This window comes from Artibeus jamaicensis, unplaced genomic scaffold (assembly GCF_021234435.1).
Source record: "Artibeus jamaicensis isolate MK-2021 breed Jamaican fruit bat unplaced genomic scaffold, CSHL_Jam_final contig_332, whole genome shotgun sequence".
Classification (NCBI taxonomy): domain Eukaryota; kingdom Metazoa; phylum Chordata; class Mammalia; order Chiroptera; family Phyllostomidae; genus Artibeus; species Artibeus jamaicensis.
This window is the reverse complement of record NW_026521788.1, coordinates 21,076,894-21,137,841: the sequence shown is the minus strand read 5'-3', so window position 1 is coordinate 21,137,841 and position 60,948 is coordinate 21,076,894. Positions and strand designations below refer to the sequence as shown.

Below are 60,948 nucleotides of genomic sequence, written 5' to 3'. Positions count from 1 at the left end.
TGGCTAATTTTATTTAGCATAATGTTCTCTAGTTCCATCTATGCTGTTGCAAAAGTAGGAGCTCCTTCTTTCCCTCTGCTGGGTAGTATTCCTTTGTCAGTGTACCAGTTTTTTGATCCACTCACTGTTGGGCACTTAGGCTGTTTCCAGCACTTGGCTATTGTAAATTGCACTGCTATGAACATAGGGGTGCCTAAATTCTTTTGAATTGGTGCTTCAGGATTCTTAGGGTATATTCCCAGCAGTGGAATCACAGGATCAAAAGGCAATTCCACTTTAATATTTTCAGGAAATTCCAGTTTTCCACAGTAGTTGCACCAGCCTGCATTCCCACCAGCAGTGCACTAGGGTTCCCTTTTCTCCACATCCTCACCATGTTTGATTTATTAATGATCACCATTCTGACCAGTGTGATATATCATTGTTTTAATTTGCATGACACCTAGCAATGCTGAGCATCTTCTCATATGTCTGTGTGTCATCTGTCCTTGGAGAAATGTCTGTTCAAGTCCTTTGCCTGTTTTCAAACTGGACTGTCTTCCTGGTGTTGAGTTGTATGAGTTATATATTTTGGAGATCAAACCCTTGTCCAACATATCATTGGTGAATATGCTTTCCCATATGGTCAGTTCCCTTTTAATAGTTTCTTTAGCTGTGCAGTTTTTTTAATTTGATGTAGTCCCACTTATTTTTCCATTTCCCTTGCCCTAGGAGATATATATCAGCAAAAATATTTCTACATGGGATGTGTGAATTTTTACTGCCTATGTTTTCCTAAGTTCTTAGTCACCTAAGTTCTCCTCTAGGACTCTTACGGTATCATGACTTATAATTAAGTCTTTTATCCATTTTGAGTTTATTCCGGTATATGGTATAAGTTGGTGGTCTAGTTTAATCTTTTTGCATGGACCAGTCCAGTTCTCCCAACACCACTTATAGAAGAGACTATTTTTACTCCATTGTATGTTCATACCCCACTTTGTCAAATATTGACTATAGAGACATGTGTTTATCTCTCAAATTCTTTATTATACATCATGGTCTCACAATTTGAGGCTCGATGAATACAATTGGTTTTCAAATTTCCTTTGAAAATTTTCTAGATTACTACATGCAGGTGACCATGAAAATATTTGGCATTTTTAAGTTTTGAAATTCTGAACAGGCACTTACATGAAAGGAAAACATTACCATTCATGGGTAACTACATGTAAAACAGATGCTCCAGCACATGGTACATGGAACCTTTTGTCAGTAAAGAACTTGGTTACTGACCACTTTATCAAAGTGCCGTAGTAGTAAGGTAAGTTTAAAGAAATGTAATTTGGGTTACTTAGCTTACTCATAAAGTAAGGTTAACTGACCAGACTTGCACGGAAGTGTATAAAAAGTATTGGTACAAAAACCAATTGACCATAAGTGAAAGTAGTTTCACACAACAGGCTTCAGGTTTTAGTTCCTACACCCCACACTTAGTGTATTTGAGATTGGACCTTCCGCTCATGACTGTGGCCTTCTTTTCTCAGACTTTGAACAAATGACTTGAATGTAGTATTAAAATTTAAGCAGAATGGTATTAAATTTAGTATTAGATTTAATACTAATTTAAAATTAGTATTAAATTTAAATTTGAGTTTGAACAAGCCAAAGTTCCAATTTGACAAACACGATATTGTCCAGATCTGGATAACTACATGCTTATTAACAGGTCCACCTCAACTACCCCCATCATCCTTAAATTCTCCCCTGAAAAGGGAAGAGAGTCTTTGTGAAAAAATTATATTTGCTTGTATGTAGTAAAAAGATTCCTTAAATTAAAAATAATTTCAAAGTATTAATGGGAAAATTAATGTAGTTTTGACAAATCAGAAATGCCAACATAGAATCAACTCCACACTGCAGAAAATACAATGGACCTGCTGGATAGTAGTGGCCAAATAGTTACTTAACATGGCCAATAAAAAATTTTTTAAAAGGCCGCAATGACATGCCACATAACCCCTTGGGGAAAAAAATTAATCTTCTTACCACAGAAGGCTACAAAGAGAATAAATTCAGGAGGCTATGGAATGGTAGACCAGAAGAACCTACAGTGAAACATTCCATATGCATTTCTCAAATACATTTGTAAAAACATAAAATGTAAAATACAAAAATACTGAGATGCCATATTTTAAATCTCTGTGGGATATAAGGGCCACTCAGGTTTTCTAATTTTATTTGAACACAAAATAATTTTGCATATAGAGAGTAAGAGATAATCACTAGCATGAGAAATACATTTATAATCAACATTATGCAGAAAAAGAGCAAAATTAGATACCAGCCTACTCATATGAAAATGTTTATACTGATGCATGAGTGCTTATCAAATCAAAGTGTGCAGTAAAAAAAAAAAGAAACCAGCTGCTTAAGAAAGTTCCAGTGTTTCAAAGAAAGCACTTTTTTAAATGTATGTACATGAAGAATATTCAGTTATATCATAAAATAAACGCAGCACTGTAAGATAAAGGAAGACTATTATACATGGACTTCTGGTGTTTTCCCCCCTACATGCGGCAACCATCTTTAACCTGCCAAACTTAATCTCAATGGTTGTAAGAGTTTTTTGTTTTTCTTTCTGTCTCCTATTCAGTTCACATTTCAGGCTGTTCAGCAGATGCCTGTGATTCTGGTGATTCAAATCGCTGGTGAAAGTTTGTTCTCTGTTTCCTCAGTTTTTCAGGAGCTTTTCTCCATAAAATGATCTCCTAGTTAAAAACAAAGCAGCAAGTTATCAAAAATTAATGTTCTTATATTATTTACACCTTAAATTTTCACACTGAAAATACTGCCACTGCAATTTTAACCAAAATGAAATTCTTCCCTACTAAAGCCCCGACTGACCCGCTTTCTTCAGTCTAATCCTGGAATGCCCTTTCTGCCCAGTCTGCTGCCCTGCACACAACCACCACCAACCCAATCGGGCACAAACATTCTAGCTGTTATTGATTTAAACACTAAATGTGTCCTTTGGTTTGCTGTTCCACTACTCCTATCCAAGTTCAAGTCCTTGTCATTTCAACTTTAGATATTTATATAGCTTCCTGGTAGATGGCTGCCTTGCTTGCCTGAGGCCCCTTCTAATCCATCCTTCCTATCACTACCAGATTAATCTAAAACACTGAACACTGCTTGACTGCTCTTCAACAGTTCTCAATGCCTTCAATGCCTACAGGATAACCTCCAAGCAGGCATTCAGGAAGCTCCAAAACCATTATCCAATGTACCAATATCACTGCCTTCCCTCCCTAGAACCTCCACCTCTCCACCAGCCAAACTGAGTTACTCTGCCTCCAATGCACTCCAAATAAGCTTGCCCTACATCTTCCCCTATATATGCACTCTTCCACACTCTGTTCCTCAGCCTATCTAAATTTGATCCTAACTAATCTATCCTGAGATCCCTTCTGAATTCCTAAAATTATTTGCTTCATAAAGTCATGACAGGCTTTTTTTATAACTGACATATCAGAATTTAAACATCCAAATGAATGTCCATGGGAAGCAATATACTTATCCAATAAGGCCAAAATACGTAATTGATTTGAACACTTGAGTGACATTCAAATATCTATAAATCTGGTTCAGAATATGAAAAAAAAAACAAAAAAAAACCCAACCCACCATTCTAGTCACAATCTTCACTCAAAATTCACCAAAGGCTTTGTTTTCAAAATGAGAACAAATTTTAGAATAAACATTTTATATAAGAAAGTATGAAATCTGGGTCATCTCATGGAGATTTATCATAGAATCAATAAGGAAAAAAGGGAAACCCCCAAATCCATCAAGTTAATTCAGTCATTAAAAACGTGTTAATAGTCAGTGGATTGAGCATGGGCATGTGAACCAAAGGATCGCGGTTCGATTCCCAGTTGGGGTACATGCCTGGGTTGCAGGACAGTTTCCAGCAGGGGACACATGAGAGGCAACCATACATTGATGTTTCTCTCCCTCTCTCCTTCCCTTCCCCTCTAAAGATAAATAAAATCTTTGAAAAAAAAGTGTTAATAGAAATTTATGTTTGTTGATAATATTCAAGACACTATTGAGTGAAAAAGAACATGCATTATGTGACCTAGAAACACAGTGTCTGAAAAATCAGTCACAAGGGTACGATTATTTCTTAATAATATATTTTATTGATTATGCCATTATAGTTGTCCCATTTGCCCCCTTCATTCCCCTCCACCCTACACACCCCCTCCCACCCACATTCCCCTTTAGTTCATGTGCATGGGTCATAAATTCTTTTGCTTCTACATTTCTCACACTGCTCTTGCCCTCCCGATCTATTCTCGCCCCACTGTCTATGCTATTTATTCTCTGTACCTTTTCCACCCCCCCAACTCCCCTGTTGCCAACCCTCCATGTGATCTCCATTTCTGTGGTTCTGCTCCTGATCTAGCTGTCCGCTTAGTTTGCTTTTGTTTTAGGTGTGGTTGTTAATAACTGTGAGTTTGCTGTCCTTTCACTGTTCATCTTTTTTATCTTCTTTTTCTTAGATAAGTCCCTTTAACATTTCATATAATAAGGGCTTGGTGATGATGAACTCCTTTAACTTGACCTTATCTGAGAAGCACTTTATCTGTCCTTCCATTCTAAATGAAAGCTTTGCTGGATAGAGCAATCTTGGATGTAGGTCTTTGGATTTCATGTCTTGGAATATTTCTTTCCAGCCCCTTCTTGCCTGTAAGGTCTCTTTTGAGAAATCAGCTGACAGTCTGATGGGAACTCCTTTGTAAGTGACTGTCCCCTTATCTCTTGCTGCTTCTAGAATTCTTCCCTTCATTTTAATCTTGGCTAGTGTAATGATGATGTGCCTTGGTGTATTCCTTCTTGGGTCCACCTTCTTTGGGACTCTGAGCTTCCTGGACTTTCTGGAAGTCTATCTCCTTTGCCAGATTGGGGAAGTTCTCTTTTATTATTTGTTCAAATAACTTTTCCACTTGTTGCTGTTTCTCTTCCCCTTCTAGTACCCCTATAATTTGGATGTTGGAATGTTTAAAGATGTCCTGGGGGTTTCTAAGCCTCTCCTCATTTTTTTGGAATTGTTTCTTCATTCTTTTCTGTTTTGTTTTTTTCTTCCTTCTGGTTCATTCCACTGATTTGAGTCCCAGTTTTCTTTAGATCACTATTGGTCCCCTGTGCATTTTCCTTCATTTCACATAGTGTAGCCTTCATTTTTTTCATCTGATTTGCAAACAAAATCAACCAGTTCTGTGAGCATCCTGATCACCAGTGTTTTGAACTGTGCATCTGATAGGCTGGCTGTCCTCGTGGTTGCTTAAAAGTATTGGCTCTGGGGGCTTTGATTTGTTCTTCCATTTTAGCCATGATTTTTTGGTCAGGTCACACCTGTTATGTATGAGCGGTGGAGCCTTAAGTATTCACCAGGGCGGGACAACCCAGGCTGCTGGTTTGTGACACTGTATGTGGGGGCGGGGTCAGAGAGGGACAATAGCAGTCCCCTCTGCTGCTTCCCGCCGCTGGGACCTGCTCGGTCTGTCTCAGTCTCACTGCTCACTCCTTCGCAGGTTATCTGCGCACAAATGTGTGACCGAGGTCGACCCTCAGTGGGTCCACCCACTGCTACTCCACACCTGGGATCCGCCCACTGCTGCCTGCGCACCTGGGTCCCGTGCCCGGGTCGGTCCAGTGGATCTTTCCTGCCCAACCCCATTCTGCTGCTGGCTCTGCCCTTCTTACCAGTTTGGCTGAGTGGTTCGTTGCTGTTAGACTTCCGTATAGTTCAATTTTCTGTGGTTTGGCTGCGTTTTTGTTGCTAAAACTTTGTTGTTTTTAAACTTGGTTGTGTGAGAAGGCACAGGGTTTCCACCTATGCCTCCATCTTGGCGGAAGTCCTTCCAAAGGTGGGATTTTTGATGACCTTTACTTCAATCTGTTCATTGCCTCATTTATTTTTCTTTCTTTTTTTTTTTAAACAGCAGGTATTATTTTTATTAAAAAAAACATTCAAGAAAAAAATGAAAACCATGCTAAATTGTAACCCATTCTAGAGTCTTGCAGAATGACTGGGAAGACGTCTATCACCACACAACTTCATTCACACCTACTCCCTTATCATAATATCTCAGTGTTTTTGCTTATTAGTAACCCCCTTGTTCAGTACAATAGAGCTTAGAAAAATGAGTTTGTTCAGGTATTTTCAGATTTTTCATTGAACAAAAGACCAGCCTGGGTGGCACCATACCTGCTGCTTGAAGTACCTTCTGTCTTCCTCATCAACAAGGACTAGATTCAAAAAGTATCTTACTGAAAATTTTTTGTTCACATCTCTCATTGTTGGAGTTGGGTCATATCCCGCTAAAAATAGTCTTATTGGAATTGATTCACCTGAAAGAAAAGCAATTTCCACTGAATTCTAAAAAAGATTATTAAATGTAGATAGTCACTAATCATTATAGAGAAGTTACTAGTGCTTCAGTTCCTCCTGAGAGGGCAGCATAACTAAATCCTTAAACCAGGGTTTCTCAGCCTTGGCACTATTAACATTTTGAGTCTGTTAATTCTTTGTGTGGGTAAGGCCCTACATACTGTAAGAGGTTTAGCATCATCTCTGGCCTCTACCCACTATATGCCAGTAGCATTCCTCAAGTGTGACAATCAAAATGTCTCCAGACATTGCCAAATGTCAGGGGGGGAGAGTAAGTGGGGGGCCCAAAGCTGCCCCTAGATGAGAACCACTGTTCTAGAGTCTATTGTTAATGGCTGTGTGATCTTGGCCACATCACTTGACGATTTTTCAAGTTCCTCACCTGTGAAATGGAGAATGCTAGTGACACCTTTCTTGTAGAGAATTTGTAAGAACTACATGGGTTAACACTAGATGTAAAAAGCTTAGAACACTGCCAGTAGATAAGTGCTGCTTTGTAGTAGTTTTATTATTTTCTACTTTTATGAAGTTGACCATAATTTCTAATCATGTGTGTAAATTCTTGAATACTTATTACTAATTCATCCAAAACAGCAAACATGTTCAGATTGATGACATGCTTTTATTACCAAAAAAATTGTTATTCAGATTTTCATACCTTCTGTTTTCCTAAGGGTAATTATTTGCATATTCCATTTGGAATCTTTTTATATAATACTTTTCTTGTGCATATCTATTTCCTGAGACATACAACTGACCACTTTACATAAAAAGTTGCAGCTACTGAATTTTACAAAGTAATACTATTTAACTTAAGAGTACACACATGGATCTTGGAGTCAGAAAAGCCTGGGCTCAAACTCCATCTCAGCAATTATTAGCTATTGAAGGAAACCAGAATATGTCATCACAAAATATGCCTCGGACATAAAAATTATTTTGAGCCAAAGGCAGTCAAAAAGCATCAAAGGCGAAAAGGCTGGCCCTTTTGTCTTAAGACAAGACATAAATTCTCCTTTTACTGGAGACAGACTAGCCCAGGGATGGCACCAGAGGAATCTGCAACTGAACCTCACTGTGTTAGTTCCCTCCCATTTGTTTACTTCCCAGTGTGCCACCCTTAGAAGGCTAAAACTCACGTTTTTTTGTCTGGTCATTTCTCTCCAAATTTACTGTTCTTTCGAAGATGCTATATAAGCTGAAATTCTAAGCCATGGTTTTGACTTACATTTTTTGTTGAGGTTTACTCCTGTACAATGTGTACTGCATGCATTGAAGAAACTCTACTCTCTTATTAATCTTTTTCTTAACAGTACCAGGTGAAAACCTAAGATGGGTAAAAGTAAAATTCCGCCTCCCCTACACTATCTCCTTTAACAGGTTTTTTAACTGGTTTGCATCTTGGTTTCATTTGTAAAATAAGGGATACCACCACCTAACTTAAAGGGTGGTAGGGAACTTTAGAGCACCTGAGAGTAACTGGCACTCAAAATGACAGCTACTTTTTGAAGTAATTACTAACAATAACAAAGACAAGGACATAGGTTCAAATAATAAATATTGGCTTCACTACTTTACACATTGAAGATTATCTAGTAATGGAACTGGTTATTTTCTCGGGGGCTATAAGGACTCTAGAATCTCACAAGCATTAATACTAACCTATACTGCATCTTATGTTCAGCAAGAATAAAAAAGATTTATAGAGATGAACTACTATAACAGAAGACAATCAAAATATTATAAATTCAAAATGAGAGAAAAGACATACATATCCTCTAAATTCTAAATTTAAACTGAGTAAAAAAATTAAACCTTATTTCAGACTAAAAAATACTATTACGGTCTTCTCAGTATATATACAAAGATGACGTTTAAAACCATCTACCATAGGAATCATTGAAGGATTCACAAAAATTCTCACTGTTAATAAATACTTTCAGACAAGCACTGCTGTTTGCACTATCTATAATACAAAAGAAACAAATGAAAAGTTATGTTACCTTTGACCGGTGCACCATCCATTATTTCATATTTAGCAATTGTTTCTGTTTCTGTTGTGGTACTGGGTCCTAGTGCAATAATGTAAATGATATTAATTTAAATATTTCCAGAATATAATGCCCAGTCTTAACACTTTTTCCCTGTTTTTCTACATTATTTTAGTACTAATTTATCTTTCCATTTTGTGAAAATGCTGATCATTCTTTTCTATTTCATGATCTAGACATCACACTCATTGATGTTTCACTCCCTTCCTCCCAAAGATTATCTATGAGATAATCTTCTTCACAGAGTTCCTTCTATAGTTTCCAAATTGAAAACTAGCAATACACATCAGGGCCAACAACTGACTTCTTAGTTTTTTCTGCAACACCCAAACTGTCTTCTCCTGGAGTTAAAGTTAACTTTAACATAAACTATATACTTGATTGATCCTACTGAGGACCTGGCCCTCAACCCAGGCATGTGTTCTGACTGGGAATCAAACCGATGACCCTTTGGTTCACAGGCAGGCACTCAGTCCACTGAGCCACACCAGCCAGGGCCAAAATGACATCATTAACTCAAACATTTTTTTAATAACAAAAGACTGGAAACCACCTGTATGTACACCAATGTAAGAGTGGTTAAATTCTACTACATACACCAAATGTAGTACCATAAAAAAAAATGAAGTGTCCATTCTTACATGCTGATATGAAAAGATCTGTAAGATATAAGTGAAAAAGCAAGTTTGTACTGTAACCATTTAACTAGAGATACTTGGACCTATGTGCATAAATCTCTAGGAGGGTTTTTTTTTCCATTTTATTTGTTAGAGAGGACGGGAAGGAGAGAAGGGGAGAAACATCAATGTGTGGTTGCCTCTTGTGAGTCCCCTGTCGGGAACTGGCCTGCAACCCAGGCATGTGCCCTGACTGGGAATCGAACTGCGATCGTGTGGTTCGCTTTAGGAGGTTTTTTATTTAACAAAGTTTCCTTTTTCAAAATGTACAGTTTGTGGGACCTTTTGTTCACACATCTTCACCAGCAGCTGGGACATCCCCACCTTTGGTGTTTCTAGTATAAATTCCTTGAGCTCTGTGCTTTGAAACTAGTTGAATAAGTCCTTTAGTAAGGAGCTCTTGAATGGCTGCCCTGGCCAAGGATCCACGGATTTTCATGTCTCAGAGACAACAGCCAGGGTTATAAGGAGCTGGAATTTCACTGATAGTTAGGAACTTTCTTACAGAGTTTGTCATGCTGCTTTGTCAAAGACTAGATTATTGAGCTTCTCCCAAACTTTGCCTTTGGACCATTTCTTCTGTTTGGCTGTGCCCTCAGATTTATTCACTGGGTCTCTGTCTTTCTTGGCTGACTTTCTGACATCTTTCTTCTTGTCATCCATAGGGAAACTCAAAGAGCACTTGCTACCACTGCTGCCTCAATAAGATATTAGATAAAAAGGAAGTCTAGAAGGATTTTAAAACTTATAAACATATTACCTGTGAGCTGGAATACAGAAGTAGGACACTTTTTACTGTATAGTCTCTCATACTTTATTTCTGAATCATGCTAATTTACTACCTATACCTATAGTTCTCTCCCCTTATCTGTGGTTTCAATTACCTGCTGTCAACCATGATCCAAAAATATTAACTGGAAAATTCCAGAAATAAACAATTCATAAGTTTTAAATTGCTTGCTGTTCCGAGTATCATGCCAACCTGCTCCATTCTGCCTAGGGCATGAATCATCCTTTTGTCCAGTGTATCCATGCTGTATAAGCTGCCTATTCCTCACATAGTAGCCACCTCAGTTATCATATCAACTGTCACGGTGCCACAGGGCTTGTGTTCAAGTAACCCTACATCATTCACCTCACTTCATCTCATCACATAGGCATTGTATTATCTCATATGATCAAAAGAAGGGTGAGTACAGTACAATAAGATATTTCTAAAGAGACCCTGTCTGGTGTGTCTCAGTAGATTGAGTGCCAACTTGCAAACCAAAGGATCACCAGTTCAATTCCCAGTCAGGGTATATGCCTGGGTTGCAGGCCAGATCCCCAGTAGGGGTGAACAAGAGGCAACCACACACTGATGTTTCTCTCCCTCTCTTTCTCCTTTCCCCTCTCTCTAAAAATAAATAATATCTTTTTTTAAGATATTTTGAAAGAGAATGAGACCACATTCACATAGCTTTTATTATAATATGCTCTTTAACTGTTTTATTTTACTATTATTACTGTTTATCTCTTACTGTGCCTAACTTATAAATTAAACTTTACCATAGGTTTGTATATATAGAAAGAAACAAAGTATATACAGAGTCCAATATTATGCATAGTTTCGGGTATCCACTCTGGGTCTTAAAATGTATCCTCCACAGATACACAGGAACTATTGCATTCAAAAGTCAATTTTTTAAAACACATAAACAAATAAATTACTGCCAGCAATATTAAGTACCAAAGTTAGTACCTGGTGTGAATATTTATTTTATGTTTAAATGAAATTTTAAAATCTCAACTTAAACAGGAATTTTCATTCAAATACTGTTTCAACTTACCAATCCCTGTGATCTCTTTTTTGATCAGTTGTAACTCCATATGTTGGATTTTTATTCTTACTAATAAGAAGTAAATCTTTCCAACAATCACATCCTTTAAATGATACCTTTGGGGAAAGAATATATCTCATTTACTAAATCGTTAAAAAAAAAAAGAGTGATAAAGGCCCTAAAGGCTTTATTGAACATCTTTACATTAATAACTATTTAAGAATAGTCAAAATAATTATCTGTATTGTTTATGTTCCTCTTTTTCAAAACATGTTAATCAATTTACAGTATGTACCACTTAATGATGGGGATACGTTCTAAGAAAGGCATCATTAGGAAATCTTGTTGTCGTGTGAACATCATAGAATGCACTTACACAAACCTAGCCTACTATTCACTGAGGCTTATGTTATACCACTTTTGTCTATGTGGTGTGTTGTTGAATGAAATGCCATTACACAGTGAACAACTGTACTATAAAAATAAGGAATCAAATTATCAGTATACCTAAGAATGAAAACAGCCTGATTGTTAGTCCTTACTCAGAGGTTAACTTAGTTTCCAAAGAACTTAAGCATGGAAAGTTAAGATTTTTATACTTGAAATATTCATTTGGTGTATGGAATTGTTGCTGAACAATAAAAACTCTACACAAGAGTTTAGTGTCAGTACAACTCCAGTGCTAGAATAGTGTAGCTAACAAATCACTTGGACTCAAAGAGAGATTTCCTAGTTGAGTTTGTTGCTGTAATATCTAATAATCAAAGGCAGTAACTTGAAATGGTAATAAAATTGGGAATTCCCACAATACCCAGAAGGTTTTTTAAGCCTTCTTCCCAGGTTTGGATCTCAAAATAATATTGCAGGAATTGACTGATACAGATGTCAGTCTGAAGGGAGGTTCCCAGTTTCAGGTTTTTAACTCCTAAACTATGTGAAAATTTTATCAACAATATATAGGGTTGGTGAAAAAGTTCATTCCATTTTTTCTGTTCGATGGCTCTAGTAGTGCTTAGTTGTCTTTAACTTAATTCAAAACAATTTTGTTAGATTGTATTGTGACTGCTGTCATATCAGCATGCATTTTAAAAAACACTTATCAAAACTGATGAATTTTTGTGCAACCATTTTAACATTGAAGATAGAACATAAGCAACATTTTTGGCATATTGTGCTTTATTACTTCAAGAAAGGTGAAAATGCAACTGAAACACACACACAAAAAAGATTCATGCAGTGTATGCAGAAGGTGCTGTGACTGATCAATCATGTCAAAAGTGGTTTGCAAGTTTCTTTGTACTATTGACATTTTGGCCAAATAATTCTTTGCTATGGGGCTGTCTTATTAATTGGAAGATGTTTAGCAGCACCTTGGCCTCTAGCCACCAGAAGCCAATAGCAGGAGATAGCTGACATGTTCAGAATATCCGAATCAATGAAATTATAGTGAAAATGAAAAATGTGTCTTTTAGTTTATCGAAAAAACTAAATGGACATTTCACATTTTCGGTGATACAAACTGGGGAGGGACAACTAATAAAAGTCATATAACAGAAGAGTGCACAGAACGGGGCTAACAGCATGTATACATCCATTTCTTCAACAAATAAACTTTAATAAAAAAATAATAGGAAAAACCTATAAATGAGATTTAAAAGTCAAACAACCAAGTGCAATGTGTTTGGATGCACTGAATCTGAACAAATTTTGTCTGAATACTGATTCGAACAAACTATGTTTGTTCTATCTCTATGTATATATCTCTCTCTCTCTATATATATATATAGAGAGGTGAAAATATGTGATATTTTTAATTCCTTTCACTCTCCCACATAATCAAAATTTTTAATAATGAAAATGTATTAATTGATTGTCAGGGAAAAAAGGTGTTTTTATTTAGTTTTAAAAAGATGACCAAAGTGATGTCAGGCCAATCAAGTAAATTTTTATGGACATAAGGGATTAACTACCTTCTGAGATGGTAAGATGCTCTACAAAAAACGACCAGGCAGAGACTTCTCTGGGATAGAATATGAAAGGCACTTGCACTGTGTCAGAAGCCAGAACAAACTTCTAAAGTTTCTTCCAGCTCAGCGATTCTGTTGGTCTGTTAAATCAGGTTAATGTCAATTCTACCCTCGTTTTGACCAATTTACAAAAACCTAAAAAGCTTTCTTCTTCATTTTCCCCAAATATTTAAGTTATGTGTTTGTGAAAGGTACTTACTTTGATTTATTGTATTCAAATTCTATGTGTAGACAATCTTCAATGCCCACTTCCATCTTAATAGAGTTGTTAACATCAGGGTAGGTAGCAAGTTGGTGAACAATAAGATCATACTCTTTTACCAAGTCTGTCAGTCTTCTTACTATTGTCACTTTAAGAAAATACCTACAAAGTTAATGGAATCTCAGATAAAGTTCAGTGTTTAAAAAAACCAAACATTAACTGTTTAACTCAGCTTTCCCGTGCTAGAACTCTTTTGTAATTAACTTACTTCATGAAGGAATTCTAATTTTAAATAAATGCCCCTACTAGGAGAAAAAAAAATGTAAAAAACCACAGTTCAATTTCAATACTAGTGTAGACACTTTTCAGATGAATTTGGAGTGCTATCATCAGGCCTACTGGAGCAAATGCCTCTAAACCATTCTGACCACATAGGAAATGATAAATGAGAGCTTTTGGGAAACTAATGGATTCAGAGAGTAATTCCATTTACACAACAAATAAAATATTAGGGACAATTCATACAAAGGAAGTATATAAGACTAAAACTTCTCATAACAAGGTTTCCTAAATCTATAATGATAGAAGGTTCTTATTACCTCAGATCACCATTAGCCACACAAACCAAAATATTTGACAGAATTTTTAAAACTCTTTAAGTCTTCCAGTCCAGAATTATAATAGAAGTTCTGATAACTATCATTTTTCTAGATTTGACCCTGTACAGTTTCTATTACACCTTATTCATACCTCAAGCGGACATTGGCACCAATGTAAGATTCATATGGCTTTTCAACTTGCATAAATTCAAAATCATAACTTCTGCTCTGGGTCAGTTCTCCAGGTAAGGCTAGTTCTTTCACTAGGTTTACAAATTCGTGAGTATTACTCTTGTCATTGAAAAGTTCTAGAGATTTTAAAAAGGAAAAAAGACCAATTATATTTAATATCATTTCATTTAAACCCAAATTTCTACCTCCAAAGCAAACAAAAATGAATTAACTTCCTTAATGTAGTTAGGGTTTGCCCAATACAAAGCTGTTTTTAAAAGACACATTTCCAGCAATTATTTGAACCCTCTCCCCTCAAGGCAAAAAGTGTTTTATTCTTTTGCTTTAGTTAGGCAAATATATCACCTTGATAAAACTATATATAACACAAAAGAACTAAAATCAACTATCAGTTAATTACTAAAATTTGGCCCTCAAGCAAAATCTTATCTAGAGCAGACATGTAAATAAACATGTACCCATTCCAAGTTTGATGCTTTAAGAATGCACAATAAAAGTTAGAAGACTAGATTTTAAAATTTACTAGCTATGTATACAGTATTATAAAGACTAATTTTTTTTATTTTTTCAATCTGCAGTACCAAAAGACTTATACAGTTAAACTCCTGTGAAATCAAAAATGTCTCTGAATATATGTATGGAAATGTACAGAGATTGATCTAAGTCAAGAAGAAATTATGCCTTTCCTTTTCACATGGAAGTTTCTGTTGACAGGTGAGTGGCTACAAGCACATACTAGGTTAGGAAGACAAATGGCATAGGTAATTAGAAAGTGACAGATGAAGGTGACACATACTTGTGAGTAAAGATGGTGAAAAAAATGTAGGCAGATGGAAATTTCAGTGAGTCAACTAATTTACCTGAATTATTTTTCAAGGCCAGTTAACTCCTTTCCTTTTTAGTTATTAACTTTAATAATAAAAAGCAGGATGAGTCAGACATTTAATACAATTAAAACACAATTTAATGTTTGTAAAATAAATCCTCTTTTATTATGCAAAATCAAGCCCTTCCACAAAGCTAAGCTCTAATTCAATTATTTAAGTGCTAAATCCAACCCTCTAATTATCAAAGAAAAAAAAGTAATACTATTTTACAACTCACCAATTTGACCTACAAATTCAATTCTAATTCCTTGGTGCTCTAGCCTCTTTCCAGGTTGCTTAAAGGCTAGGTTTACCTGCCAAAACATGAAATTGTAAGAGATGTTAATCCTTTGAGTGGGCCTACCAACTGATTCCTTCCAGATGAATGCAATGTGTAAATACTTCAGGTATTTATTTTTGAAGTTGGAGACACCACCACATACCTAGATCACAATGACCTTTATAGCCCAGAGAATGTATAACTTACTCATATACAATTACTAATGAACCTAGTACTTACATGTATACTTAAAGCTTTGCTAGGAAGGAACCCTTCTTATAGCTGGAGAGCTATAAAGACTCAATCAAAAAAAAAAGGGAAAACTTTCAACTATTCAAATGTGTTTTCTGGTCAAATATTTTAACAATCCTACAATAGCATTTTAATGTAAGGTAAATCACTAATTCCAAGAACTGACCTAAATGATCACTTTCAGCTTTTGGTAATCAAGGCTAAATTGTTGATTTCTAACCTTAAGAGCAATTTTTGTCCTGAGTCTGCTACTCATCCTAAAGACAGAATGTTTAAAGATTTAAATTTTAAATGTGATTTATCTTACATACTAATGAAGCAAAATACATAATCTCAAAATCCTGAATTCATATCTGCCAAATGAAAACTGTAAACTTATAAATGTTTAAGTTGACAAAATATCTGTAAAGTACATACATACTAAAAATAAAATTCCAGCCCTGGCTGGTATGACTCAGTGGATTGAATGTAGCCTGCCAACCAAAAGGTCACTGGTTCAACTCCCAGTCGGGGCACATGCTTGAGTTGTGGGCCAGGTTTCCAGTTGGGTGAGTACAAGAGGCAGCTGCTCAATGTTTCTCTCCCTCTATTCTTTCCTCTTCCTTCCCCTCTCTCTAAAAATAAATAAAACCTTTTTAAAAAATTCAAATGTTTAAGGACTAGCTAACAAACAAAAAAGCATATGCTTTATATAAAAAATATTAGTAATTTGACTGTTGAAAGCTTTTCCTTCCAACAGTGCTTCTCAAAGGATAATGGAAATCAAAGACCAATAAAAAAAGGTCCAATTATTTCTGTTACAAACTATATAAATTAAAACAATCACTCTTCTGTATCTTCCATATTTGTAACCAGGATGTGTTAGTTACTTGTCTTTGAAATTAAAATATCTCAGAAAAATAAGTAAATAATTAAATTGTGGTACATCATATAATGAAATATTATTAAAGTTTAAAAATAATATGGACAAAGAATTTTTAATGATGTGGGAAGATGTGCATGATATGTTACATGAAAGAAGCATGGTCAAACTGTATACAACTCATGCCAATTACATATTTTTTCAACTACAGAAAAGAAATACTGTTCACAACAGTTAAGACTATTCTGGAAAGTATGGTTATGAGTAATTCTGTTTTCTTCTTTGTAGTTCTCAAGGGTTTTTTCATTTTTTTAAATATTAGGCAAATAATATTTTCAAAGTTAGAAAAATACTTAAGGAAAAAAGGTAATACTTAAATATGTTTCACACACAGTGAAAAAGTTAAATTTCAGGTTTGAAGCACAAATAAAACAAGCATAACTCCCAGCTGTTTCGTATGCCAAGCAGTAATTATAGCTATTCTTTAATTTGTGCTAATATAGCACATAGAAAAACGTATACTTTAAAAAATGTCTATTTGGCAAGTTTATAATAATGTATTTGAACATGGCTGTATCTGACATTTTTTTAATTTACAGTTAAAAAAAAACCCACTTGGAAACCACAAAAGGTAGAAATGCAAAGTTGTTCTGTTTTCCCACCAAACTGCTTACATGCTGAAATTGTCCTTGATTCCCACTGATGTTAAAATATAACTGCTTTTAAGCCTAATTCAAACTATTCTGGAATCTTAAGAATCCTAGAATAGGAAGGAATAATTAAGTATACTGGCTTAAAAGCTATTCTGCAAAGAGGCATAGAAAAATAAATGAAATTATGATGTGAACTGGTACAGAATTTTAACACCAACTCAGTCACACTTTTGTAACTTTTAATTATGTAATTTCAAGCTGAGAGAAAAGCTGCAAAAACTGCATAAGGAAATCCCACATAACCTTTACTCAGACCCATCAGGTGTTTATATTTTGTCCCATATGCTTTATCATCTTCTCTATATATACACATGTGCATGCATACATACATACATGACTTATTTTCACGACTGAGAATAACTGGAGACATCATGCCCTGCTATCCCTAAACACTTTATGTGTGCCTGCTAAGGAAATGGACTTTCTCTTACATAGTCATACTGCAATTATCAAAATTAGGAGAGTTAACATTCCATAGTCTATGTTCAATTCCATCAACTGTCCCAATAATGTATTTTATATCCCTTTTTCCTCCTATCAAGGTCCAATCCAGGATCATACATTACCTATAGTTATTTTTCTTTCGTCTCCTTTAATCTAGGACATTAGATTATTCCTCAGTCATTGCCTCTCTTGACCTTCATTTTCTAAAAATACAAGTCAGCTACTTTGTAGAATGTCTCTCAATTTAGGTTTTGTTTGATGTTTTATCACAATCAGACTGAGCTTACCCATTTTGGGCAAGAACGCCCCAGAAGAGAAGTCGTGTCCTTCTCAGTATATCCTGTTAGGAAGCACATGATGCCAGTTTGTTCTCATATTGGTGATGTTCACTTTGATAACTTAGTCAAGGTGACCCTTCAGGTTTCTCCAATTTAAAGTTACTATTTTTCCTTTTGCTATTAATAACTAATTACAGTATAAAAACTTGAGGCTATGTATATGTATGTAAAAGGCCATGAAAACAGCTCTAACAAGCCAATCTCAAAGCTTTTAAGGGGGTAAAATTCATCTGTATTGTATTAAGACAAATACATTTCAGTATATTACAGGGGACACCAAGATGTCTGTACATTATTGTTGCTGGAGACTGTAGTTATCCAAGATTAGTTCCCAAGTGCTGCTGGAAGAATATGGTCCATATCATGCTGACATGAGATACTATAATAATTATTCCTTGCTTGAAGATCTAAATTATAACTTCTGTAATTTCAGGCTTTGTTCACTTTTCCCATAAGGAACAGATGCAGAGTTCACTGTAAGTGGCTAGGTCCTGGTACCATCACTTCAAGACAATTTACTCATCACCACTGCCACTTTACCACATCCCGGAATCCTGGGGTTCTAGGATACAGTAAGAGACATCCCACACTGACACAAAATTCAATGAACAGTTTGACTTTATCTGCCCTTCCATTCTAAATGAAAACTTTGCTGAAGAGAGCTGTCTAGGATATAGGTCTTTGGATTTCAGGACTTGGAATACTTCTTTCCAGCCCCTTCTTGCCTGTAAGGTCTCTTTTGAGAAATCAGCTGACAGTCTGATGGGAACTCCTTTGTAGGTGACTGTCCCCTTATCTCTTGCTGCTTCTAGAATTCTCTCCTTCATTTTTATCTTGGGTAATGTAATTATGATGTGCCTTGGTGTGTTCCTCCTTGGGTCCACCTTCTTTGGGACTCTCTGCACTTCCTGGACTTCCTGGAAGTCTGTTTCCATTGGCAGATTGGGGAAGTTCTCCTTTATTATTTGTTCAAATAAGTTTTCCACTTGTTGCTGTTCCTCTTCCCCTTCTGGTACCCCTATAATTCGGATGTTGGAACTTTTAAAGATGTCCTGGAGGTTTCTAAGCCTCTCCTCATTTTTTTGAATTCTTGTTTCTTCATTCTTTTGTTCTGTTGTTTCTTTCTTCCTTCTGGTTCATTCCATTGATTTGACTCCCAGTTTTCTTTACATCACTATTGGTTCCCTGTGCATTTTCCTTCATTTCACTTAGTGTAACCTTCATTGGTTCATCTAATTTGCGACCAAAATCAACCAGTTCTGTGAGCATCCTGATCATCAGTGTTTTGAACTGTGCATCTGATAGGTTGGCTGTCTCTTTGTCACTTAGAAGTATTGGCTCTGGGGCTTTGATCTGTTCTGTTTGAGCCATAATTTTTTGGCAGGTCGAACCTGTTATCTATGAGGGGTGGAGCCTTAGGTGTTCACCAGGGCAGGGCAACCCAGTTACTGGGTTGTGACACTGTATGTGGGGGTGGGGTCAGAGAGGGAGCAATGGCTCTTATTCTGCTCTCTCTTGGATTTCAGTCCCCTCTGCTGCTTCCCACAAGCAAATTGGGCCCTTCTGGTGCTGGTTCCCAGGTGGGTGGGCTTGTGTACATTCTAGGACCCTGTGGGTCTCTCCAACGAATTCTCCTGTGAGGCTGGGAGCCTCTCCCGGCACCTCAACCCCCCAAAGTTTTTCCAACCAGTGCTTTTAGGCTTTATTTCTCATTGCTGGAGCCCTGGGTTGCGCAGTCTGTCTCATGGCCTTTTTGCCTGGTTTATCTGCACTCCAGTGTGTGTCCGCAGTCAGCCAACCGCCTTGCGCACCTCACTGGGTTTGCTCCATTTGTCCCCACACCTGGTTCTGCTAACCACTGCCTCTTCCTCCTGGGACCCCTCTCCGCCAGCCGTGGACCCTGCCCCTCTCAGTGGTCTGGATGAATGGTTCATTGTTGTTGGACTTCGGTACAGTTCAATTTTCTGTCTGTTCTGGATGTGTTTTTGTTTCTAAATCTTTGTTCTTAAATTTGTTTGTGTGAGGAGGTACAGTGTTTCCACCTATGCCTCCATCTTGGACGGAAGTCTGGATCCCTACCTTATACCATATACAAATATTACTCAAAATGGATCAAAAACCTAAATGTACAAGCTACAATTACAAAAGTCTTAGAAGGAAAGATAGGTGTAAATCTTCATTACCTTGGATAGGCAATGTTTTCCTAGATGACACCAAAAGCACAAACAGCAAAGGAAAAAAATAAACTGTATTTCATCAAAATGTAAAACTTTAGTGCTTCGAAAGAAAAAAGAGACAACTCACAGAATGAGAAAATATTTGTAAAACATAACTGATAAAGGATTTGTATCCAAATTATATGAAGAACTTGACAAGTCAACAAAGACACCTTTCCAGCAGTGATGACCTCCCCATGACAGCATGCCTCTCACTGAGGGTCTCCTCCACCCCTCTCCAGAAGAGAAAGAGAGGAAACACACAAGAAGCGCCTGGTGCAGAGCCCCAATTCCTACTTCATGGATGTGAAATGCCCAGGATGTTATAAAATCACCACTGTCTTTGGCCATGCACAGACAGTGGTTTTGTGTGTTGACTGCTCAGCTGTCCTCTGTCAGCCTATAGGAGGAAAAGCAAGGCTTAGAGAAGGAGCACTAAAGGCACCTGAATCAAGCTGAGTGGGGAAACATCCCAATAACACATTTTGAATACATATACACATATATAACAAAACAAAAAGACAAATAATTCAATGAAAAAAAGGTCAAAGAATAAGAATAGACTCTTCTCCAAAGATGATATACAAACAGCAATAAGCAAACAATAACCTGCTCAATATAATTAGTCACCAGGGAAATGCGAATCAAAACCATAGAGACCCCACTGCATACCAACCAACATGGCCATAACAAAAAATAGACAATGATAAGCATTGTCAAGAATGGGAGAAACTGGAACCCTCATACATTGCTGGGAAAAATGTAAAGTGCAACTGTTTTGGAAAAGCTTGGCAGGTCCTCTACAAGTTAGAGTTAACATATGACCCAGCAGTTAGACTCCAAGATATATAATCGAGAGAAATGAAAACACATATTCACACAAAACTTGTTCACAAAAGTACATTATTCCTAAGAGCCAAAAAGTAAAAACCCAAATGTTCTAACTGATCAATGAAACAAGGAATGTGGCATAGCCACATAGCACATGATTATATATTAGAATTTTCATTCAGCTATGAAAATGATGTTTTGATACATGCTACAACATGAATGAACCTTGAAAACATTATGGTAAATGAAATAAGGCAGGCACAAATGGACAATCTTGTATGACCATTTATATGAAATGTTTAGAAGAGGCAAACTTATAAAAAAACAAAGTAGATCAGAGGTATCCTGAGACTGGGAGAAAAGAGAAATGGGTAGTTATTGCTTAATGAGTACAAAGTTTTGTTCAGATTGATAAACCAATGCTGGGAACAGTAGTGATGACTGTACAAAATTGGGAATTTAATTAACACCACCAAATTGTATACTTAAGAAATGGTAAAAATGGAAAATTTTACTTTATGCATATATTTTACCAAAATTTTTTAAAGATATGACTCTTGAAAACATCATAAAAGGAGCTAGATACACATAATGATTTTATTTACATGACATGTCCATCCCAGATAGGGAAATCCATAGTAAAAGAAAACAGATTTGTATCTTAGTGGTTGGTTAATAGGCGTCTCAGTCCATTTGGACTGCTGTAACAAAATACCATAGACCAGGTAGCTTATAAACAACAGAAAACTCGGGTTCACAGTTCTGAAGGCTGGGAAGTACCAGATCAAGGCACCCACAGATTTAGTGTCTGGTGAGAGCTTGCCTTCTGGTTCACAGACGGCTATCTTTTCACTACGTTCTCATGTGGCAGAAGGTGCATGGGGTTTCTTGGGAGTCTTTATAAGGGCACTAATCCCATTCATGAGGACTCTGCCATCACGACCTAATTATCTCCCAAAGTCCCCATTTCCAAATACCATCACATTGGTGATTAGGTTTAAATACATGAATCTTACAAGAACACACATATTCAGCCTATGGCACTAAGGAAGTGATTGCAAATGGTATGGCGTTTCTTTGGAGTGATGAAAATGTTATAGAATTAGATAGTGGTGATGGTTGCACAACTCTGCAAATGTAGTAAAAAATCACCGAATTGTACATTTCAATACAGTGGATTTTGTGACATGAATTACAACTCAATAAGGCTATTTTTTAAAAAGGAAAATTTCTGCCCTGGCTGGTGTGGTTCAGTGGAATTTTTCTTGCTTTGGGTGGGATGTCAGACCTCCCAGGTCTCCAAGATTTTATCTAATGTATGAAGGATTTTCAAGCAGAGAATTGGTTTGGAAACCAATAATGATTCAGTCCAACCTTCTCAATCTACAAATGAGATCCAGAAAGTTAAACGACTACCCAGAGTTATCTACTAAGACAGTAGTTAAGTCAAGGCTAAATCTCCCAACTCTATACCCGGACATTTCAGCAAGCCCAGGCTGGTGTGGTAAGACATGTTCCAAATGACCCATGCTGGGTCAGAGATAACCAATGCTTGTTTTCTTCTTTTTCTGTAAAACTTTCTTTTCAAAGTGCTCATAAATCATACTTATTGACTTGTTCTAGAGGTATGCCAGGAATCAATATTAACAACAGTTACAGGAGTTGCAAAAAAGAAAAAAGAGAAAAGCAGAAAACTAGACATCCCATACCCCCTGATGAAAAACACACCATCATCTGTATTCTTGCCAAAAGAATCAAACTTGAATACGTTCAAGCCTCTGGATCCAGCTACCAATTAACAGGCAATAACTACATCATGAGTATACAACCATAGAGAACTCTACAGTTCAAATGGCGCAGGTTCTTCAACAGATAAATTATAAAGAAAGGCATGAAGAAGGAACCTGAGATTAAAAGAGATGTAAATGCCATATAAATATGTTTCAAAGGAGCAAGACTAAACAATTAAGAAACATTTTTATTATTTTAAAAGTTGGCAAAGTGGTTACTTTTGAGGGGAAGGGGCTGTGCTTGGGATGAAACATATGAGGTAGCTGGCAAAGTTCTTCTTGACTTGGTCATTGTAAGAAAATACTTGTATGCTTTACATAATGTTTGTTTTATGTGGTTTTTATATGCTTTATTTAATAATAAAAAGGTTAAAAATGAAAAAATCTCAGGTGAATAAATAATCAGATTCCAGATATAATATCCTTTGAGCAAAATATTTACCTGTAAGAAGTTTGTCATTTTTTAAATGTATTCAGTTTAGTAGTTATTGATTAGGCTTACATACAACCCCTAACAATTCCAAAAATGTCATTTGAATGCCAGCTGTTTTTTAAAAACTATACTGAGGTAGCTATATTTCCTTCAGTATTCTCTTTTTCCTTCATTTATTCCATAAACATCAGCCTAAGTGGCATAGATGACATAAGATTACTTTAAAACAGATGGAATGTTCCCTACTAGACTTAAAAAACTATAAATAAAGAAGTCAAATAAATATTCAGTGAGACACTATTATATAAATAAACTATACAGAGAATACACAAGCACACACTGACTCCCTGGATCTTCAAAAGCTTTTAACCTAGTAGTAGAGATATTTACTTGTCATGTCTGTAAATGAAATATTTGAGGGATCAGTAGGTTCGAGATTTCCTTAGAAAGACTAGACTGGTACTAGATTGGTATCCCTACCCCTCCAATCCCACCACATGAATGTCTTCTTTTCTATAGACCAAACACTATTTCATTTACTCTTCTTTCATTTGACATGTTCCATCCGTTAGATAATTTTTTCTGCTCTTTTTTAAGCCTCTTCTCTGCCTCTCTCTTTTTAAAGAAAGACTACCAGAAAAGTAAAGCTGAAAACCTAAACATTTATTTCAGATATAATGCTAAATTGGCAATAGAATTTGGCAAAGGGTAGAATAGCCAATGCAGTATGATGGCTAATAAACCTAAATTAAACCTATCCATGATACCAACCAAATGATAATTATAATACCATTTTACCTATCACAATAGCAATGATTAAAAAGTGATCATATTCAATGATCCTTTGGGTGAAAAAAGACATTATAATGGATATGTGATTTGATGCAAATTTTCTAGATTAACATATGTCACACCCTTCAAATGTTCACATCTTCTGGTCCAAAAACTCACTTCTAGGGATTCATTCTATTAACTTATTCTACAGAAATTTAGAGGAAAATTTACATATATAGATGTATTACAATTGTGATAGATTATACAAGTTATCTGAAAAATAAAAACTACTTAAATGTCCAATAATAGGGAAAAGTATGCTTAATATACTATATTCACATAAACATTAATTAATGCAGAAATGTACCCAAATTTTAACAGTGAAGTTTTTTCCATATGATGGGATTATAGCTATTTTCCATACAAACATTTGTCTGTTATTACTTTAACAAGCATGGAAGAAAAACTCTCATATGTTACCTTAAAAAAACTATTTCAAATGCTTTATGGCTTGATTTTGTCTATGGTATGACCACTCCTCAGTATCACAGACTAATGAATACTGATCATATTTCCTAAAGTATAAGAATCTTATATACAACTTGATAAGGAAAAGGAGAGAAAGGGAAACATTCTAGAAGGTATCATAAATGTATCTGACCATGTAGAGACACATTCCAAATATACTTGAGTCCTCTACAGGGTACCAAGAAATGAGAGATGCAATAGCAGTAGTACAGAAAGATAAGCTACAAAGAATGAGAAAGAAACTTTCAGAAAGGTATACTAGAGAATTATCCTTAATCTGTATAACTCAGCTTTATGTTACAGAAGAAATAAACCTTGCATGGATTGCATGCAGCCCCACTGGAGAAACTCTGAAGCAGATAGTCACAAACACACAAAATTTTGCATACAATTTAATTTGGACTCTACCCCTGTAACCCTTTCAGCTTAAGAATCTTTCCTATAGCCCTGACTGGTATGGCTCGGTTGGCTGAGCATCATCCTGCAAAGCAAAAGGTTGCCAGTTCAAATCCCAGTCAGAGCACATGCCTGGGTAGCTGAGATGTTTCTGTCACACCAATGTTTCTTTCCCTCTCTTCCTCCCTTCCCCCTTCTGTAAAAATATAAATTTAAAAAATTTTTAAAGAATATTTCCTGTAAATGTTCTAATGAATCAAGAATTTTAGCTAAAAGAAGAATTCCATCTCCAATAAAATCATTCAAGTTCAAAAACAGCACAGACCACTTTGATGACTAATTCTAGCATCCTACAAAGATTTACCTTTCCTGAAACAGATTCTCCATCATAGAAAAGATAGTGTTTTTCTACTTTGCCATCTTCAGTTTTCATTTCTGCCATTTTCCTGGTTTCCCCATCATTAAGGACAACGTCGATCTCACAAATGGGACCAAAAAAGCCACCAAGAAAACTCTGAAATAAAGAAAAATGCTCATAATGATCATGTTCTGTCAATCACTGTTTGGTAATTCAAGTTTAATGACCTATGACCTACAGTTAAAGAGTCTGCAAATCTGTTAATTCACAGGAAATAAATTTACAATTAATACTGTACACTTAAGAGGATAAATTCATGTTGATTTTTGTAACAAAACCACACAATTTTAAACATGCTATAATTTCAATCATTTCTATAGGTAACTACTATAAATACCATTTTTGTAGTGTATAATGTGCATCTATGTTTTTGTGCACATCACACACCAGATTATTATACCCATGGTATGTATTCATTATACCTGTGTATAATACACATCCTTATTTTCCCTCAAAAATTTGATCAAGAAAGTGTAAATCATACATAGCAAAATACTGTAACCTAAAATAAAAAAATTTTTTTCTTCTTCTTCTTTTTTTTTTTTTTTAAGAAAGGAAGAGAAACATCAGTGTGTGGTTGCCTCTTGCATGCACCCCACTAGGGGACCTGGCACACAGACACAGGCATGTGCTCCAACTGGAAATCGAACCAGCAACCCCTTGCTTCATAAGCCCTTGTTCAATCCACTGAGCTACACCAGCCTGGGCATAAAAAATTAATTCTTAATATCTGGATTTGAAAAGTTACCTTTAGTTATAATTTTGTAAGTTCCTTTCAATATAGCAGAATTCATAAATCCAAACTGCTTGTACAAATCCAAATGAATTATTACAATGTACTATTTCCTATAAAATCTACTGCTATATAGGTCTGAATAGGACATGCAGGCCCTTGGAATAAAATTCACTCTAATGGGAGAGAATAATTAAATTTCTGTGAATTTTTACAAAGAAAATGTATAAGTCTTGTTCTGTAAATCCTAAAAATGACAGAACTGTAAGAGACAAAGGCAAATTGCCTATGAATGCCAAAGCATATTAGTAATACAAAATCTATTAGTAATTCCAATATCAGATACAGTTGTGAATTATTGTCATGAACGAAAGCTAATTTTCTAGTATTTAAAAAAATAAAAGTATAGTCCTGACCAATATGGCTCTGTTGGTTGCGTGTCATCCAGCAAAGAGGTCACTGGTTGAATTCCTGGTCAGGTCACATACCTGGGTAACCAGCTGGTCCCAGGTTGGGGTGCATGCATGAGGCAACTGATCAATGTTTCTCTCCCACACTGATGCTTCTCTCCCTCTCTTTCTCCCTCCCTTCCCCTCTCTCTAATAATAAATAAAATAAAATAAATATTTACAGAGAACAGTCTCCTATCCTATTACCCTACATCCCTTCTTACTCTGCCATAACAACCAGAGTGATCTCTTAAAACATAAATCTGATCATTCTGTTTAAAATCCTTCAATGTGCTGGTGACAGTAGAAATTGAAACACCTGTGTAGAAAACAGTTGGCATTATCTGGTAAAATTAAAGATAAACATATACTATGACCCAGCAATTACCCCCCTAGGTATCTACCCAAACACACAGAGCTGAACTTTGAATTTGAAGACTGATTCAAAAAGATCAAGTAATCAAAAATAAATATTAAAATTGCCATCCTGGCTGGTGTGGCTCAGTGGTTGTGTGCTGGCCTGTGAATCAAAGGATCACCAGTTCAATTCCCAGTCTAGGGCACATGCCTGGGTTGCAGCCGGGTCCCTGTGGGGTCCCTGGTAGGGGGCGTATGAGAGACAATCACACATTGATGTTTCTCTCCCTCTCTTCCTCCCACCTTTCCCCTCTCTAAAAAATGAGTAAAATCTTTAAAATTGCCACTAATTAAAATGTAAAATAGACTTGTCCTATAAAACTTCACAATCAACCAGTAACATGATTATAATTAAACAGGTCTTATTTTGACACAATACATAAGAATTAAAAATTCTAAAACATTTAAAATATGTAAAAACTGGCATCTTTTATTATTTTCTGCATCTATTAAATATTTCATACCTAAAAACTAAAAGTAGACTTAATTTTCAACACAATAAAAGTATTTGGTTGGCCAAAAAGTTTGTTTGGTTTTTTTCTGTAAGATGGCTCTAGTAGCGCTTAGTTACCTTTAATGTCATTTGAAACAATTTTGTTAGATTATATTGTGCAGCTGTCATATCAGCCTGCATTAAAAAAAAAAACTTACCAAAACTGGTAAATTTTTGTATAGCCATTTAAAAAATACTGAAGATGGAAGAAAATGAGTGACGTTTTCAGGATATTATGCTTTATTATTTCAAGGAAGGTAAAAACACAACTGAAATGTAAAAAAAAGATCTGTGCAGTGACTGGAGAAGGTGCTGTGATTGATGGAAAGTGTCAAAACTAATAGGGGCAAAGGTTTGTGCTAGAGATTTCCCACTTGATGATGCTCCAGTCAGGCAGCCAGTTGAAGATGATAACGATCAAATCAAGACATTAATTGAGAACAGTCAATGTTATACCCTGCAGGAGATAGTCAACATATTCGAAATATTCAAATTAATAAAGTTATTGGTGAAAATGAAAAATGTGTCTTTTATTTACAGGAAAAACCATACAGACTTATTGGCCAACCCAGTAGTAAGACTGGAAGAGATCGGAAGATATTTTAACAACCTAGTATTATATATCCAAAATAATAGCATGTTGAGAAGTAAACTATAACACTTTAACAAAGCTTAGTTAATGACAGCATGAGAATTTAACACTAGATTAGCATCCAGTTTTTATCACTGCGATGTATCAAAAATGAATTAGTCTTACTAAAAGCCTCCAAAAATTGTGGATGTCTTATATTTAACAAGAAAAAATAACTGAGAAAAAAAGTTTCTCTTCTTTGTTTTCCTTCTAAAAGGAGACGAAAGGAAAAATTCTCTACACAGTTTTGCTTTTAAAGTTTTTATTTCAAGATGTATATCTTGTAAAAAAAAATGTGTATCTTGTCATTTCAATTAAGTCATAAAATTAAAAAATTTTAATTATTCACCATCAAATTAAATACATCTCATATGTAAAGAGGAAACAAAATACATAATTGTTAGGATGGTGGAGACTTGAGAAAAAACAAGAATAAAAATTGTAAATAAGATTAGGATGCATTAACATAGACTTTTGCTGAAATTACAGAAGGCAGCTTTAAGATCTTTAAGGTGATAGGCTACTCAGTTTTTCTGGAAAAGATATCTTCAAGCAAGCATTTAGAATATGAGATTCTCAGGAGCAATACTTTAAATAACTAGACTGAAATATATGACCATTAAAACATTACAGCAATTGTTTTTAATCTAGTCATGGCCTAAACCTCCCATCACTGACTTTAAGTTAACTTAAGATTGTTCGTATTATTTTTTTAATCCAAAATTGAGTATTATCATCTAGCAAAATTATATGAGCTACATTAAAAGACAAGCTTTTTAGCTCCCACTGAAGAAATTTCAGTAGGTCCAATGGATGTAAAGAAATGCAACTCAAGGTGAGTGAAGGGAGGCTCTCGAAATTTACTCACTTAGCCCATGCACAGCAATGAAACAGCAAATTTTCATACATATATTACCTGTGTGCCCATTTCAAGGTTATAAAGCCTTAGAATTGTTTGACAACTAACTTGAAAATAAAATTGCTCATGAGCATAATTCAAAAACTTATCAGAGGTAACTATTTTAAATGCAAACAAAAAATAGGAGGGCCTTTTAAAGTTTTCTTTGCAAATTATATTCAATTAAAGACTTCCCCCACCTCCTGACTAGGCAAGGTCCCTCAACACTTAATATTTATCATAAGTGTAATTTTCACGTTAAACAAATAATGACGCAAATGAGTATCTCCCTCTAGATTGTAAACTACAAGAACAATAGCTATTTCAGTCTTGCTCAGGGTACCTGGATATACCTAAGTAATTATTTGTTTAATAAAAGGGAAAAAGGCTCCAAGTTTAAGAATGAACATGTCTCTCTTTACATAACTTTTAAAAATAAATCGAGCTTCGTCTTACTTAAGCCAGAAGTGTCATGCAGCTTATTGAACCGGTGAGCTTTGGGAAAGCACACAGCAGACATTCAAGATATGCTTACTAAATGAAACGAATAAACGACTACTACCATAAAATGTGCCAAAAGAGATCAAATCCAGAGATTGCCAACATACACAAAGTTAAACGCCATCGTGCCCATGCTTAAGATTCCCACTTTGTTTAGAATACTCTGATTTTCCGTCCTCTACTCCCTAGACCATTTTAACAACCCAAAGCGTTAAGTTTCTAGAAATAGCTTGGGGAAGTAAATGAAAACCAGCGGGCACGGAACTTGGTCCGTTGAGTTAAAAACGTCCCCTATTCCAACGTCCTTTTCTTTTTTCTCTTTCATTCTACAAGTGTCAACATCAGGCGCAACTGGGGTCAGGAACTCTCAGAATGTCACCGTATCCAGGTTAAAAATAAATAAATCACAGAGCTTATCAAGCTAGTGACATTCTGGAAGACAGTGACTACGTCCTCTTCTTCCGACTCCGGAACTAAGGGGAAGAGTCGTCCCACGTTAAAGAAACCTAAGTTGCCTGGGAAGAAAGGGCTGACTACCTTGGAAGGGGAGGCGGCGGCGAGCCCCCGCAGAGGTGAGGTCCGAGTAACCAACCAGGGCCCCCACAGCCGATGGAGGAACGCGGGCAGAGTCTCCGACATCGGCCGGAAAGCGCTCCGCCGCCCGCAGGAGCTACGGCCTGGCGGAGACCGGGAAGAGACGGTGCCGCCCGCACTTCCCAGACCCGGCCGGGCCCGCCTGACAGGCCTAACCGGCCCCGCTAGCCTGCCCCCTCCTGCCGCGCTCCGCCACCCCTTCCGTGACGCCGGGACCGCCGTTGGCCGTCCTGCCACGCGCTCCCGGGCTAGAGCTGCAGGCTAACGAGCGAACTTACCATTGTCAGAGCCGCGCCACCGCGTCCCCCAGGCTTCACTCCTCTTTTCTCAGAAGAACTCCCAGCCCCCCGCGCTCTGTCACGTGACCTAGGGCCGCCGACCGCACGTGACCTCCGCCTTCCTTCCCTCCCTTCCTCCGCACCGGCCGCGGCTAGGCCTCTTGCCACGCCCTACTAGCCTGTCTGACAGTGCGACAGAGGCTGCTTGGAGGCGGGGCCTCGTGCTCCACCCTACGGCGTAGGGGGCGGAGCACTGAGATGTCGTAAAGTGGGAGGGGCCAGGGCTGTCTTGGGCTCCCTTAGTCGTCCTCCGGCTCCTTTCCATCACGTGATACACCGTTGGTCGCTGGTATCTTTGCTCGTTTGGTTTGGTACCTCGTCCCTGCTGGGTAGCTAGGGAAGGACGAAGGTGGGGAGGATTTGTTAGGGACGTGCTCTTCGGGGGTGGGTTACTGGACCCCGAGGGGAAATGAAGCTGTTACTCAAAGCCCTTCTGCCTTAGGCTTCCTGGTGTCATTAATCCAGAGATGAGGCATTCCTCCACCTTTCTCCAACTCCACCCAGCTACCTCTCTCTCTGAGAATTTCTGGATTTTGAGAATTTGTTAGCTTTGTTGCTTCTAAGGAAACGACCAATTGAAAAAAATTGGGGTACCGCATACGTCGCTTCCTAAAGTACATGGACCGTGAACGGTCCACGCCGAGGTAGAAGACGCTTAGATAAATCGTACCGCCTTGCCCTTCCGTGAGGGGAGAAAGCCTTCCCCAAAAGTCCGAGGATTCTGATAAAGGGTACTCTGGCTTTAACCTCATCCTAATCACTCTAGTATCAGGCTGGAGAACCTCCAGATGATGGAATACTGTCTTAGGATTTCAAAACAGTTTAACCACCACAGTGCACTCTCCACAACAAAAGCGCGGTGGGGGTTTGGGGCGGGAGTCTGAGTGCACCATAATAATACATCATAACAAAATCAAGTTTGTGAAGCAGGGTCATAAAGCAAGTCTCAAATTTAAGAAGCTCGAAATTAGAGTCACTAACCTCAATAGAATTGAGCCAGAAATAAAAAGATAGCCAGGGAATCCGCATGCAGATACTAAGCAACAAAACTAAACCTCTGTGTCAAAAGAAACATCAGTGGAATTTTTAATATCCAAAAAATAGTTTAAATGATAGTGAAAGTACAACAATTTATGGGATGCAGCCGAAGCAGCGTTTAGAAGGAGACCCATAACTTTACATGCATGAATTTGTAAAGAAAAAAAGATTTAAAATCAGTAATCTAAATTTACATGAGAAAGCTTTTAAAAAGCATTAGCATGTAGAGAAAGCAGGGGGTATATGGGAACTCAGCTCTTTCTGCTCAGTTTTGCTGTGAACTTAAAACTGCTCTAAAAAATAAAGTCTTAAAAAATTAAAAACCCTCATCTATATGCTCAAATGATCTTCAGTAAAGGTGCCATGATGACTCAATAGGGAAAGAACAGTCTCTTCAACAGTGTTGGGAATACTGGATATTCACATGCAAAAGAATGAATTTGGACCCCTTCTCTCACGTCTTATACAAAAGTAATTAAAAATGGATTAAAGACCTAAACATAAGACCTAAAACTATAAATCTCCTGGAAGAAAACATGGGGAAAGTCTTCATGACATTGGACTTGGCAGTGATTTCTTTATTATGAGACCAAAAACACAAGCAAGAGAACCAAAGATGAGACCAATAGGAATACATCAAACTTTTGTGCTTCAAAGGATTAACAGAGTGAAAAGGTAACCTATGGAATGGGAGATAATATTTGTAAATCATATATCTGATAAGGTATCCAGAATATATAAAGAACTCGTACAACTCTAGCAAAATATCAAGTAACCTGATAAAACAAAAGACTTGTATAGACAGTTCTCCAAAGATGATATACAAATGTCTAACAAACACCTGAAAAGATTCTCAACATCACTAATCATCAGAGAAATGCACCTAAAAACCACGAGCTACCACATCATATCCACTAGGATGTTTGCTATTGAAAAAATAGGTGTAAGTGAGGATGTGGAGAAATTGGAACCTTTATGCATGGCTGGTGAGATTGCAAAATGGTACAGCCAGTATGGAAAACTGTATGGAGATTCTTCAAAAGTTTGAGAATATAATTACTATATGATCCAGCAATCCCACTTCTGTATACATATCCAAAAGAATTGACAGGACGATCTCAATGTTTATAGCACACATGAATACTCACATTCATTTGTCATAGCACCAAGGAGTAGAAACAACCCAAATGTTCGTGGAAAGATGAGTGAAATATTCTATCTAAAAGGGAAGAAAATTCTGTCACATGCTATCACATAGACAAACCTTGAGGACATTATGCTAAGTGAAATAAGCAGTCACAAAAAGACAAATACTGTATGATTCCACTTGTATGAGGTAGCTAAAGCAGTCAAATTCATAGAAATAGAAAGTAGAATGGTGGTTATCAAAGATTGGGGGTAGGAGGAAAGGGGAATTATTGTTCAATGGGCATAGAGTTTCAGATTTACAAGATGAAAAAGTTCTGGAGATCTGTTTCACAACAGTGTGAATATACTTAATGCTTCTGAACTGTGCACTTAAAAATGGCTAAGATGGGCCTTGACCAGTGTACTTCAGTGCATTGGGCATTGTCCTGCAAAGCAAAATATTGCTGGTTAGATTCCCAGTCAGGGACATGCCTGGGTTGCAGGTTGATTCTTGGTCAGGGCACATAACTGGGATTCAGGTTTGGTTCCCATTCAGGGCACACACAAGAGGCAACCAATTAATGCTTCTCTCCCATGTTGATATTTCTCCCCTTCTCTTTTTTCCTCCCTTCCTCTCTCTCTAAAAATAAATAAAATCTTTTTTTAAATGATTAAGATGGTGTATATTATGTTGTGTATTTTTACCACAATAAAGAAAAAGCAAATTAATAAGAAGAGTAGAAGGAAGGAAAAATGAAGAACAGAGGTCAATAGAATAGAAAATAAGCAAACAGGAAATAAATCCAAGTTTGTTTTTTGAAAAGGTTAATATAATTAATAAGCCCCTAACAATTGATTAAGAAAATAAGGAAAAAAACACAAATTAACAATGTTAGGAATGAAAAAGAGGACATCACTTAAGATCCTACAGATATCAAAAGAATGATAAGTAATATATGAACAACTTTTATTCCTCCTATGTTTGACAACTTAGGGGAAATAGACAAGTTCCATAACACAACTTCCTGAAATGAACATTAAGAGGAAATAGAACATTTGAACCACCCTACATCAGTTAAACTGAACCTTACCACTCACAAACATTTCTAGGCCATAGAGTTCACTGGTGAATTGTCTCAAAATATAAGGAAGAATAGTACCTAATCCTTTTAATTTAAAAAAATATGTTAAATATATTATATTGATTATGCTATTACAGCTGTCCCCAAATTTTCCCCCTTTGTTCCCCTCCACCCAGTACCCTCATTCCCTCCCACAATCTCCATAGTTCTTGTCCATGGGTCATGTATATAAGTTCTTTGGCTACTCCTTTTCCTATATTGTTCTTAACATCCCCCTGGCTATTTTGTACCTACCAACTTGTACTTCTTAATCCCTGCACCTTTTCTCCATGCTCCCCCTGCCCCCTCCCAACTGATAACCCTCCAAATGACCTCCATATCTATAATTCTGTTTCTGTTCTGCTTTTTGGCTTGCTTTGGTTTTTAGATAGTTGTGATTTATTGCCATTTTATTGTTCATAGTTTTGATCTTTTTATTGAAAAAGTACTTTAGCATTTCATATAATAATGGTTTGATGTTGATGAACTCCTTTAGTTTTATCTTCGCAGGGAAGCACTTTACCTGCCCTTCAATTTGAAATAATAGCTTTGCTGGATAGAGTAATCTAGCCTGTAGGTTCCTGCTTTTCATGACTTTGAATATTTCTTGCCAATCCCTTCTATCCTGCAAAGTTTATTTTGAGAAATCAGCTGACAGCCCTATGGGAACTCCTTTGTAAGTAACTCTCTGCTTTTAAGATTGTCTCTTTATCTTTAACTTTTGGCATTTTAATTATGTGTCTTACTGTGGTCCTCTTAGGGTCCATTTCTTGATACTCTCTGTGCTTCTTGGACTTGCATGTCTATTCCCTCAACAAATTAGGGAAGTTTTATTTCATTATTTTTTCAAATAAGTCTTCAATTTCTTGCTCTTTCTCTTCTCTTTCTGGGACCCCTATGATTCGGATGAAGGTATGTTTAAAGATGTCCCAGAGTCTCCTTAGCCTATCCTCATTTTTTAAAATAATTCTTTTTTACTTCTTGCTGTTCTGATTGAATGCTTTTTTTCTTATGTCCCAATTGTTTATTTGATTCTTGGCTTCATCCCCTCCACTATTGGTTCCCTATAGATCTTCTTTATTTCACTTAATGTAACCTTATTTTCTGCCTGGGTCTTTTTTATGCCATTGCAGTACCCAATGAGTTCTTTGAGCATGCTGACAACAGTGTCTTGAACTCTGCATCTGATAGGATGCTTATCTCCATTCTGTTTAGTTGTTTTTCTGGAATTTTGTTCTGTTCTTTCATCTGAGCTATATTTCTTTGTCTTCTCATTTTGGCAGCCTCCCTGTGTTTGTTTCTTGGCATTAGGTAGAACTGCTTTCACTCTCTGTCTTAGTAGCATGGCCTATTGTAGAAAAACGCACCTGTACGTTGTATGGCGCTGAGCTTCTGGTAATCGCGAGTGGGGCAACCCTTGTCACCACTCTGTGGCTCCGTGTGGAGGGAGGGCTTGGAGAGGGGTCAGTGCTGCTGCCTGGTCTCTGGAGTTTTGCTCAGGAGGAAGCTATCTCCAGGCACTCACACTGTTTCCAGTCTCTTCAATTTCTCCCCGTATGCCAGGGTGCTCTTCCAGCTGTTGTCCTGGTCCTGAATCCCAGAGAGGGTGGTCTGCGTAAGTCCTAAATCCATTGTAAGCCCTTTAAGAGGAGTCTCTTGAGAATCCTGTAGTTTCTTTTGCCACTCCCACCCCCACTGGTTTTACAGCAAGAAGTTATGGAGACTTACTTTCCGGGCACTGGAACCGTGAACTGGGTGGTCTGGCCTGGGGCCACGACCCCTTCCTCCCGAGCTATCCCTCCTGATTTTTCTCCACCACACAAGGATGTGGGACCACTCATTCTGTGTCTCAGTGGCTCTCCACACCTCTTCACCCCTCTGCACCTCTCCGTGCATCTCTGTGTCTCTCTCTGCCTGTCCTACCCATCTAGATGAATGTGGTTTCTTTAAATCCTTGGTTATTGGGCTTCCATACAGCTCGATTTTCTGACAATTCTGGATGATATTTGTTTTGTAATCTAGTTGTAATTTTTGCTGTAGTTGTGCAAGGAAGCAAGGTATGTTTACCTACACCTTCACCTTAACCAGAAGTAATACCAAGTTTTTTACATAAAACTTTTGCAGAGAATATAGGAAGAAAACACAACTCCTTTATGAGAGCAGCATAACCCTGATACTAAAATTTGACAAGAACATCACATGAAAGAAAATTGCATCTCAATATCCCAATAAACTTAGCTGCAAAAATTCTAAGCAAAGTCTATTTCACAGAAATTTCAGTGAAAATAGTAATCTGTGGATTGGCCCTACGTTGTAATTAAATGTGCTCCTTTGTGTACCTATAAAATTCCTACTTAGCAAAGTGAGGCAATATCTTAATACAAGTCTTAAAATTTATTTCTATTATTGCTGATGGTCAGGTCAGCATTATAATATACAGATGAAGTATGAAATGAAACACATACAAGGCTTTTTATCTAAGACTGTGAAGGATAAAAGGATAAACCAAAGGAGAAAGAATGTTTAGCGTTTTCCCCTTCTTAGGTTGTGTTTATTATAGCAGTCTCTGTCGAGTAACTGAGAGTATTTGCTGGAGCCAGACATTTGCATTCAGGGATCCTGACATTCATTTATTAAACATATATTTATTGAGTACTCACTAAATGCCAGGTGTTGTATGTTGTGCATAGAGAGCCACTTAGCAAAAATAAGAATAATGAGGCTCTTGCCCTTAAGAAGCTTAAATTTTACTGTAGAAAATGGTCAAGAGACAGTCATTAAATCCAATATTTTCCATTTAAAAAAAAACCACTGAAAAGAAATAAACATAGTGACATGATGGGTTGAAAAGAGCTATTTTTAGATAGGCGATAGAAAAGTGACATTTAAACTGATATCTGAAAGGATATCAGAAGTACTGAAGGAAGAAAGTCCATCCCAGGCAGAAAGAGCAGCTAATGCAAAGGTTCTGAACCAGGAAAAGGCCTGATTCTTTCCAGGAATGGAAAGACAGTGTAACTGATGCCAGTTGAATAACAGGGACAGTTAAGTAACACAGGATGAGGAGCAGTTAGAGAACAGTTGAGTATCAGGAAATCCATACATACTGCTCTCTTACCTCCAGAACCAGAAGGATTATTGAGTCAGAATTTCAAAGCAACACATTCTGATTTTGCCTGTCTTCCGTCCTCACTCCACTGGCACACTCCGTTTACTCCCTTAGACTATGTGCTGTCTTCCCTACCAGACTTAGGGAAAGGGCAAAAAGCTGCAGCCTCATCCCACACCTACCAACCATAACACCTAAAAGTCAGCAAATCTACAATAAATATTTTATTTTGATTTTTAATTAGAGCTGTAGATGTAATTGGAGATCAACTAGTTTAACTTCTATATTTTATTAGGATTAGGACCAAACAACTGATTAGCGTAGAATACTGATGTGTTGACTCCCAGCACAGAATCCTCCTTAACTCTTTCATACTGATGACTTGATATTAGTAAATAACACCAAGAATTTTCAACCTTTTTCATTACATAGCACACATGAACTAAATTACTGAACTTCTGCAGCACAAACACAAATACACTTTTGCCTGCCTGAGAAAAAGATAGGTATAATTTTATTGATTTACAAAAAAACCAAACAATAACCTACATTTTTTGCTCCAAAGTGACTTAAAAAAAAATCAGGTGCCTACAGTTGTATATAAGGATTTCTGGTTCCAAGAATTACCCAATCAGACATAATCTTATTATGCAACATGACCAATGAGATGCAACTCTATTATATGACCTATATACTTATGGTTCAAGACAGTATGATCATACCAGATGGCTACCATTGTGTTGGTTTTTGTCATTTTTAAATTTGACAACCTAAAAGAGGTCAGTGCCCCTGACCTAATAGTCAGACATTGCATGTGTTAAAAATTCTTGTGGCACACCAGGGTGCCTGCTGTAGCACACTGGTTAAAAATCACTGCATCAGACTATAGTAAAAGCACATTTAATAACCCAGATAGATTTGGATGGAGTCCAGTAATTTCTAAAAACTATTTAAAAGTTGTATTAGATATAAGTATATTGTTTCAACTGTAGTGACACTGGTATTGTCATTCAAACTGTGAGAAGAAAAAGGTCAAAACAATGCAAGTCTTCATGAAATAAGACATTATGAATTAAAGAAGAAGACTTTTTTTTCACTTAGAAGATTTGCCAATTACCTTGATGGCTATTCTGGTTCCTGCTCTACTCTGGAGACTTAAATTTCAACACATCAAAGACAATAAATAAAAGCAGCAGCAGTAAAGAAACACTGGTAAAGCCATGTATAAATAAGAGCTGGCAAAAGTTACACCAGAGAACAATTTGTACTAATTATTTACTCTACTGATCAAAACCCAAAAATTGCGCTATTGTAATAGATGCAAGGAACAACTGAATTATTGAGTGAATTATCTATCTATCTACTTATATTTTTATTTGGCAAGCCAGAAAATTAAAGCCAGAATGTGAGATGTACAGTGTTTTGCTAGCCAAGTGTGAGAGGGCTCCACCTTCAGAGCCCCCCGTCCACCATGGATGAGAATAAGTTTACCAACACATGATCTGCATGGGAAGGAAAGGTGGCTGATCTCTCAAAGGAGAAGAAGGGCCAGGAGCCTGTTCCTCAATGGGCTTTTATTGTGTTCAATTTGCACAGGAATACAGGTAAAGCTCATTAATCATTGTCAGGCAGTAGATAACATACCAAGAACTATGAGGGCTTATTCTGAGTCCGGGTCAGTTAGCTAAAGGGCCATAAAACTTTGGTCAACAAACTCATTTCATGCTGGGACACTTATCAGAAAAACTGAGGGTATTAGCAAAGCATGTTTCACAGGATTTTATGCATTCTTTCTTAGGCCTGATAGCCCCCAGGGAACTGCCCATTCATGCCCAGAGCTGCACTGCCCTCTGGCATTGTTTCAGGCCTAAATCTGACAGGGGAAGTCAGGCATCCAAGAGATTAGGAGACTTCTAGCAGACAGAATGAAGACTCAGGCTATGTCAAAGCCAAGGGGTGAGGGTCCATCACCCCCTTTTTCTACAGCTCCCCAAGTCCTTCCCTGGGCGCCTCTTCATGATCATAACTGTCTTAGGTCATCCCTCCCTTGAGGAATCTTACCTTTCATTGGCTAACCAGTCATCAACCTGGGGCCAAGCAGGGTGAAGTAAAGGGGGCAGAGGCGGCGCCCCTGCCATGGAGATAAGCTTTGTCTCCTTAGTGGCTTATGGTCCCAAGGTCTCTCACTCAGCTTTAGCCATGGGAGGGTTACAGCTTCTGAAACCAGGCAGGGCAGTTCCCAATATCCGGGGACTATGGCATTTCTAAGTTTTCCCTTTGCAAAAAAAGAGGTGGGGGGGAGAATGCAACTAAATTATGAGTGTTTGCTTTCACAAGCAAAAGTACCAGGTTTAGGTTAAAAAAAATATTACTTGAGAATATAATTTGAGCCCCTATTTACCAGGAAGCAATTAGGAGAAAAATAGCCATTTATTTAAATTCATGAGGACTAATAATTATGGTTAATAATTATGCGAATGTCAAGGAGCAACTATTTGAAGGCCTAACGGCTAAAGCTTAAAAAAAAAAGAACCAAATAAAAATATGCCAAAAAATAAAAAAATGAAAATCTAACTTAAAACGTGTCAATATGTAGAAAAACACTTTTTTTCTGTTAACCTTCCAGGACAGATAGAATATAATCTGCTTAACATCTTCAGGCAGTGCTGCTGTAATCATGATAAATATTCTTGTTTCCTTTTTTGAGTTACTATGGTAAATGCCAAATATTTCTTTCACAATGTACAAGGTCTGTCCAGAAGGTATCCAGATATGTAATATGAAAAACAGAGACACTTATAGAAGAAGCCCCAAGACAAGAAACATCACACATAGAACAATCATGCCTCAGTCCCCTTCAAAGTAGGCACTTGGGACCTCACACAGTTCTCCCAGTCGCCATCAGCTGCCCTGTCATATTTTCCTGAATGTCATCAATGGTCTGAAATCTCTTCCCTTTCAAAGGTTATTTTAGTTTTGGGGAAAGCCAGAGGTCACAGGGCACCAAATCTGGGCTATAGAGGTGCTGAGTCACCTGGGTGATTTAATGTTTTGCAAAAAACTTTGCAGCAGACACGATGCATGAGCAGGCATATTGTTGTGATGAAGCTGCCAATCACCAGTTGCCCATAGCTGCAACCTTCTGAATCATCCAAATAGTTTCCATGAAGGAATGTTCAAGCTTAACACAAAATTTGATGCAGACTCATTGCCGAACTTGCTCAGTCATTTTGAGTCGTCAGCCAGACAGTACTCATGCTCACTCAATAATATCTACTGCCCCCATGGACTAGTACAGTGAGATTTTTATTGTTCACACATGTACATTCCAGTCCACTCTCCTTGGCTGCCAGGTTACATGGATGTCGTGCAAACCATTCTCATTATATTAAAAAATGGCTGGACTTTTCCGGACGGACCTCATACAGTTATTTTCTTAAATGTATTCATACTTAATATTTTATCTCATTGTTCCCCTTTCCTTTTTTATTGATATATAATCTACATGTGTAAAGATATAACTTACATCTTATAAATGTGCAAATCTTAAGTGTCCGATTTGATCAGTTTTGACAAATGCATACATTTGTTTAATCCGCACCTCTGTCAAATTGTAGAATGCAGCCATCAACCCCCAAAACTTTCTTATATCCTCTCATTCAATCCTATCTCCTAGAAGCAACCACCATTCTGATTCTTTCAATTTTAGTTAGCGTTGAGTGTTCCATGATCACACAGTGCTCTTTTCTGTCTCACTTCATTTACTAAGCACAACGATTTTGAAATTCATACTTGTTATTCCATGTATCAGCATTTCTCCTTTTTATTGCTCAGTAGTATTCCATTGTATGAATAGATCACAGAGTATTTGTCCCTTTTTCCTGTTAATGAACATCTGTTTTGTGAATAGAGTGCTATTAACTTTTATGTACAAGTCCATTTTGTGAACACAACTGAAGTGGAATTGCAGGGTAAGGTAGGTGTATATTTAACTTTATAAGAAACTACCACACTCCATTTTCCCAAATGCTTGTGCCATTTTACCCTCCTTTCGGCAGTATATGAAAGTTTAATATCTCTATATGTTTGCCAACATTTGGTGTTGTCGACCTTTTCAAGATTAGCTATTTTTATGGGTTTTTGGTTATCTCACTGTGGCTTTAATTTGCATTTCCTTGATAATGGACGATGTCAAGCAGTTTTTCATTTGGGTTTGGGCCATCAGTATACTTCCCTTTTGAGGTGTAAGACTTTTGTCAATGTTTTATTGGGAGATTTGCCTTCTTATTATTGAGTTATCGTTTATTAAATATATTGATCATTTTTACTATTAAATATCTGTATCAGATATATTAATTGCAAATATTTTCTCCCTGTCTCTGGCCTGCCTATTTATTTTCTTTTTTTAATATATTTTATTTATTTATTTTTTGAGAGAGGGGAAGGGAAGGAGAAAGATTGGGAGAGAAATATCAATGTATGGTTGCCTCTTATGAGTCCCCTGCTGGGAACTGGCCTGCAACTCAGCCATGTGCCCTGACTGGGAATCGAACTGCGATACTCTGGTTCACAGGCCCGCGCTCAATCCACTGAGCTATGCCAGCCAGGGCCTATTTATTTTCTTAATAACATCTTTGGATGTCCCAAGATTTTGGCTTTTACATTTAGGTATGTGATCCATCTCAAATTAAATTTTGAAAATAATATGAGGTAGGATTTGAACAATATGTACAATAAAATAGCAATGAACACTTATTTCCTCAACAATTGAATCTAAAAACAAAATAAACAAGCAGAACAGAAACAGAATCATAAATACGAAGAACATTTTAATGGGTGGCAGATGGGAGGAGGGTCGGGAGAGATGGGTGAAAAAGGTGAGGAGATGAAGAAGTACAAACTGGTGCTTTCAGAATAGCCATGGGGATGTAAAGTACAGTATAGGGAATAGAGTAGCCAAAGAACATATATGCATGACCCACGGACATGGGCAATGGCATAGGGATTGCCTGAGGGAGTGGGGGGAGGGCTGGATGAAGGGAGACAGAAGGGGAAAATTTTGGACAACTGTAATAGCATAAGCAATAAAATATAATTTAAGAAAAGAAAGAAAATAATGTGAGGTAGGATTTGAGGGTTTATTTGTGTCCTGTGGCTTTAGCACCATTTGTTGAAAATAATTTTCTACTCCTATTAAATTGCTTTGGTGCCTTTGTAAAAAAATCTATTGACTATATAATAATGGATCTATTTCTGGACTTTTCATTCTGCTTCATTGTTCTCTTTGTCTATCTGAATGCAATTCTACATTATCACGATTACCATAGCTTTATAATAGTAAGCTTTGAAGTAAGGAAGTACAGTTACACCAACTTAGTTCTTATTCAAGAATATTTTGGTTGTTCTAAGTTCTTTGTATTTACACATAATTTTTTTTTACACATAAATTTTTGAATCATTAATTTACTTCTACCAAAAAGAAGCTGCTGTGATTTGTATTGGGATTGAATTGAATTTATAGCTCAGTTTAGGGACATTAACATCTTAACCGTATGGAGCTTTCTGATCCATGAACATGGTAAATTTCTCTGTATACTTAGGTCTTTAATTTCTCTCATCACTGTTGTGTAGTTTTCAATGTAGAGGTCTTGTTGCATCTTTTGTCTAATTTATCCCAAGCATTCATGCTTTTGACACTATTGTATTAAGTGGAATTTTAAATTTTATTTTCCAATTGCTCAATGTTTGTGGGTACGTATATGTGTGAACAATTTTCTACATTGACTTTGTATCTCGCAATCTTGCTAAATTTATTTGATAGTTTCTTCCCGTCTTTTTTCTCTCCTCTGTCTTTGTGGATCTTCAGTCATATTTGACTTCAGCTGCATTTTGGATTGATTATATAATTTTCTTACTTTTTCTTTTCTATTTTTCATTTGTCTTTTTGTTCCCCTTTCTTGAACCTTTTTAGGTTCTCCTAAAATTTTCCCCGATTTTAAGTTCCAACCCTTATTATTGTGTTATGGTAACCAGCTTCTAGTATGGCACCCAATGATTTATACCTCTGTATGGCCCCTTCTCAAATTCTATCGTGGTTGGTCTGTGCAACCAACAGGGTAAGGTGGAAGTGACGGTGTGTGACTTCCAAGGCTGCTTTTGACTGACTCTCTCTTGGATCACTCACCCTTCGAGGAGTCAGCAGCCCTGTCAGGTAGCCCAGTGGGAAGGCCCAGTTAAGGAGGAACTGAGGCCTTCTGCGGACAGTTAGCACTAACTGTCAAGCATGTGAGTGAGCCATCTTGGAAAGCTGACCCTCCCACCCCAGTCATCCTCAAACGACTGCTGCCCCAGATAACATCCTAACCACAATCTCATAAAGGACCGCTAACCGGAACCACAGAAACTAGGAAACAATAAATGTTTTTTGTTATTTTAAGCCACTAAATTTGAGGTCATTTATTGCACAGCAATAGATAACTAACAAAAGCAAGGATAATTTTCATTTTCAAGAGCTCTTTCTCCTTCTCTGAAAGTTCCATTTTATTAGCATTTTGTCCTTTTGAAGATAAATAAAACATTCAGTAATAAACATGTAAACATTTACAACTGTAGATTTGTACATAAATCACTGATGCAATTTCCTCTGCAACAAATTGCATATCAAGTAGCTGAATGATTATGATGGTAAAGTTCCTAGTTTCTATGGACCAATGGTAAATGATAAATCATACCATAACTTTATAAGGTACAAACATAACTGATAAGACTTTAGTCTAAAAACAATCGTGTCTTAGTACAGTGGTTCTCCAGAGGGAAGTGTATTTCTCCTCAATGGGCATTTGGCAGTGTCTGGAGACATTTTTGATTGTCAGGTCTTGGGATACTGCTGAGAGAACAGAGATGCTCCTTGCTCTTTAAAGCCTGAGATAAGGGTTTCTAAGATTTGTGTGTTTCCTCTTAAATAGCAAAACTACAGTCAAGTTAACATGTAGGATAGATCACCTTACACCTTCCAGAATGGCTACTATCAGCAAATCAACAAACAACAAGTGCTGATGAGAATATGGAGAAAAGGGAACCCTAGTGCACTGCTGGTGGGAATGCAGACTGGTACAGACACTGTAGAAAACAGTATGGAGTTTCCTCAAAAAGTTAAAACTGGAACTGCCTTTTGATCCAGTGATCCCACTTCTGGGAATATATCCTAAGAATACCAAGGCACCAATTCAAAAGAATACATGCACCCCTATTATAGGACACTGTTCTGCGTGGCGTGGGCCCAGCTCCCACTCGGAGATACACAGAACCCATGTCCACAGATAGGTTCTCCTGTGGGGAATCAGGCCTACATTGTCCCTAGGCCACTTTGAGACTTGCTTTTGCTAAAACTCCCTCACCCTGAATTGAGGCAGAAAGTGCTTACTGTAACTTCCTAAAGTCTGTGCTAAACCTTCCCAGTATGGAGTGTAACTGGTTTAACCACTTTTCCCTTTTTGTTTGCAAATATCCTTCTGTGATATGATTAGTGGCATCGGCTCCTTTGTTTTCTGTAAAAAGTAACCACCTAAAGCAAACCTGTGCATAGTAAATGAGGACCATCATGTAATTTGCCGAGAAAAACAATATAGGCTTGTCAAGGGAGGCTTTTTCTCCTCTTGAAATTTACAGGACTCAGGAGTCCATGTAAATTTCTCATATCTCATCCACAATGTGGTGGACCCCATGAGCTGGGGCCCGAATCACCCTTTGTTCATAGCAACATCATGTACAATAACCAAGATCTGGAAACAGCCCGAGAGCCTATCAGTAGATGAGTGGATAAAAAAGCTGTGGTACATTTACACAATGGAATCCTATACAGCTATAAAAAAAAAAAAAAAGAGGAAACTCTTACCTTTTGTGACAGCGTGGATAGACCTGGAGATTATTATGCTAAGTGAAATAAGTCAGGCAGAGAAAGAAAAATACTGTATGATCTCACTTATATGTGGAATCTAATGAGCAAAATAAACCGACAAACAAAAAAGAAACAGAGACATGGACACATGAATCAAACTGACAGCTGTTAGAGGGGAGTGGGGGCCTGGATGAAAGGAGAGGATGAGATTAGCCAAAGAACATATATGCATAACTCACAGACACAGACAACAGTGTGGTGATGGCCAGAGGGAAGGGGGCTAGGGACTGGGTGGAGGTGGGGAAAGGAGGAAAAATGTAGACACCTGTAATAGTGTCAATAATAAAAATAAAGTTAAAAAACATGTAGGATAGAAAAGGTGTTTCATATCACATACTTGCATATCACTATTAATAGAGTTCAATTCCTTTCAATTTATTACATGTGAATTAACACTGCTCCTCATAATCTTCCATTACCAAATCTAGAATAATAACTTTGGTCATCAAAGCAGATATACAGCACAGCCCCTGCAAAGTACTATTTTTAGAAGAGGAAGGTATTTTTTTGAAGATATAAGGTATCCCCCTGAAGTCTTGGTGCAGTTTTAAGCTTTGGCACTTGTAGAAGTATAAGTGCTACAGACCCACAAAACATCACCTGAAAATTTACATTTCTCTAAAACTGATTCAGCCCTACAAATGCCAAACATTAAGCTTTTAAAACAAAAGAAGTTTAATATCTAAATTTGATTTTTTTTGTTTCAGCAATTAGGGCTGAAACAAAAAAGTTTAATACCCTATAATTATGGTAAATAATTAACAAATAGGACTCAAGAGGTAAAAGAGTAAGAATTAGAAAGGAGCCAACTGAATGCATTATTCCCCCTCTGTGCTTGAAAATTTATATTCATCTATCTACCTTTTTTTGCATCAAGCAAGACTAACACATTACATTCACTCTCATTCAGTCCTTGTTAGACTCAATCAAAGCTCAAGGACAAAGGCTGTCTGGCTCGTCCTTGTTTTTCTCTGTATTGCACATACCTGGCAAAGTACCTGTTATGTGGAATCTTTAAAATAATCTTATGACACACATTTTAATAATTAGAATTTATAGAGCCATCCTGTGTACCAGGCACTGAGCTGATCGCATCTCTTACATTGCTTCATTTAATCTTCACCATGCCCCTATGGGCAAATATTGTTAAACTATAGTACAGGTAATGACCATAGCCCATGTTTATTGATGACTTGCTCAATGAGATTCCTCCAAGAACTTTACATACATTAATTTATTTAATCTTCTCAACAAACTTACAAGGTAGGCATTATCATTACCTTCATTCTGAAGAGGGGGAAAGTGAGGCACAGAGAGGTTAAGTAACTTACCTAAGGGCACCTAGTTGGTAGGAAAGGCAAGTCCATACCTAAAATATGTGTCTGTTTCTATTGGAACAAATGTCTATCCTCCCCCACTCCCTCTGTTTCTATTGGAACAAATGTCTATCCTCCCCCACTCCCTGGGCCCCCGAGGATGAAGGAGGCTAATAGGCAACTTACCACCAAGGTCTTGAAGAATGGTGTCACATCAGTAGTTCAGCAATGAACTTTGTTGCTGGCATATGGGACACTTGGAAACAGCAGTAACTAGATCAGCGTTGGTTAGTGGGAGCTCATTTGTAGCATCTCTCCTGCCATTATGGCTCCCCCAACCCCCATGAGTTCACTGGGCTAGCATTAGGGTCCATGACAGAGGCCGGCTGACATCTGCCCAGGTAGTCATTTTGTCTACCTGGTTGTTTAGTGCCTCTTCATTGATGGATGCTTTTTGATGGATATTATTATTTGATAAAGATTTTGTAGGCCATGGCTGGTATGGCTCAGTGGATTGAGTGATGGCCTGTGAATTAAAGGGTCACTGGTTCAATTCCCAGTCAGGGTACATGCCTGGGTTGCAGGCTGGTCCCTAGTCCCTAGTCCCTAGTCCCTAGTCCCTAGTTCCTAGTTCCTAGTCCCTAGTCCCTAGTCCCTAGGGGGCATGGGAGAGGCAACCACACATTGACGTTTCTTTCCTTCCCTGTCTCTCTAAAAATAAATAAAATCTTTAAAGAAAAAAGATTTTCCCACTTTGTTATCTTCTCTAATTGGTCTATTCACATGCCTTCATCCCAGACTTCTTAGTCCCCAAACTTGCAATCTTCTATTTCAGGCTCCTGACCAACTGACCAAAACATTCACCACTGCCCATAAAACCCTGTTTTCTAATGTTGGGCTAGTTCTCTCTTTCCATGCAGAGTAAGTGACTGGGTACACCTTCTGAAGCGCTGTACATTGGGAGGGTTTCCTCTCATAGTTATGTCCAAGGCCACTCCCGACTGGCACTGCCATCCACTTTGGACTTGCACCCATACACCAGGGCAGTGCATCTGTGAACCAAGCTTGATCTTATTCCTACTCTAATAGTCATTTGGTTGTAAGGAACACACACACCCCTCCACCATATAGTCACAGATGTGGGCTGAAGGAGAGATAACAGGGCATCAGTGGTACATCAGGTGGAGTATCTGGTCACACACTCATGACCCTGTGATACAGTAGACTTACATGATATTCTGTGAAATGTGCAGCCAGTCCAGGTGTCTTTGTATCATATCATGACAGAGGGTAGAAGAGTTAGCCTGGAACTGGGAGTAGACTGTAAATATATTCTGTTGTCCTACCGAAGAGAACATAAACTGTTTCTGGTCCTCCTTTTGACAGGGATGGAAAAGACAGCATTTGCCAGCTCTGGGCTTGCCTACCACATACCTGAAGCTGTGCAAGTCTGCCCTAGCCAAAGTTCCACATCTGGCATAGCTGCTGCAATTAGAAGTACTGCTTGGTTGAATTTGTGATAGTCCACCGTCATCCTCCAGGGTTCACCTGGTTTTTGCAAGACCTGGACTAGTGAATTAAATGGAGAGACAATGGGGACCAGCATTCCTGCCTTTGTTAGGTTTTTAAAGGCACTGCTCATCTCCAACATTCCTGCCCAGATGAAATGTTTTTTATTTATTGGTGGATATGGGGGGAGGAGTGGCAGAAGTTTTTGCTTGGTCTTCCTCATCACAGTAGCTCTTCTCTCACAGGTCAAGACAGCATGTGGAAGTTATGCTAACTATCAAGTATGTCCACCCTAGTTATAACATGGGGACTGGAAAAAAATGACCATTGTGATTGGCATCTGAAGTGGAAAGCAGTCTATGGGACTGAGCCCTTAACCTGTGGAGTCTGATGTTATCTGTAGGTAGGCAGTTCAGAACTGAGGTAAATTACAAGATACCCAGTTGCTGTTGGAGACTGGCTGGTTGGGGTGAGGTGCCCCACATTCTCCAAAACACACTTTAACTTAATGCAGAACTCTTACCAACTATTTCACCTCTAAAAAGGCCCTCTCCATAACTCTTTGCCCATCAGGCTCTCCTGGATTTCATTCTAACCTTCGTGCTCATTATGATCATTGTACCACCTGGCTTCTGAGAGCTGAGGATACTACTGGCCTCTATTATTTTGGGGATTTATCATTCCCATTGCTATTAGTAAATCCAGTTCTGTGACATCTATACCGTCAGCTCTACCCTTCAGAGGAGGCTTACCACTGGTAGCTCAGAGATGCTGTCTCTCACCAGCATATTCTTCATTGTTTGGACTTCCTACAGAACAAAGTCACCTTGAGGGTTTTCAAGGCTTATACAGTCGGTACATTCCAGCATGCTCACTTCCTTAAACCTTTGACTCCTTCTTCCGCTTCCTTCAATGGCAATTCTAGCATTTCTACTTTACTTAAGAGGGACTGTTACTCTCTCCAAACTTCTAAGAGCCATTCTAGCAGGATGTCAACACCTTCTCCTGGGGTTCTTGCCAGGGTGTTAAAACCTGTATGCCAAAAGAGTTCTTCCACATTGGTGTATCCATGCAGAAACTTTATTTCTCTAGTATGACTTTTTCTCCTTTCTTCCCTTTTGAATCAGTGCCTCATTCAGCACCCCGACTCACCTGCTTTCTTCTCCCTTGCACGTCCAGTCTCTTAATCATTAAGCCTTCAGGACAGCAAGCCCCTGGTGGCATCAAATAATCTTAGGAACAAAGCCTCAGGTCTATTGACCAGAGATAGCATTTCAATCAAAGTAAAGATAATGTCTAGGTTCCAATTGTGTTCCAACTCCAGACTCAGAAAAGCAATGAAACCAGATGAAGTGATGCCATGGCTGCACCAGATGCAATGATCAACTGCCTCATCCCCCAGCGCTGGCCAATCGGTAGACAGGCTGACCCTGACCGAAACACTAACTCCACTGGTCACCATAATTAATGACTCTCTCCTGTATAAACCATCCCCTAGGAGCCATCAGGAAGCCAGGTCTCGGAGCATTAGCTCACCTGGGACTCCGGATGTGGGCCACTTCCTCAACTAATAAACCGTCACTTTCTTTGCTGCAAGCTCTTGTGTGTGTCTTATTGGACTGTGATGCGTGCTGGCAAACACCTTTAGTCCAGTAATACTGGTAAATACTCCCTTATCCAACTCTATGTTTTATCTCCTTCACATGACCTGGCACTCTTAGATTTAAGTCGCATAGACACTCTCCTTGCTTCTGAGGTACACGACACGTCCTGCAGAACCTTCAGAGTATGGTACCTTTCCTCTTTAGCAGGTCCAACACTTTCCTGTTAGTTATTGATCTGGTGGGTAGGAGGGAGGTGTGGACAGACCTTGAGGGATTATGCACATAGTCTTGAAGGGCAGAAGTCTCTTAATCACCTTCAAGGTGGAGGAAATCATTAGTTTTCTTCAAGATTTTATTTATTCATTTTTTAAATGATTTTATTTATTTATTTATCTTTAGAGGGGAAGGAGAGAGGGAGAGAAACATCAATGTATGGTTGCCTTTTTTGCGTCCCCTGCTGGGAACTGGCCTGCAGGGATCGGCCTGCAATCCAGGCATGTGCCCTGACTGGGAATCAAACCAGCGACCCTCTGGTTCACAGCCTGTGCTCAGTCCACTGAGCTACGCCAGCCAGGGTGGAAATCGTTAGTTCTTAAAGAGAGGTCCTTTATAGTGTCAGAGGGTTTGAGGAAATCTGGGAATTTAAAATCTGAATGTATCAATCCAGATGTCCTTTTCTTTCAGGGCCCCATTTTTTCTTCCAGTCTGGTACCAGATCTTGCATAATCAACTTGACCAGGTTAACAATTAAACATTTTTGAATTCTGATATTCTTAGGATTACATCCTGGACCTGGTCCTCAGCTTTCTCTGCCCTTCTACTGAAGAAGAGTTCCTTAATATACTGTCAAGGAGGCTCACTAGTTTTCCCATTTAGCCTTTAATTAATCATCCTTGGCCTTTCATTTTATATTTTTAAGATTTTATTATTTATTTTTACAGAGAGGGGCAAGGAGAGAAAAAGAAAGGGAGAGAAACACCAATGTGTGGCTGCCTCTTGTGTGCCCCCCACTGGGGACCTGGCCTGCAACCAGGTTATGCGACCTTATGGGTATTGAACCAGCGACCCTTTGGTTCCCAGGTCGGTACTCAGTCCACTGAGCCACACCAGCCAGAGTTCATTGTCTCTTTTAAAAGCATTAATTGCCCCCAGCAATAGCTATCTAATACCATTGTCTTTATAATTCCTCCATCCCCATATTTCTCAGATGCCTGATATGTCTGTCATTCCTTGGCATACTTCCTTCCACTGGTACACCATCCCAGTTCATCCCCAGTGAAAGTTTTAACAATTGCAATGCTATTTTGTGCCTGTGCTGCATCTATGGCCAGAGTGGGGTTCTCATTGACAGCCAGGCAGCAGGTGATTTAGCTCCAAAATCACATTTTACCACCTGCTTTCTAGCTGTCCTGGCACCAATTGTCACAGGTTGGATTCTCCATGCAGCAAATTCTTGATGAAAACTAGAGTGCAGAAAGTTTCTAAGGGGGCATAGCTGTGAGGGGAATGGAAGGAAGCAAGACTAAGAAATTGAGCTGCAAAGCAGTGCCAACAAAGCCTCCGCAGAGCCCTCGGGGAGCTCTGAATCTGTGACAGCCCTTCTAAATTGCCCCCAAACTCAGGGGAGGAGCCTCACATTCAAATGCTTACAGCAACCAGTCATTGAGACAGGCTGCCCTAAGAAGAAGGTGTGACCTTGGATGGGTGGCTCTCTGTAGCAAAGATTAATGTGAGTCTTCAGTTCTGAATAGATCTGGACAGTGCAGAACAGGGTCCATGACAATCAACGCAACAGGCTCCACTGAACTAGGGGAATGGAAATGGGTATAGCCCTCAAGAAGAGGAAGTGCTAGGGCAAGAATAAGCGTCTTGCTACATAGTATGATTTTTTTTCATCTATTAGTTAATAGGATTTGATTCTACTTACAAAGTTTGATCTCGCTATAGCAAAATTTAAATATTTTGTTAATGTCTTTCATTTTGTTAATAAAATGTTTGCACAAAAATAAGTATTCTCCTGCATTTAGAACCAAAAATTCCAGACAGTTTAACCCTTTGATTATTCTTATGCTTCAATAGGATAATGTTTGAAAATACACAGATATCCAGGAGAAACGACGTAAAGCTGTGCGAGGTATCGCGAGCACAACCGTGCTGTGAATTGGGCCAAAGTTTGTCATTGGAACAGCAATCATACTTCTAAACAAACTACGTCCAGTCACTCTGCAAACACACCCAGTGGTAATGTTGAAGCTGCACACTTTCCACTGTCAGAATGTCAAATACCCACTTTGTAAATTCATTGTGTGTGTCATCTGTTTTTTTTTTTTAATTAAAAACAGGGTATAGCTGTAATTCAAAATCAGAATCAAGTTCCTGAAGACTTAGATATGAAATACTGCCTGTCAATTTGCAAACTGATTTCTTTAAAAAGAAAAACAGTACAATTTAGTCTTTAAAGCAATAATATAGACATTTGGAATCTAGTTAATTTCACAGTGATGTTGGCTGAGTATGATATAAGGAAACGCAAGTATAAGGAAAATAGTATAGATAAAGGAGGCTTTAATGATCCATGAGAAAAAAAATGTGATAAAACTTAAACTTCTTTTTCAGACAGACAATAAAAGTAAATAAATCAGATGTTTTAAAATTTCTATAAAACTTTCTGTCCCCAAATTAATCATTTTGCAACGGTACACAAAATACGCCAAGTGCACTGCCTGGTGTCAAGGCGGGAACCCTTTCTCTTACATAATAAAATTCTCTTCTAGTTCATTCTGACCCAAGTCTGGGTTGCCTGAGGACACAGGCTTAAAGTCGTAATAAAAAGCATCATTTTTATCTGCGGGTTGGTATTCATGTTCCATTCCCGTCAGGAAGTCGATTCCAGATCCTGAGCCAGAGCCAGAGCCAGAAAAGTCCTCAGAAAGCGGGAAGACATCATTCAAGTTCGAAGTGCTTGTCATTCTGAAGTGAGACAGAAAAATGAAAAAACTACCATGAAATTGGAATATAAAAAAGATAATTGAATACATGTTTTAAGGTAAGAAAATAAGTGCAGTCATCCAGTTAATCAAATTAAAAGTTTAAAATTTCCCAGTTACTCAATGCTTTGAAACAAAAAATAAGTCAGACCTTCTCATGGTTGCCTATGCATATTTATGCAACCCACTGAATTGATCAATTCCACATCTATCCACTGCAAATTCATATACACAATACTAATTTTCTTATCACTAGCATAGCAACCCTATGTTTGGAATTTACTTAAGGGATCCACTTAAAAAAAAAACAACTCTTTTTTTTTTCACTTTCTCCCATTAAAGAAAGAACAAACAAGTCAACCTAGATTGATGTCATCCTTTCCTATTTTAAAATTTGTACAAAACTTTTAATAATTCACAGTGCTTCAACAAAGCCTACTGTAAGAAATTCGTTGGGACAAGTTAAGCATTATATTTGCCAGTATATTCACATTCAATTTCCTCTAAAAAAATAAGTGCATTCATTCAGCTGGGTTTTGGGTGGTGGTTAGAAAATCACTCGGATCGGAAGTTCGAAGCAATGGCGCCACCCCTCAGTGGCGAAAGAAGGCAACAAAGTTCAGAGACAAATGTTGAGTGTCAGAACCTGTGGATCTTTTTCTCCATGAAAACAATAAACCACAGGCCATGCGACAGATTAGCGTTTGATCCATGCATGCATTCAATAAATATTTTCTGACTATCTGATCTCTGTTCTGAGTACCTGGAATAGAATGGAGACCAGCAGATGAGATCCCTATGCAAGAAGTTTATAACTTAGTGGGGAAGACAGACAATTAAAAGTGAATAAATCAGAAAAACATTAGGTTGTGCTAAGTGCTTGGCAGAAAAAACGAGGTATAGTAATGCAATAGAGGGTGAGCAGGGGGCTAGTTTAGACCACAGGGTCAGGGAAAAGGGGTCAGAGCTGGAAACACAGCTTTGGTGGTTAATCACATAACACACACACAACATGAAGAGCCATGGAATGGGATGAGGTCACCTAAGAAAGCATGCAGACAGAGAAGAGGCCCAAGACAGGGCCACACCAACATATTAAATATTGAGCAGAGGAGAAAAGAATGGCCAGGGACATAGAAGGAAACCTAAGATAAGGTGGGGCCACGCAAGCTCAGAGAAGAAAGCATTTCAAAGGACAGGCGATCCACTTGTTTTTGAAGGCATTTAAGAAGTCAAGTAAGGTTAACAGAGAAGTAACCAGTGGTGCTGTCAGGAGTCACTGTGATCTTAACAAGTCCACTGGGTGGAAGGTAGGAAGTCCAAGCAGGAGAGGTTAAGGAGAGGAGCGGAGACAGCCAGCACAGGCTACCCTCAGGAAGAGCTACGGGGAAGAGGAGCGGAGAACAGGGCAAGAGCGAGAGAGGATGCAGAGTCAAGGAAGGGATTTTATCTGAATGTGGGAGATACTAGCGAAGTCTGCACACTGATGGGAGGCAGACGCCAGGTTCAGAGGGGTAATTGCAGAAATGAGGTCCTGGAGCAGATGTGTGGGGACAGTGCACCCGGCACAGGAGGAGTGGCCTCAGAATCTGCCACAGTCAGAGTCCAGCCAGGGACCTAGAGTAAAAATACAGGGGCTGGACTGCAGAGCTTCGTTTTGAGGGTGGCGATGATGGAGTCTCTTCTCCAGCGAGCACGGTGATGCTCTAAGAGGGTCCCCAGGCTCTCGAGGCCCCGAGGGACTCACTGGGTTTAGGCGAGATGACTCACCTGACTCTGAGGAGAGTAGTTTTCTAGGTTTAAATCTAATGGTTAAAACGTTTAGGATAATTCTTTTAGTAATTCATTTTTGCTGTGTGTTATGTAATTTTGATATTCATTGAAATAATGGGTTCTAATGCAATTCACTTTTTGTTACTTATGAGCTCCCACTGAACCTCTTTTGCAAATGTAAAGCAGGTTTTATTTAATCAGGAAGAGAGGTTTGGTTTCCTTTTTGTAAGTCAAAGCCATTTATTCTTCCTTTCCTTAATCCTTCTTTTTTAAAAAAATTACCTCAACCTAATTCCAGAACATTTGTATTACCCCCCCAAGAATCCAATACCTATTAGCAATTTTTCAATTGCTCTTTATCCCTCCCTTCCCCCCACCGCCCCAACCCCTGGCAACCACTAATCTATTTTCTGCCTCTATGGATTTTTCTATTCTGGACATTTCCTATAAATGGAATCACATATGCATCTTTTTATGTCTGGTTTCTTTCACTTTGCATAATGTTTTCTGGATTCACCCAGACAGTACAGTAGCAGGTACCAGTACTTCATCCCTTCTTGATATTAAATAATATTACACCTTAGGGATATACCACGTTCTGTGTGTCCATTAGATTGATGGACTTTTATTAGATTTTAGTATTTACTGTGCTCAATTCACACAAATAAGATAGTGTTCAGTCATTTTCAATACCTATTGATGAAAAATATTTTCACAAATCTTTCCCTCTTTTCCGTCTCTGCCATGGTACAGAGACTTTGCAGAAGAAGACCCGAACGGTGCATTCCTACACACCTCACCCATCAGCAAGCACGGCGCAGTTTCACCGAGCGTCGCGCGGTGGAAACCAAACCTGCCAAGCAAGAGCCTGAAGACACGTTCCTAGACACCCCTCCCACCTCCACACCGAGGCCGCAACAGAGACTGCTGAAAGCAAAAGAGAGCCAGTCCACTTACGAAAGAGGGTCAGTCCTCGGAGGGGGGATTCTGTTGGATTCGCCCAGAGGTAAGTCGAACACTGGGCCCGTTTCATCGATGCAGTTTGCAGAAGTACTGTCGGGAGTGCAGCGGACCCACTGGTACCTGGCTCTCCGCAAAGGTAAACCTGCCCAAACAAGCAACACACGCGGTTAAAAAGCATCTCTTACAGAGCTTCTAATCCCTCTGTCCCTGAGAAATGTTCAATTAAACAGATTCGAACCTTGGTAGAAGGTAAGGTGTGGACAGGTTATGAGCACTAATGCAACAGGAGCACCCAGCATACCCGCCTTTTGTGTGCATCGTGCGTCCTTCTCACAACACCTGACAAAGCAGCCTAGAGCTGAAGGTCAGAACAGGCTTTGGCCATCAGCTCCAGCTCTGCCACTGATGACCTGTGACTCTCTCACTTCCCTGAGTCCTCCCCATAAAGTGAAGAGGCTGATAGTGTCTCTTTTTCATAAGCTGGTCACAATAATTAAATGAGAAATGCAGGTAAAGACTTTAACATAGTGCCAGGCACACTGAACACTTGAGAATACGAACTATTATTACGTTTATACCATCATCTCCATTTACACAAAGGAGAACTGAGGCTGCACAGGTGCTAGTAGAGGGCCCGGGATTCAAACCTGTATCTGACCCCCAAATGCCTCTGTTCTCATAGAGATGAGTCCCATCATGTTCAGAAAGGTTAAGGAATATAGTGAATGTACCTAACATATTACAGAGACCTAGTTATTTAGGGCAACCAAGTGTTTTTAAGAATGAAAAGTAGACAAAAACTTAGCCTTTTTTTTTTTCATTTGCCGTCCTATCTAGTCAGAGATTTCAAAAGAACAAGGCTCCTCTCAGAGGCACAGACAGGTTGGGATACCCTCATCCATCATAGCTTCATCTGAGTTTCATTTCTGTGCAAAAGACCCCAAATCTGGTGTTTTGAGATTATAGAGGGCATCCCTAATTAATTCATTAAATTCTTCATTCCTCATTTTAACAAGGATCGTGGTAAGAAATACTTCACCCTTCAAAAGGTTCATCTCCTCCCCACTCTAAGCATACGCCTTATTCATGTAAGTGCAACTAATAATCGCCTAACAAGAAGGGGCATGTCAAAAATTCTAATTATAGTTGACTAATTTCTTTAAAAGCAGGAAAGGTGGTTTTAAAGGCCAGCACACTGTCGTCCTGTACAGATCGAAATGTAAACAAAAACAACTATTTAAGAAAAAAAAAGACAGTGCTATGGACAATCACTGAAGCATTTTTTTTTACAATAGCAAAAGCTTGGAAAATTAAATGTTAAATAAATTAAGGGACAGCCCACAATATTATACAGTCATAAAAAGAATGAAGTGGCTCTCTAGGTACTGCTGTGCAATGATCTCTAAGGTATATTATTAAGAAAAAAAGTAAGAAACACTATGCATTGTCTATTACCACTTATGTGTGTGTTTTTAAGAACACATTCACATAAATGTTTACATGCATGGAACACCTCTGAAAAGATGCACCGCAAACTGATTGCCTTTGTGGAGGGAATTGGTGTCTGGAAGGACACTGGCTTTTCACTGTATCTCTTTGTGAACCTTTTGATTTTTGAGCCATATGTATGCATTGTCTATTCAAAAAAATTTTTTAAATTTTATAACAGCTTCATTAAGGCAGAACTGACATTCAATTAGCTGAATATATTTAAAGTGTACAATATAATGTTTTGACATGCAAAGTCTGTTCAGAATAATCCAGCCATGTGATATGAAAAATAGAGACATTTATTGAAGAAGATACAAGACACAAGAAACATTGTACACAGGACAATGATGCCTCAGTCCCCTTCAAAGTAGGCACCTTGGAACCTCACACAGTTCTCTTAGTCGCCATCAGCTATCCCATTGTATTTTCCTGAATCTCACTGACAATCTGAAATCTCTTCCCTTTCAAAGGTGGTTTTAGTTTTGGGAAAAACCAGAAGTCACAGGGCACCAAATCTGGGCTGTAGAGTGCTGAGTCACCTGAGTGATTGGATGTTTCACCAAAAAACTCTACATAAGATGCGATGCATGAGCAGGCACATTGTTGTGGTGAAGCTGCCAATCACCAGTTGCCCACAGCTGTGACCTCCTAAATCATCCAAATAGTTTCCACAGAGCAATGTTCAAGCTTAACACAAAATGTGATGCAGATTTGTTGCTCTTCTCACTCCTTTTGAATGTGACAGCCACACAGTACACATGCTCACTCAACATGGTCTCTACTGCTGTCACTGACTAGTACAGTGAAGTTGTCATTGTTCACACATGTGAATTCCAGTCCACTCTCCTCAGCTGCCAGATTACATTTACGTCACTCAAACCATTCTCCTTATTAACAATGGCTGGACTTCTCCTGGACAGTCCTCCTCTGTGTGCACTCCCACGGAGCCATAAGTATAATCAGGGGTATGGACATATCTAACACACCTCAAGGTAAAACTTTGAAAAATGCAGCAAAACGAAAGGGAAAATTGCCACTAATCTCATTATCCAACTCTCCAGAGTGCATGGATTTGGGAGTTTTGCTTTTCTTTCCCCTCAGTGTCTGTGTTTCTAGGAGAGTGTACACAAGCTGTGTTCCATGCTCTTTTGACAGCAAGTATCAGAGGTCGAAAAGTGGAGCTTCTTCTGAAGTCAGGTTTACATCACAGCTCAATGGAATGGCCACAAGCTTGTTCTTAAGAGACTGCAGAACTGCCTAACTTTTTCAAAATCTCCTCTTACCTTATTATGTCCTGTTTCCTCCTGACTATTATCTCTACCCTCAATTTTTGTCTAGCTGGTATTTCTAATTTCACAAATACAAGTTAGTATATCATTAATATATACATATATCTATAGAGAAATATATACATTGATCAAATATAAAAGATATACGAAACTCTTCAACTTAGTGTTGCTCAAAACAGGGAAATAACTAAGTAATCAAAAGAAAATACTCAAATAAATTATGGTGCACTCATATGAGAGAATGTTAAGCAAATGGTAAAAACTTAGTTGGTTATGAAAAAAGGCTATTTTCCCTGGCTGGTGTAGCTCAGTGGATTGAGTGCGGGCCTGTGTACCAAAGTATCGTGGTTCGATTCCCAGTCAGGGCACATGCCTGGGTTGCAGACCAGTTCCCAGCAGGGGATGCACGAGAGGCAACCATACATTGATGTTTCTCTCTCTCTCCTTCCCTTCCCCTCTAAAGATAAATAAATAAAATCTTTAAAAAAAAAAAAGAAAAAAGGCTATTTAACATCATAGGAAAATCTATATTTTAAAATGAATGGAAAATAACATAATACCACTCTGCATGCATAATTGTTCATGTAACTACATAAACAGATGAAGGAAAATGGAAGAAAATACACAAAAATAAGTAGTGATAGACTGGAGTTTTTTCTCATTTATTTTCTAAATTGCTACAGTAAACAATATTTCTTTAAAAATATAAACAAAAGCAAGATTCTAACGTAGAAAAAGGTAAATATTCTTCACTGTCTTTCCTTCCTTCCTCCCTCCCTTCCTCCCTCCCTCCCTTCCTTCCTTTTTTCCTTTGGAATCACTGTCCTATCTCAGTCTTCCTCACGGGTCCTGAAAATGATGTCTAGTCCAGGGCAGCCAGTCACTAAGAATGGGTCAGCTGCGACTGTGCCTGGAGGCGGGGTAAGGTAGCAAGATGGCATCACAATGTCTGCCCCTTACCAGCTGTGTGACCTTGACTAACTTACTTAACCTCCCTGTACTTAACCTCCCGTTGCCTCATCCATAAAATGGGGGCAATAACAGACCTAATGACCAGCTACAAATACCACATCTTAGGATAACACCATGGGCAGAACTCTTTAAGAGCTAGTTTCTCTGGTTAGAACAAAGACCTATCTCTGATAGAGAATATAGCTTGTAGAGAGACCAGAATTTAAATTATTGTTCTACCATTTAAGGCCTCTCTCTGACTCTCAATTTTTCATCTTTTTCAAGTGTGAAAAATAGTATCCTAAAGGGTTTTTATTTAAGCAAGATAAACATTGGTGAAACATCTAGCACAAGCTTTTGCATATGGTTGGTATTTAATACATTTTAGCTCTTTCTTTCTCCTTTGATTCTTTCCTGAAGCAGCTTAAATTTGGAATCTAATTACTTACTACTTAGAAGCTGATCTTGTAGGTGACAGAGCAGCAACACTGCCTCCAGCAGAGGGCGCTATATTCACACCCTATATTGTCTAGACCAGCTATTCATCGTTTTGCAGCAAGAACTTCAAAACATGCAGTACCTACTTAATCAGGGGCACTGACCTCTTTTCCCTTAGATTGTTAAATAAAAAAGTGACAACGGACAACACAACAACAGCCATCTGGTGTGAATGAATCAAAATTATACCTATTTTTTGTAGATGGACAAAAAATGTTTTTTGGTGTGCTGCAGAATTTTGGCAATTAAGTTTGTGTGAGCCATGAGATGAAAAAGGCTGAAAGTCACTGTGTAGACCAGTGCTGTCCGATAGAAACAGCAGACGAAACCACGTATGGAATTTTCAATGTTACAGCACATATTTCAAAAAGCGAAAAGAAACAAGTGAAACTCATTTTAATGCATTTTATTTAAACCAACATATTCAAATATTGTTATTTAATATAATTGATTATGAGTGGGTTTTTTACATTCTTTTTTTCATACCGAGACCAGATCTGGTGTAATATTTTGCACTTAAAGCGTGTCTCAGTTTGGACTGGCCCATTATACACATTTGAAGAGCTCAGTAGTCACGAGCGGCTGGTGACTGTCATTTTGGACGGAGCAGGTCTAGGCAGTCTTCCCCACATGTGGCTGATGCACTGGGTACCAAGCCAAAAAACCATTCACAGAGACAGAAAGTGCAACGGAAAGGAAATCTCATCGTTTATGAGGAAGAACCAGGTGATTGACCACATCTTTTCTCTGGTATAACAAATAAACCTTTGATAAATTAATTTTTAAAAATCTAAAATACAAAATTTCCCCCAGAGTTCAGAATTTAAAATTTATGAAGGGGGTTTCTTTTGCGGGGGTGACGAAATGTTCTGAGGTCAACTATGGGGATGGTCGTGTCCATCTGTTAATCCACTGAAAACCACTGAATGGGACGCTTTCCCTTTAAATGGGTGAATTGTATGGTATGTGAACTCTATCTCAATAAACCTGTTTAAAGATTTATAAAGAAATTAAAGGTAAAAGTGACCCCCTACTCCAAGAGTTTATCTGACTTGGGACTGATGCTTGGAAATCTAGCATATCTTGGATATTTGATGCTAGCAAATCTAGCACGTGCCTGGCAATCTAGCATATTTCCAAGTATTGGAAATCATGCTTGGAAATCTAAAATAAAGAACGTGATCATAGATGCACAGCTCCAGACCTAACTCTTCAAGGGTGTTGGCAGGACATGAAAACTCAACAGCTCCAGCCTCTGATGCTGCAGGAGTTTCTTGACTCTATCTTGCTTAAGAGAAATATTTTACAATTACCATATTGTAAAAACTAAAAGGCAGCGTGCCCGTGAACTGAAAGACTGATTATCTTCCTAATAGGCCTCACTTACTGGATCTGCTGGTTCATTTTGTTGCGGACTCTGGGGCAAAGAGCGGTTTTTATTTAGAATCCTTTTCTCTCCTTGCCCACTGCCCCTCTTCTCTCTGTCTCTAGTCCTGCTTTACCAAAATATTTTCTATAAATAAACATTACCAGAGTAAATAGCTTACCCACTAAGCTTTCTGTACCTTTCCATATTGCAGTGCCAATTTTCCCCCAACATCAACAAAATTTACTAATTTCCTGTTCAAACGGGGACTTGCCGCAGGTGTGGTAGAGCAAGCCTAAGTAGCAACTGCCCTGGGAGGAGGGGCGGAGGGACCCCTCCGACTGGCCGTTTGTTGGGTATCAGACAGACTCGCTGTCTCAGCCCAGGCTGCTTCCCACTGACCAGTCAGCTCTCCCACACGGAGAGGGGCTCCCACCCCGAGTGGTTTTACAAGCTAACAAAGTATCCTGTTTACTTTCAATTTCTACTCAAAGCAAGGTTTTTTTGTTTCAAATAAAGAAAACCTGTCATTCACCACAAGATGGCCAAATTTCAGTAGAAAGTTAACTGACCTTGAAATTAGATGAGTTCTGCCATTAAGTAGTTGTAATGGGCCTTGGGTAAGTCTCAGAAATTATTTGCAAAC

General features: G+C 38.2%; 2 protein-coding genes across 3 annotated transcripts in view; both read right to left on the bottom strand.

Moving 5' to 3' along the window:
- Window positions 1-1,008: 1,008 nt before the first annotated feature.
- VPS26A (VPS26 retromer complex component A) lies at window positions 1,009-30,300 on the bottom strand. 2 transcript variants are annotated; one of them, XM_037130584.2, is made up of 9 exons: window positions 30,143-30,300; window positions 25,095-25,244; window positions 15,112-15,187; window positions 13,967-14,123; window positions 13,214-13,378; window positions 10,997-11,103; window positions 8,443-8,511; window positions 6,257-6,399; window positions 1,009-2,750 (listed from the first exon to the last, which is right to left on the bottom strand). In XM_037130584.2, exons 1-9 carry the CDS (start codon window positions 30,143-30,145, stop codon window positions 2,637-2,639), a joined length of 984 nt encoding a protein of 327 aa, XP_036986479.1. In that variant the 5' UTR covers window positions 30,146-30,300; the 3' UTR covers window positions 1,009-2,636. The 2 variants fall into 2 exon arrangements, with proteins under 2 accessions (XP_036986479.1, XP_036986480.1); XM_037130585.2 differs by lacking the exons at window positions 15,112-15,187; window positions 30,143-30,300 and having other exon boundaries at window positions 25,095-25,184.
- Window positions 30,301-51,529: 21,229 nt separating this feature from the next.
- Window positions 51,530-60,948, bottom strand: part of SRGN (serglycin) — a 13,091-nt gene continuing 3,672 nt past the window's right edge. The window contains exons 2-3 of the mRNA XM_037130640.2: window positions 54,702-54,849; window positions 51,530-51,954 (exon numbers count right to left, since the gene is read on the bottom strand). Of these exons, the coding sequence (XP_036986535.1) occupies window positions 51,735-51,954; window positions 54,702-54,849 (368 nt within the window). The 3' untranslated portion in view covers window positions 51,530-51,734. The remainder of the gene's footprint in view (window positions 51,955-54,701; window positions 54,850-60,948) is intronic.

Bases quoted from the DNA above. Each gene is read 5' to 3' on its own strand.
- VPS26A (XM_037130584.2), bottom strand. The intron at 14,124-15,111 runs GTGAGTTGTAAA...TAAAATCTCTAG, and splicing joins TGAATTTGTAGGTCAAATTG to AACTTTTCAATGACAAGAGT. The intron at 11,104-13,213 runs GTAAGTACCTTT...CTTTCCCCAAAG, and splicing joins TTTGAATACAATAAATCAAA to GTATCATTTAAAGGATGTGA.